Genomic DNA, 60948 nt, shown 5'->3' on the forward strand with positions numbered 1-60948 from the left:
ATATCTAAGATATTCCACTACTATCAATTTCCACTTACATGTTTATGTATCAGAGTGGGTAAAACGTTAATGATGCCACAGTTGAATCTGTGGTGAAAATTTGAATAACACATTATACAGGGATTCTGTTCTGGCCTTTTAACTTAATATCAACATCCGCGCCTCCGGCAAAGAAATACATCAATTTGATGCAATCTTTACGCCGATACACCTCCTAGTCTTCTTACCAGTTATGGAAAAGTACAATCGCGTGAACAAATTGGAATAAACCCTCTCTACTTTGTAAGAATAGAACATATGTCAAACTATGATAAGACAAAATATTCGTGACGAGTCCCTGTTCAGTAAATTCGATTTCCTCTGCTGCTCCCGGTCAAATCGAAATATTCAAGGATTTATCAGCCTAATTTGGGAAATGTCATGTTTCTTGAATTGGAAATACATGTAGTTCATGGACAATTTGATGAGATTTGGAACAAAATAACAAATTTCGAATTCATGTTGATTGTTATTCATATACATTGTACACACACACACACACACACACATATATATATATATATATATATATATATATATATATAAAGGCATTGAGGCATGCAAGGAAGTCTGGAACAGTAGAAAACACCAAAAACCGTCCACGGACTCCTTGGTTGAACTTTTAGAACATGTACTTAAACGCAATAACTTCATGTTCAATGGGGAACATTACCTCCAAGTACGTGGTACGACCATGGGAACGAAAATGGCACCCTCGTATGCTAACATATTTATGGGTAGACTAGAAAAACAACTTTTGCTACAAGTACCCACTAAACCCCTCAGCTGGCTTAGGTTCATCGATGACATAGAAATCAAATGGGTCGAAGGAAGGAAAAGTCTGGACAATTTTGTGTCCTTTGTCAATTCATTTCACCATAGTATTAAGTTCACAGTGGATATTTCAGATACCACCAATACATTTCTTGATACAAAATCCACTCTTAGAAATTGTGAAATTGAATTTGATCTCCATACCAAACCGACCGAAGCCCATTTATATCTAATGCCATCCAGCTGTCACCTACATCACATTTTCAAGGGTTTACCGAAAGGCCTAGCAATTCGTGCCAGACGAATTTGTTCTAGTGAGGAATCCTATGAACGACAGGGTCAACAATTAAAGTCTCATTTATGCAAACGAGGTTACAAGCCGCTATCTGTCACTAATGCCATTGATGAGGTTAAAACAATCGACAGGTCTTCACTGTTGCAGTATAGGGAGAAAACGAAATGCTGTAGAGTACCTCTAGTCACCACTTACCACCCTACATTGAAGGACCTAAACAAAATCCTAAAGGATAACTTCCCGAAACTCTTGGATAATCTTAGATTGGCAAGAGAATTTGGTGAGCCACCAATGGTGTACTTCAGACGACCCAGGAATATCAAGGATTTGGTGGTAAGGACCAGATTAGACAACCTCCTACCCAATGGAGGCTTTTCAACTTGCTCTGACAAGCGGTGTTTGCTTTGCAAATTTAGCCATAATTCAGAAACGTTCCAAAGCTTCACTACAGGCAAAACGTATAAAATATTAGGTCAACTCTCCTGTAAAACCAACAACTGCATATACCTCATCAATTGTAAACAATGTGGACAACAATATGTTGGGGAAACTACAAACATCAGACTTAGGACCAACAACCACCGATCAACCATCAAAACCAAACGCGTGACCGAACCCGTAGGGGAACATTTCAACAAAGAAGGTCACATTTGGCAAGACATGCAAGTGGTTGTTATTGATCATAACCCATTGTGGACCGATGCAGAGAGAAAGAGCACGGAAAAATCCTGGATGCACCGTTTGAAATCATTCCGTCCAGGTGGAATTAATAATTTGAATGATTTCACGCGCATGAATCCAGGATAAATCCTTAGTTAAAATCAGTTTCCATAGCCTGATCGCCAAAATTCACCCGATAAGATATCTTATTTTGTTTGATTAATATAAATACAATTCGTTTCCCCGGTTTCAAGGCTCTGACCTTGAGTTCCTTTATTTAACCTTGAGTTCCTTGTTTAGCCATAGCGAGGATTCCCAGGATTGCGATTGTTGTTTGACCTTCAATACTTCCTAATAATGTTAGAACATCATAAGAAATCATTACAATTATGAAATTATATAGCTCTTTCTCTCTCTCTCTCTCTCTCCCTCTCATTTTTAAAATTTTAAAATAAAAAAAAGGGGGGATGATAATAAGGAAAAAAATGTATTGACCTTGAAGACTAGTATTTTATTAATATATCATCTTAAGACCTCTAAACTATGGTAAAACATTATTCTAAATCAACATAAATTCGGATTCGCATAGCTCTTTATGTTGCGATATCAGAATTTCTAGAATGCGGCTTCAATTTGTCTGACCTTGAAAAATATATTACCTTGGAAAATAATACTGAATCTTTTTCCTTAGACTTCTCTCCCACTCACCTATTCGATTGTTGATTTTAATGCTAGATCAGTGTCCTTTGATTGACTTTGTTTGTTGTTTAATCGTGTTCTTCTGGCAATCATTGTTTTTCGCTGTTCACTATATCCGAATCATCAATGGTACGGACTACCTAATATTGTTTTGAACTTAATCACTCCATATCATTATCTTCCCACCATTTTATTCCATAATCACATTGTTTTGTAAGTTTTCCCTCTAAATTTATCTGATTTCTGTAATTTTTCAAGAATAATTTTATTTTCATCCCGACCCGAGCATGGTACAAACTCTCTAGACCATAGTCAGTAAACACGCTTTATAACGAAACCACCACCATTTTTATCACTCAGTACAATAGTGTATCACTCTTGTCACCAATGTAGTTTATCGATACTTGTCGTTTTTGCGTGTTATTTGTTTATGTAATATATGTCTCTTGATAAAGACGCGGGTTGCGTCGAAAATTTGAGTTTTAAATAACCAACAGTGTCGTCGCCTTTTCAGTGCTTTTATATATATATATATATATATATATATATATATATATATATATATATGGTCAACAGGGGGTACTTACTCCTCCTAGGCACCTGATCACACCTCTGGTGTATCAAGGGGTCCGTGTTTGCCCAACTATCTATTCTGTATTGCTTATATAAGTTATGAGATTGATTACTGTTCGTTATCTTCACCTTTCATACAGTTTTTAGGAGGTTTCACATTCAAACAGGGATACATGAGGTTATTACATGTATATTGGGAATGAGGTCTTTTTCGGTCTCTGAGAAGGTACTGATAAAACCCCTATTAAAGGAGCGGCAAATTGAGAAATAAACAATTCATGAACACATATTATATACATGCACCTATATATCTCGATGAATTGTACATGCACTTGTGTATCCTATTAACTAGACCTGCATATTTAGAAGATGTTTGAATCCTGTAACTATCATGTGCTCCATGATACCATCACCGATTGTACTATGATACAATAGTACGATAGTAGAATAGTGCTGGATCATCGCGGTGATGTTACAATGTTGCACCATTAAAGCAGCAACCTGATTCCATTAAAGATAATTCAAATCCTGTGCTAAAACATAGAAATACATCAGGGTAGTGAATTGTAATTGTAATTAAAAGATTTATATAGCGCCCTATCAGCATTAGTTTTCTAAAGCGCTTTACAAATGTGAAAGAAAAGATAATATAAAATCGATGTGCACATGCATGTGAATAAGATATTCGTAATTTCAGGATTAAAATGCATAAATATTATTATTACTATATAGCGATATGATATGATTACCCTAATAACATATGAAACAATTTGAAACAACCCTTAGGAATAATTAAATACATAAAAAGGACGTATATATAATAACAAACAGCAGTTTTTTTTTTTTTTTTTGTTAACAGCACTGTAAGAGCTGTATGTAAGAGCACTAAGTATATAAAAATAATCACAAATGAAAAGCAAATCTAAAGAGATGCGTTTTGAGGTCCACTTTAAAATTAGACAATGAAGTACATTGTCTGAGTTTAAAAGGCAGATTATTCCAGAGACTCGATGCAGCCTTGTCCAAACGTCGATCCCCATATATGTATTCGTACGTGTCCGAGGAGAAGATGCAGAGATTCGGATCTTAGTGATCGTGTGTGATTTTAAAATGTGAGGATATCATTTGTGTAAACTGGAGATAGTTTGTTGGGAGATTTGAAAGTATGAAGAAGTATCTTATATTGAATTCTGTATTCAACTGGGAGCCAGTGAAGATCTATTAGAACAGGAGTAATATGGTCGGATTTTTTTGAGCGTGTTATTAATCTTGCAGCTGTGTTTTGTGCCTCTGAATTTTGCTGGTGTGTTTAGAATGAACACCATAAAGCAATGCATTTCCGTAATCTAATCTGGATGTAACTAGCGAGTTTACTAGAGTTTTACATGCTTCATCATTGATAAATGAACGGATACAGCCAATTCTGCGAATGTTCACATGTGCTGATCGGGTAATAGAGAGACAGTGTTTTTCCATGGCAAGGGCTTTGTCAAAGAATACGCCTACATTTTTTACGAAAGATGAATCACTTACAACACAATCACCAAATTCAAGATCAAAACTGCTCATATCTTTAAGTCTGTGTTTTGGTGCGAAGACTACAAGTTCAGTTTTATCTTCATTGAGTTTGAGGAGATTAATACTCATCCACATACGTATGTCCGATAAACAACTTGAGAGTCTTTGAGACATATCAGTCTAATTGTCACTAGGTTCAACGATGATATAGATCACATGATATAGATATATATGCACATGTTACAGCTGCAATAGATGAAAAGGTGAAGAAAAACAATTATCAATATCTTACCTCTTACAAGGAATACAAAACTAAGAGTTGGGCAAACACGGAACCCTGGATATACAAGAAGTGGAATTTGACCCCTAGGATTCCAAATATGTGTGATGTAGATACATGTATATGTAAAAATCATTTACTCAATAATCAAGTTGCTATTTTCTGTGACATCAATCAGGTAAGTGATGTGTTTCACTCACGGTACCGTTACTGTACCGTTACTGAGCCGTTACCGTACCGTTAGAGTGGGACGTTAAACAAGATACAGCTAACGAACTGTACCGTTAGTGTACCGTTAACGTACCATCACTGTGCCGTTACTGTACTGTTATTGTACCGTTACTGTACTGTTATTGTGCCGTTACTGTACCGTTACTGTGCCGTTACTGTACCGTTACCGTTACCGTACCATTATTGTACCGTTGACGCCTCCTTATGAGTGAAATATTCTCTAGTGGGATGTTAAACAATATAAAGCCAACGAACTGTACCGTTATATTACTGATAAATTACCGAGGATGTTGTGGCCGAAATAAGGTCCCATTTGCAGTGCTGAAAAACAGGTATTTTTCTCAAGTTTTGCTTTAAACTTCTTAAACAATTAAAACAATAATAGTAACGTACCCTTATTGCTCTTAGAATTCATTCACATGCCTAGATATTTTCTTTACTTCAAAATTGTTAAGTAGCCCTAATTTTTGGTCTCTGCTTATCTAGATGAGATACACTTCGGCCAAAATTTAAGCCACAATGAGTCTAATAATGCCTTATATAATTCACTAGTTTATTTCTTTATCTACATCTTTGTATGAAATATTTTCCCAATTTCTAGCAAATGTCGCTATTTTTTGTAATTGAAAAGGCCCAGGCCCTTAAAAAACCTCATCATACATATTCAACGTACATCATTTATAAATCGTTTTTATGGGAAGAAGAAAAGACGTCGATGAAAGGATACTGAGTGGCGATTTCGATATTTCATTTGCCTCACCAGAAAAGACGATCATCGAAATTTTCGAAATGCAATGTTGGAGTAATTTTGATCGATGAAACTACATGTACTTATGAATGACGAGTATTTTGAATCACGTATCGTCATTATCCTTCATTGTGCAACATTCATTGTTAATTGCACCTTGACCTTTAATTATTTTACTTTTTAGCAATCATGAACCCATCACCCCTCAGGTACCTAGGAAGAGTAAGCATCCCTTGTCGACCGATCACGCCCGTCGTTAGTACTATAACTCGATCAGGTAAAGGAGTAATCGGAAATCAAAATCAGTATGCCAAGAACGACCTAACAATGGGTATGAGACACGTGAAACAGTATGAGAAGACTTCTCTTGTGATTAAAAATGCTTATGGTACTTAACAAACAACATATACATTTTTCCACAGTACCTTGGATAATCGTCAGCTGATGAAGAGCAAATAACTTGACTCATAATCCATGTCTAATCATTGGAGCAAGCTTCATCAGGACATGATTGGATCGCTAATATTTATAACGTTATGACCAATGAACCGAGTGAATGGTCATCGACGTGATAAGCAAATTCAGTAAAGTACGGTAAATTAGAAATAGGAATATTTTTTTTTGTGTGTGTATATATATATATATATAATCAAAATTGATACCGTATAAGTTTTACATATAAGCACAAAAACCCAACAACACCCTATTTTCTTAAAGTGTCGGATCTGAAAAGATACAAGGCCAGTAAAGAAATTTATAAAAGCACTGAAAAGGCCACGACACTGTTGGTTATTTAAAACTCAAATTTTCGACGCAACCCGCGTCATTATCAAGAGACATATATTACATAAACAGTTAACACGCAAAAACGACAAGCATCGATAAACTACATTGGTGACAAGAGTGATACACTGTTGTACTGAGTGATAAAAATGGTGGTGGTTTCGTTGTAAAGCGTGTTTGCTGACTATGGTTTAGAGAGTTTGTACCATGGTCGGGTCGGGATGAAAATGGAATTATTCTTGAAAATTACAGAAATCAGATAAATTTAGAAGGAAAACTTACAAAACAATGTGATTATGGAATAAAATGGTGGGAAGATAATGATATGGAGTGATTAAGTTCAAAACAATATTTGGTAGTCCGTACCATTGATGATTCGGATATGGTGAACAGCGAAAAATAATGATTGCCAGAAGAACACGATTAAACAACAAACAAGGTCAATCAAAAGACATATATATATATATATATTGACATCTATGTGATACGCATGTTCACATACGATGCTGTTATCTAAGGCTGCAAACCATTTGAGTGGTCTTTCATTGCTCTCCAATTACTTCCCTTGGGCATATATAAATTAAATGCCCCGGATTAAATCAACCTTTTCCATTTATAACTGCTACACACAGGTTGGTGTTCTCCTAATTCACAAGAATTTGTATTAAATATCTGAATTTTTAAAACCCAAACCCACCCACCCTGAATTGTTCTGTTGTCTTTGCTTTTTCTTCTGAAACCAGGATACTGCTTGTGCTTGTTTTATCTTTCAGGTTACACTTTCCCAAATAAATGTCGGTGCGGCTGATACAGAAACAATGACTGGTGTGACGAATGAGCACATTGCCCAATCAGCGGCTTATTATTTACATGTGAAAAACATGACATTTGATTTGAAAATTCGGTCTTGATTTCTGCCCCTCCCAGGCTCAAGGTCATGTTTGTTTGATGTGTTTGAATCTCGACCTCGACCTCTCCATCTCCTCGGGTCAAGGTCATATGTTGAATTTGTATTTTAATTTGACCTTGACATCTGCATCTCACAGGGTCAATATCATCTCTAACTGATGTTGACTTCGATATGATGCTTTTGGGGCTTGCCATTTGTGTGAGGCAGCCCACAATTTGAACTTGATTTGTTTGCTTTTGATACTTTAATCAGCTGTGCCCTTTATCGCCAAATAAAATATATAAACACGTATTGCTTGTGTCTGTTTGCACTCTCTGATATATATATATATATATATATATATATGTATATATATATAATTATATTGAAGTAGTGAAACACGCAATAAAATAATAAGATAGTTGAAATAAAAAATGAAATGCTGCATTCATTTTCTTAGTTGTTAAACCAAAACAAAAATGCAGTCAATACTAATTCTTTTATACATTTTATTTTCATAAATTGCATGTTAAAAGGTTTAATATTATCATCTTATAAGCAAAGAACACTGATTGAACCGTAATGTATTTGATAAATGATGAGAGTACTGAATGCAATATGTGATAGCCTTTCATATGCATGTACATCAATTATCGATAAAATTTCGCCAACTAATTGATTTTCTGACCTAAATGTAAAAATTATGTGTTAAAAAAGAGAGAAAATCGGAGTCTGAACATTAATCTTTTACAACGGTTTTTGTATGTACAGTAATCTTCTCGGAATGAACACATCATATCTCCGTTGTAGGAACCTGTTAAAAACCTTTATAATCACAATAATCATCACGATCTTATAAAGTCCATACTTGTATGACAGCAGCATATCACATCATATATGTTTGACTATATGTAAATTTATTGTTATTTCGATTTTCCAAACTTTCGGCTTGGGCATTACTGAAGAGACATTATTTATCGAAATGCGCATTTGGTGCATCAAAATTGATACCGTATAAGTTTTACATTTATCAGACGGTTTATAAACACTGAATTTTGGATATTGGCATTCCTGCATTAGATGGGTTTTTGATCATTTCAGTTTGCCTTCATCCATGGGAAAGTGTTGAGCATACGTTTTATCCTTCTACCTTAACAATCGGTATGAAACACTTCAGACAGCATTTGACCCAATGATAAGTTGTATTGACGAACTAGATCGTTATAACGATCATAGAATTTGCGAAAAGCTGACTTCAATTGAGACTGTTCAAACCCCTGTGCCATTAACTTGTCTGTCAGTAACTTACCTTGATTACACATTTTGACAGCTTAATAATAGAAAATTCATATATTATATATATATATATATATATATATATATATATATATATATATATATATATATATAAATAGATAGATAGATAGATAAATAGATTGTGTGGATATATTTAATAATCGATATTCTTGATTCTTGAGAGGGGGGTCCCTATCTTATTGTTTTAAACATGCAAGATGAAGATAACGAACAGTGATCAATCTCATAACTCCTACAAGCAATACAAAATAGATAGTTGGGCAAACACGGACCCCTGGACACACCAGAGGTGGGGTCAGGTGCCTAGGAGGAGTAAGCATCCCCTGTTGACATATGCAATCCAACCACTTTAATATAAAGAATCATGATGTGTTGTATATTAAATATTTAACATAAACTACGGTTTAAGCATGTAAACTTTATCAAGAATTAGTTTATTGCGAAAAACGTCCAATTGTATTGAATGTCATTTATTTAATCGATATGACAGAAAATTCGGTCGCAACCGAAACTCTCAAGGTGCTCTCCTCTCCTCCCAGAGAGTCTTAGATTGCGTTTTCTAAGTTCGTCTCTATGACCAGTGAGTCCCATGAGCCGTAATCTGCCATCGTTACTAAATATTCAGCAACTTTCTAATCTAAACGTGTCTTTCCTACGCTCTCTTAAAATGGAGGTTAAAAACGTCTTGGACGTAAACGTATCGTGCACCACCTGTAATCAAGGGCAAGAAATTTGATGTTTTATTTGCCATTTGTTGTTGTGTTTTATCAAACGAGACCGGAAGGCAGAACATTAACTATCGACAAAATATGATGTATTTAGAATATATGTCATGGACTGCATATGGACATACATGTACAGAGGATAGGAAGTCACGTTAGATCCGTGCAATTCTGCATTTTCAATGAAACACCTTGCAGTCAATAAAAAATGAAAACACCTTAAATCATTCTACTGATTTGAACAGTATTTCATTCATAAGTATAAATAGTAGAATTAGATAACATGTGCAATGCCTATATAGGCCCTGTCCATTGTTTACGGGTCAGTTATAACAACGCAAAATGATTGGAGCAAAGAAAATTTATCAAAAAATTAAATGAAAAAATTAGACAATAAGAAATAAAAGTTTGATGCAGTATATCCGATTAGTGATATACATGATGTAATGAGTGTCATTTGCTATCTAAATATGTTACTATTTACGAATATGTAAAACTCTTTCTATACATGCAATACGCATACCTTTTAGTACTGTAGAAAATATCGTCAATCTGAATCTTTCTGCGTTGATTTCCTGTTACAAAACAGGATCAAAATACTATAGATTTATCTTTGCTTAAGTTAATCTAATTAATATTTTCTTGTAGCTCAAATACAACATAACATTTCAAAATTAAGGATTATCTCCCTCATGCATAGCTTTATCCTTAGATGAATTTGACTCCACATTTTGGCACTCTGTTTTCCCCTAAAATAGATCTAGCAAGTTTATCGTTATTTCGGATTTCAAACATTTCGGTTGAGCATCACTGAAGAGACATTATTGGTCAAAATGCGCATCTGGTGCATCAGAATTGGTACCGTATAAGTTTTACATTTGAAATAAATATGTACTCATTTAGGCCTTTTATCTACAGTATGATAGCCAAATGATCGGTATACATTGTAGTCTATGATATATCAATATAATATACCTATGATTATTACTAAATGCATTTAGACATTGGTTCATGCTTAACCCTGCATAACTGCTCTAAGATGAATACTAAGCGTACTGATTAAACAGTATTGGATAGTGACAGCATATTTAGTGTATAATTATGAAATCAACACCACATATACACTAATATAATAATGAATCACAAAATGTCTGAAAAAATTAAATCCAATATAACTTCTGTCCTGGTTCTGTTGGTTTTTGGTTTATAACGAATCTGAAATGATTAAAACAACATCATAAAGTATCATTGACAGAAGTCCATGGACCACAAAGTTCAGCTGAACCAACTTACTTTTGCAAGGTCGAAACACTATAAAAATAGCTTAAAGATTACTTAAAACCTGCTTAAATAATAAATAAATCTGAAGATGCATGTATATCAATTAAATTAATTTTTTTCTCTGTTCATGCAAATGAAAGGTTAGTAGGCAGAACTATGTATCAAACATAGAATGTCACGTGCATTTTTTTATTAAGCAGTGTTATTGATGAAAGACGAAGAAAAGAACAGTAATTAATCTTATAACTCCTGTAAGCAATGCAAAATAGAGAGTTGGGCAAAAACAGATGCCTGGATACATCAGAGGTGGGATCAACTGTCAAGGAGGAGTAGGCATCCCTTGTTGACCGGTCACACCGCCGTGAACCCTATATATTGTCGTTTTGATATTTTCATTTCTATTTGAAATAGAAATGTAAGGAATTAATTATATTAATGTATGTGCTTTTTATTTAACGATAAATTGTGGCTTTGTCGTACTTAATTGGATGTATTTCATAATTTTCCTTACCTGTATATATTTCTGTGTACAATGTGGAAATCCCATTTAATCCCCATGTTGACCTTGGTGGCTACCGTATAGATAATTTAATCTACACTACATAAGGAAACTTTTATCCTTGCAAATAATAGTTTCATTATATCTTTGAAAATACTGGTACTCTACACATCCCTATGAAAATCTGGGTGCACCAGTTTTATGAAATGAGAATCAACACCTGCATATGTGGCATATAGTGACAACATTCTACAAACTTGAATAGGTATATATTTTTAACTTTCCACTCTTTTCATACTATCTCCTGCTTACATTTCCCTTGAAGGAGATGGTCCTTCTTTTGACAAATTTCCAATCCTGTTTTGTCAAGAAATTTTTATGACATTTACGTCAGCTAAGATTGGTGCCAACTGAAAAACCCAAATGCATGAAAGTGTCCGTTTAAAAAAACCTAATCTGGACATATACCTTGAACTTTAAACCCATAATATGTCTCCAGCCTGGTTCTAATGGGTATAGTGTAACGGAATGTGAATAATCTACAGAACATTATTAACAATACTTATCTCCATTCACAGGTTAATGCGATATACTCAAGTGAACTCAACATCAAAGACACCTCAAAGTCTTCGATATCTGCTTCATATATAGAAATGTTATTGAACATAAATATCAACGAAAACAAAAACTTAACTTTGTAACAAACGGGATCATTTCAACATTCCGGTCATCAACTTACCATATTTGTGTAATATATCCAATTATCACTTTAATATCTCAATTTATTCGATACACAAAAGTGTAATCTGTTTATGATCAAATTGACGCAGTCCAATGACAAATAAGTTGATGTTATATAAACAGGGGTTTCAACAGTCTTAGGAAAATCAGCATTTCGTGAATTCTTTGGTCTTTATAATTATCTAATTTGCAAACACAAGCTATCATTGGGTTGAATTCTGCCTGGCATGTTTGAAACCAATTATTAGAGCGTTTTTGTCTACTTAACCCTTTAACGCCCAGTGACGCCTTTTGACGCCTTTTATGTGCCGACGGGATTAAATTGGGGGCGTTTTGTTAATAATTGGAATACAATGAAACAAATCATATTTTCTAAAAGTAGAGTAAAAACTAAACAATTTTTCAACTCAAAGTTTTTCTGTGCGATGTTGGGAAGTAGTCGAAAACATGCATTCAAAATCGCACATCGTTACCGGAAAGTAGGAAAATTAAGCTGAAATGACAAAAATTGTGTTATATTCTGTTAGTAAAATCTTTTCTAAAAAACAAAATATTTAAAAACGTATATCATATTCGGAAAGGTTGAAACATTTGCTTCATTTTTTCTTACGGTCATATTTAGGTACGGGCAAGTGTCATAGACCTATTTCTTCATGAAAGTAATGCATTTTATAAGTTAAACGCGATAAAAATGCACTTTGACGTCATTTGACATTAGCGTGCGCGTGTATTGCGCAAATAGATTATATAACGATACATAACTATATTTATGTGGAAAAACTAAATAAATTTATAACGGTAAATCTGTGATTGGGTTTTTGTTTTTGTTTTATGAATTAGAACTAGTTTTACAAACTGAATACAATGTACATTTATTTCCCTATGTAAGAGTGTCCGCCTTCAGTCTAGGTATACGTGTGTGAACAATGGCTAATAGTACCTTAACATTCACGGATTTTTCTTACGAATTCTTACGTATTCCGCAAATCCATAAAAGTACACGGAATGTTACGATTTAGACATGGATACCGACGAGTGATTTACGAATGCTTGTGATTGACTACGAGTCGGAGATCTGTAAGGACTCGTAAGAAAAATCCGTGAGTGTGAAGGTGGTATAATGCGCACGGGATTTGTGGGTTTTTTCTCTCTATCTTTTTCACGTAATCTAGAAGACTAAAGTTTTGTTTACATTTGAGTGTCTCGCATGCATGAATTTAAAAAAAAAAGGTATATATGTATATTTCCATTATATGAATAGGCAATAAATATGATGTAGGCTATGGAAAGGACTAAAATGTACATTTTATAAGTTAATCATTACGAGCAAGTTGTCAGTGTGTGTTAGATGTAAGTATGTATACTCATTTAAAAGTGTTAGCGTTTAAATTATGATTTTTCCGTTTATTTGCAATAATAATCTGTTAGAATTTAAAGAAAAATAACTTCAGTACAAGTAAGTCAAATGAGTTGTTTTGACTAAATATTTCCATTTCTTGTTACGTTGTCATGACTGTAACATAAACAGCGTATAATTTAATCATGGAGTATAGCGCTGAAAGCGATACAGGCTCAGTTTTGTTGTCCGTTGGGTCACCGTCAGACATTAGTGTAGATGACTCCAGTTATGAAGAAGTTTCTATAATAAGGACAATAAATCAGAATATATAGAAACACGGTCGCCAGTGTACACTGGACAGTCATTTGAGTGACATTACGGACGAGGATTTCTACTTCTAGTTGCATCAACTCCATAGCGTAAATATTGTAAAGTTCCATGAAGATGTTGGTTCTTCTCATGAACTTGACTCCTTACATGAGGGGGCGGACAGGGGGTGGCCCTCTCCCCCTCTCTTCCCCTGAATAGTGATGAATTACATATTTCATTTGGGTACTAAAGCGTATTGCATGCCAGTTTACTACCCATATGCACGTCAACGATTATGATACATATAGATATAACAGGCTAACGCGATATTGCAAATGTATTCTTTATATTCTGTATTTGTTAATTGTTTCTTTTATCTGTTAAAACACAACGGGTACGGCATCGAATACGTATAGCCGTTGATGCAGATTAGATGTGAAAAAGGAAAAACGAAGGAGTTATAAGAAAAGAAGTATAAGAACCTCCCCACTAAACATCTTTCTCCTCTTCCATGCACCTCCTTCCTCTCATCCTGTCCGCCTCCTCTTATATCATGTATACTGTTACTTTCTGCTGATATTACCTCTTGTCAGTTTTGGGGAAATAGCAAAGGTTATAGATAGGAACAGAAAGCAGATCGAGTACAGGACAGCCTGACCCCAACTGGACCCCGACAAACAAAATGCGTATCTTTGATGGGAATTAACCAATTACCCGATATCAAAATATACAGAGACATATAATCATTTCTATGATATGTACTGGTCAGATGACAATGCATCGGTAATTTTTTTTAAAAATATTTGATGACAATGGCAACAATTTTGATAAAATTTCCGTTATTTGAAAAAACCCATAAAACACACACACACACACATAGATACATACATACACACACACACACACACACACACACATATATATATATATATATATATATATATATATATATATATATATATATATAAACGTGATTCTACAGCATAAAATATGCAATGGGTGCGGCATCGAATACGTATATGATCCATTGATGCAGTGGTGAAAAAGGAAAAACGAAGGAGTTTTAAGAAAAGAAGTATAAGAACCTCCCCACTAAACCTCTTTTCTCCACCTCCCAGCTCCTTCCTTTCATCCTGCCCCCCCCCCCCCCCCTCCCCCTCTTATATCATGTATACTGTTACTTTCTGCTGATATTACCTCTTATCAGTTTTGGGGAAACAGCAAAGGACACAGATATGTACAGAACAGAAAGCAGATCGAGTACAGGACGACGTGACCTCAACAAACCACATGCGTATCTTTGATGGGAATTAAACAATTACCCAATATCCAAATGTACAGAGACATATATACAAATACATATAGTTATTTCTCTGATATGTACTGGTCAGATGACAATGCATCGGTAAATTTCTTTAAATATTTGATGACAATGACAACAATTTTGATCAAATTTCCGTTATTAAAAAAAACACCACAAAACACACACACACACACACATACAGCATAAAGTATACAGATATGTAAATACAAAATATTGCGAACTTTTTGAATTATGTCAGAGAAAAAATACGATTGTGTACAGTGCCGACGAAGACTCTCTGATCTACATATAATACTAAATAGTGATGCTTTTAAAAGTACGCTTAAAATATTAGTAATAAATTATCACTACATGTAAAATCATGCAAGAAACTGTACTCTATTGATTGAATATTGTTTAATGCCCCTCTCGAGAATTTTTCACTCATATGGAAACTACTTTGTAAAAAGGGATTCTATTATATACGGTACATATTCAGTACACAAAGACCTGCAGGATAACCGCATTACGACATGCAGGTATTTTATACAGGACAGGCACGTACATGTATGTAACATAATTTTTCAACAGGGGGAGGGGAAGCCGGAAAAAATCCCTATACCATTGTCTAAATTTCTTGACGAGCAAATACAAATAAATAAATGGATAAATGAATAGATAAACCAAAAACATAAAAAAATTCTTCTTTAGGACAATCAGCACTTAAATTCTCCAAACTCGGGGTGGGGATGCGGGAGTGACGTGCAACCTTAAAAAAATTCCGAAAATAAATTTTAAATTCAGGGGTGTGACATGTATTAGCGCCGACTCATAAGTAATCCCAAACTTCGACTTCTTAAAAAGGGGTAGGGGGTTGCGCACCTTTCAATACATGTACACAAGTTCAATTCATAACTTCGACTTTACATTTTTATATTTCAATACTATTATAAAATATGGGAGGGGTCACCAAATATATCTTTTAACATTAAAAGGTGTTGAGAAAAATTGAGGGATGGCAACACCCCCTCCCCCTATTCTACGTGCCTGCAGGAAACACGTTTTATGTTCTATGGTTGAACACCCCAGGTACCGTGAAACCTCACAGGCATTACTCTCTAATGTGATTTCTCACTAGACGTTGCCCAGTGTCTGATCGGAAACTTCTTCAGTCCGATGAGAAAACGGCTTGAATGTGAGACACATCAGCGAAAAAAGCGTCGGTGCCGGTGGTGTAGTTTTCTATGCGTGATCGAGGCGAGACAGTGTACGCATTATTTTTATAATATAAATAGAAAAAATTCAGTAACAATTAATTTAGATCATAAAACGCTGTAAATATATGGTACATTGTTTTACCAATATATTCACCGTCGCAAACCACGCCTAATGTACATACGTACGGTACTCCCGGACTTAGTAAGCGTGACTAGCGCGGATGCAATGTACATGTATTTGGCTTATTGTATTATAAACGAACTAAGCTATTGACGCATTTATGATATACTGAACAATATTATATTAGAATTTGGAGAGTAAAGGTATTTAATTTCTATAGGCATATGGTTGTATGTATTGTAGGTTTATAAATATTGCATGTATATTTGAACTTGTACTGCTAGTTTTCATGATATCATTACATACATGACGTAAATATTGTGATAGTTTATTGAACAATGTTTCTATTTCAAGGGAAGAAAAGGATGAAAAACTCATTTCAGCGATTTATGGGTTATTGTATTGCCATGGCAACCATCACATTAGATCATACTACATAATTCAAAACTTAGTGTAGCAGTTTACTAGTCAATTTGTATTTTCATGTGAAGGAAGGAATGAAAAATCAAGAACAAAAATGTACCGGGAAAAAAACCAACAACATATTTTTGTCATTCATGGACTCATTTAGTTGCCATGGTAACTGTAAAAATTCGTTACACTGCATAATTAGAAACTTAATTTTTCATTTTGAAATTTTTATGAGGTATATTCCGAAAATATGCGTAGAGAAAGTTTTAATTTTCATTAAAAAATTTCTTCAAGTTTTAAGGAACATTTTACAATAATTACAGGTAGTCTACTTTAACTTATGCGCATCTTGTACTTCAATGTTTATGTACATGTATAATTATATTTACAATAAATGACACTTAATTTCATGAATGCATGTAATACATGTGTATGAATACAACTATTCCTAAAATTTATTTAAATGATGGCTGATAAACATTCAATTTGTGTGTTTTAGGTGACGAAATTGGTGAAAAAACACATTTTTGGGGATTTGTGGGGTGTTTTTGTTGTCATGGCAACCGTTACACCACATTTTAGTGCATAATTAAAATCTTCAAGATTTTTCCTTTCAGAATATGCATAGGTTATATTACGAAAATGTGACTAGAAAATGCTTTAATTTCAATTTGAAATATTTGTATCTGCTTTGAAGGAAAACTCGAAAATTTCTGGTAGTTAAAGGGTTAAATGATTACGGATTACTCCTTTTTCACTGATCAAAATATAACGTTCATATAGGATGTAACCGGTTAAAGTGTAATGCTTACTCCTCCTCGGCAAGTAATTCCACCAATGCTACATGAAAGGTGAAGATAAGGAACATTGATCAATCCCATAACTCCTATAAACAATATAAAAGGGCAAACACAGACCCTTGGACACACCAGAGGTGGGAACAGGTGCCTAGGAGGAGGAGACATCCCCTGTCGACCGGTCACGACCGCCGTGAGCTCTATATCCTGATCAGGTGGACGGAATTATCCGTAATTAAAATCAGTGTGCCAAGAACGGCCAAACAATCGATATGAAACACGTCAGACAGCATTTGACCTAATGGTAGGTTGTATTAGCAAACTAGACATTATAATGACCATAGAATTGCAAAATGGTGATTTTAAACGAGACTGTTGAAACCCCTGTACCATCAACTTTTTTGTCAGTAGCTTGCCTCGAATTAAAAACTGACCATAAGCAGAACAAGCTCTAGCGTATCGAATCCGTTGAGAAATATAAACACCATATGCAGGTGATAATGGAATATTGCTACATAAATATGGGAGGTTGCCGATAGAGAAGCTGATAGCATCCCCTTTGTCATACAGTTGAGTTTTCAGTTTGCCATTAATATCTACTTTCAATAAAATATCTAAGTATGAAGCGGAAGTGAAAGTCTCTGTGGTATCTTTTATTTCTAGCTCACCGGGATATATTGAATCGACATATGAATGAAAGTTATTATTGTTAGTAGACAAAACTTCGTTGATATATGTAAATGTCGAATTGAAGGCCACAGCAAGATATTTTTTTTTCTCACGTAGAAGTTTTTGAATACATTCTGCTTGATATGAATATAGAAACAGGTCAGCTAACAAAGGAGCACAATTCGTGCCAATGGGAATTCCAACAGACTGTTGGAAAACCTGATCACCAAAGACTACGAAGGTGTTGTCAATGATGAACTCTAACATATTTTTTATTTCAACTTCAGAGTACTTGTGCGTGGGATCAAAGTGGTGTTTAAAAAAGTAATTTTTGGATGACTGGTCACTAGACATGAATATTTCCGTTTTCCATTGTTGACGATGCAACTGTCTATGATGTCAAAAGGTCGTCTTTAATTTATCGTGAGAAAAATTGCCGTGTAAAGTGTTGAAAAGTCATAGGTTTTGATGTTATTGATTTGGGAAAAGTTTTGCGATTTCAAGTTTACTAAAAGTTCTTTAGAAAGTTTTAGAATCCAGATTTGATTAACACCACTTCTGGCATATGTAGTCACACGGTAAGTTTGAAGTTACTCCTTCACAGCTGTTCATATTTTCGTGAGGAGTAAAGATAGGGGCTTGGTAAAGCACTTACTGGATCCAGCAATGTACCTTTGTTTGTAGGGTTTTTTATGTAGTTTAGAAATTCAGTATAGATACATATATGTCCAGAAGTCCGTGTTTGCCCTTGTCATAATTTTTGTATTGTTTAATCTTTAAAGGATTTATAACATTGATCATTGTTCCTTATTTTTGTGAATTTTAAAATGTTATTCATGTTCCACCCTGACCCCTGGTTTATAATTTAGGAATAAAATTATACATCGTTGATTTTATGCAATTTGTATTCCTACGTGTACAATGATTACTGAGATGAATTTTTTAACATTATACCCTGTTTTCATTATTTCGTCACCATTTACCCTTGGGGTGAACGTGATCGTTTATAAACGTCTTAAATTCCCTTAATCTAATACGCAGTTATGTTAAGTAGGGCCATAGAAATATGTCAGGAAAAAAGCATTAATAAACAGATCAATTTGTGACAAATTCTGTAAAAACAACCCTTTTATACAAAAACAATATGTATATATCATTAAGTGTATATTGACCTCCTATACATTTTTCACCAGACCGACAGTCTCTACATCAACTCTGTATCACGTGATCAAATATCAAGATAAAAACGTATCGTGTATGCATAAATCGTTGAATTGGCACGATATCCAGATATCATTGCAAGTTGAAGTTAATATAACTTCAAAGCATATTAATTTCTTAATTTGAAAAGTGCTGAGAGCAAGTTTATTGCGACTTGCAACATGTCTAATTTTTGCATTGAATATGCAAGATGAAGCGATTTTTGCACATACGAAGTTGAATCTAGCCTGAAAAACATATTTTCTGTTGAAGCCTGAAATTGCTCCCCTAACTTTCCTTTTGCACTGAAGTTCACATGTCGCATAAATCAAACATCTTTCACTTAAAAACCTCGGGGTGTCGTGCCAATAATGAAATTTTTATATACGGAAACCCTGTTTATGCAAATGAGTCCATTGTGAAAGTAACTATACGTGCAGATTAGGGGCGATATCAAGATCACAATATAATATGGATATTACTTTAGCATGTATGTTATATAGAAAAGAAATTGAAACTTTTTTCAATATCAAAGAGAATTAATATAACCCATTTGACAGAAACTTTTACGCGATTACGTTTGACAGCGGTGGTAAATAACGAAACAATATTTTGACATTTCCAACCACAAAAGGACTGTAGATATGTACGTCATGACCTTCATCATGACGTATTTTTCATTGTGAGGTCGCGCAATGTGCCATTGCGGTAAAGTACATTTACGTACAGGACTGGTGTTTATGGGGAAAGCCTTAACTCAACCGCGTATTATTTCTGTGTATATTTCATTAATTATTAACTATGGCGCATAACACCAGAAACATAATTTGATCAGGAAAAGGACTAGAGCTACAAAGTACTAAAATTGCCCCTTTTGCAAAAATAAATGAGACTTTCTCAGTTGATGCTCTAAAATGTATAGGTCATAGAACAATTTATTTTATAACAATATCTTTTCTAGTTTTCGTTTTACAGTCGTTTAAACTTTGTATTGTTTTTCAGTATGAAAACTATATACGTCATGATGCTTACGTCATGATGTTGACGTTATGAGAATCACAGTGTAATAAAAAAAAAATGGACACATAAGTTAATATATATTTTTGGGGCTTATTCTGATTGTAAATCGGAACTGTTAAAATAATAGGAACTTGTATATTTTCTATCAGGACGTTCAGATTTGAGATATATTGCCCCCTCCCCCACTTTACAATTTTATTCGCTGTATCGGACATAATTAAATAATCGTGGCTAAAAATCAAAATTACATGCGATGAAAGGACCACAGCAAACAATATTGTTTTGCCGTCTACCTCAAAAACGATTTTTTTTTCAAGTTGTATATCTATTCGTATCAATTTCCAATAAATTGATATTAGATGACAATAAAAAGACAGACCACTCTATAATTTTGATTAAACTTGAGTAATTATAGTAACTAATTACGAAAATGGATTTTTTAAACATCCCAATAGTGAACCAAATTTTTTTTATAAGTCACGGTGGGACCTTTAAAATTGTAGGCACCTCTGAAGTCATTTTTCTTTTAATTTATAAGCACTGACATATATCACTGACCCAATGAATGGTCGGTCTAGTGATAGCCCTGAGTAGCGTACTGACTCGAGGTGCAAAACTTTAAAAGATTATGTCCTTGCCTGAAAAACGAATTTCAATGCTTTAGAGAAGGATCTAGTTGATTTGCAGGTAGGTGGTTAGATAACATTTTTATGTACAACAAAATAGGTCGAGAACCCCTAAATGTCAACAAAACATTATTGTCGTGAAAATTTCCAAATGACGGTGTATATTGCATTACAGGTAGCGTAATTCCTTGGATTTCAAAATAAGGATTATCTCGGACATGCATAGCTTTTTCTCTAAAATAGCTCTTACAAATTTATTATTATTTCGGATTTCAAACATTTCGGTTGAGCATCATTGAAGAGACATTATAGGTCGAAATGCGCATCTGGTGCATCAAAATTGGTACCGTATACGTTTTACATAGATTATGCATATCATGTCTGCTATCGAGGAAGAATATGCATTTGTAAACAGTGTAAGTGGGATTCCAGTTTTGAATGTTCTATTAACATATCACACTGATGTAATAATATTATTACATCACTCTTTCCGCTGAGGAAGCAAAACAAAAAAGAAAACAGGAAGATTTGTCTATCAAATATTCGATTTTAGTCCTTTCGTCATTGGTGTGCGCATTTGAGTTGCTTGTACATGGATATTGAAAGCTTATATCTTTCCAATGGATAACTCCACGGATTATGAGTACTTGTTACAAAAATCACACTTTAACCTTGTATTTGGTTGTACTGTGCTTATAATCATAGTGGGAATCGTTGGTGTGATGGGAAACCTTTCAATTATTATATTTTACTTCTTTCGAATAAAAGACAGAAAAGAACGATATTTCATTCCGTTACTTGCCATCGTGGACTTATTGGCTTGTGTTCTAATTCCCGGATACACTGTCATGGACAGTAATTATTACTATAACTATCCGAGCGACTTTGCCTGCAAAATAAAGTGTATGTTACGGCTGTTTTTATCGGGAATTTCAGCATTTGTATTCCTTCTCATATCCGTTCAAAGATATTTTTTGATCTGCAAACCATTTAGACCTATAATGACGTTATTTTGGAAAAGATTATCTTTTGCTTCAGCCTGTGGAATTGTGATGGCGGGTACTGCACCAACTCTGTGGAAATCTGGTATTCGAACCTCGGAAGAAACATACATGGATACTAACGTTACCGTGCACCTGTGTAAGTTTTCTGTAGAAAACTCGTTAGGAACAATGGTTTATTTTGGACTACTATTATTCGTAATTATTAGTTGTATCATAGCAACAACATCTTTATACATACCTGTTCTAAAACAAGTAAACATTTCTGTCCGGCTCTTTCGCTCTACAATCCCAAAAACTCATAGCGAGAGTGAAAATACAGCGGTCACGGAAGTGACATTCATGATGGTATCCAACTCTGAGGAGATAGAAATGAAGAGTATGACGGTCAATGATGCTTCCAATGCTTCAGAAATTCAACTTCCAGATCCGAAGGCATCACAGGGGCATCCTGTAAACGCCAACGTTGCATACGCTGAGAAGTTATGTGATGATCATCCTTCAAATGATACATTTAGAAGACAACGAGGTGTTGTAAAAGATAAAAGTAAAAGTGACGTGAGGAAAACAAGACAGAAACGAGAAACAATACAGAGGAGACTGACAATGATGTTTTTCTTACTAACCCTGATTTACATAATATCCTACCTTCCTCCCCTTGTGATTTTGATATTATCCTACAGTATTGAAAACTTTAATGTTATTACGCTATCGGAAACACAAACCCTGATATGGATATATGTCCCCCACACGGTGTTATTGAACCACGTGATCAACCCATTTATCTATGGATATTATGACATACAGTTTAGAAGGAAGTTGATGTCGTGTTTTAACGACTGAGTCGTGCCGTCTGATATTTTTATATAAGTAGTAGTAATATCTCATATTTTTCATCAAATAAATCAAATTCCTGTTAGCAGTATTTGATCATTGGATATATATATATATATATATATATATATATATATATACCACCTAGGTTGTTTTGATTTTGATTTCAAATAACAATCAACATGAATTAGAAATTTGTTCATTTGTTCCAAATGACATCAAATTGTCCATGAACTATTCCCAATTCAAGAAATATGGCATTTCCCAAATTAGACTGATAGATCCTTGAATATTTCGATTTGGCCGATAGCAGCAGAAGAAATCGAGTTTACAGCACAGAAACTCGTCACAAATATTTTGTGTTATCATAGTTTGACATCTGTTCTATACTTAGAAAGTAGAAAGGGTTTATCCCAATTTGTTCACGCGATTGTCCTTTTCCGTAACCGGTAAGAAGACTAGGATGTGGATCGGCGTAAAGAGTGCTTCAGATTAATTCATTTATTTCCCGGAAGCGTGCATGCTGATGTTAAGTTAAAAGACCAGAACCGAATCCCTGTATAATGTGTTATTCAAATTTTCACCACAGATTCAACTGTGGCATCACTAACGTTTTACACACTCTAATACATAAACATATAAGTGGAAATTCATAATCGTGGAATATCTTAGATATTGTATGACATCTTAGATGCGTTTAAAAGCTTGTGTTTCACATAGTAATATACGACTGTGACGTCATAGTTATATTTGTGTACACATAGCGACCGGCATGATGTAATTCATGACGAGTCCTTGGGATTACAACAGAGGATTCTGCGATTGATTTATTATAAACTGCAATTCAATCAAATTATACATGTCCTTTTATAAAGTGCCCTCAAGGAATCAATGTTGCCCAGGTGTTTTACTTGGTCCTCAATGAGAGCGACTAGCGGTCAACAAAAACTCATGCTATCAACATCAAAACAAAACTCGTCCCGGTTCCTGCCAACCAACTGGCCTGCTATTGATAACAGGATCCGGCATGGTAATGACTTGTCACAAATTGTTGATATAATGATATGAATAGCCAAAAATGGCCCTTAGTTAGAACTTGATATCATTCTCGGGGACAGAAGCCATTGGACATATATTTTTCCAATATGCTATCCCTTTTCCGTTATCTTTTCAATTTTTTTTAGTTATTAACGTTCAAAGTACCCATTGTTTTGGACAGGTTTTTATTGACGTCATACTTTTACAACGTAACGTCACAATTTTACAACGTTTCATGTACTTTTACGTGAAAGTTCTCTGGGTACCATTTTGTTGACTGGATTGTATAAGATTGTCCAATACGCTCAATGCGATTGGTTAAAAAAGAATGCAACATTATCCTAATTAGTTTGTCATTGGCATGTACCCAAAATCTCTCACTTGGTGATTGACCCTATATCGAGATATATCAAACATTGCTAGCGAAAGTGAAAATATGGCGGTCACAAAAATGAAATCTATGACCCTCTCTAATACTGCACAGATAGAGATGAGTAGTATGACGGCTATTGATGCTTTGAATGCTTCCGAAATTCAACTTCCAGATCCGAAGGCATCACTAGGGCAACCTGTGCGAACCAACGTTGCATACTCTGACAAATTATGTGCCGACCATCCTTTAAATGATACACTTTCAAGACAACAAAATGTCGTAAAAGATAAAAGTAAAAGTGAGAAAAGGAAAAGAAGACATCAACGAGAAATAGTACAAAAGAGACTGACAATGATGTTTTTCTTACTAGTTCTCCTTTACATAATATCATATATTCCTCCCCTTGTGATTTTGATATTGACATACAGCATTGAAAACTTTAATTTCACTAGGCTGTCGAAAACAAATGCGCTAATATGGATATATGTTCCCCATATGGTGTTACTGAACCACGTGATCAACCCATTTATCTATGGGTATTATGACACAGAATTTAGAAAACAGTTGGTTTCGTGTTTCAAAAGATGAATCCATACCTTCTAATATCTTCATCGAGTAGTAATAATGCTTTTTTAATAAAGTAAATGAAAGAACTAGAGCCACAAAGTACTAAAATTGGCCCTTTCGCAAAAATAAATGAGACTTTCACAGTTGATCCTCTAAGATTTATAGGTCATTGAACAATTCATTTTATAACAATATCTTTTCTAGTTTTCGTTTTACGGTCGTTTAAACGTTGTATTGTTTTTCAGCATGAAAACTATACAACGTCATGATGTTACGTCATGATTTTGACGTTATGAGAATCACAGTGTAATACTAAAAAAATGGACGCATAGGTTAATATATATTTTTGGGGCTTATTCTGATCGTATAAGTTGACTAGGAAGATGTATGTCTAAACTCATGTGCAGGAATTTATTAACTGGAAATATGAGAATAGCTGAAAGATTGGAGACACTTTATGTAAATGAGCAAGACTATGTGTGAGGAATATTGTGTGTTGTTGTTACTTATCATTTTCAAATAAAAATGGAATGTACAAGAAGTTTTTACTACTATTCCCGCACTTTTAATTTATATGCACTGACATATATTACTGGCCCAATGAGTGGTCGACCTAGTTATAGCCCCGCGTACCTTACTGACTCGAGGTGGACAAATTTAAAAGATTTGATTGAAAATGTTAACTTTCGGCTATATAATTGATAATACTTGCTGTAGAATGGAAATTATGTGATACTCGCGTATCTATTTTTTAGGAATCAACATAATGAAGCATTTTAATTGGAAAATTAAAATTAAAACGGGATCATTATTCATAAACCTCAGCGTCAACATTAACGGTTATCAATAACAATCGAGAAGAAAAATATTTCCATTCTAATGCAATTTTGCATTTCACTTGATGTTTACGTTTTTCACTTGAAACATGGTACGAGATATTTACGTTTGAAGCTCCTGTAATTTACAGGTTTTATAGGGCTTGAAATATGTCTCCTATTTAAGTCAGTTGTACTATTTTCTATCATTTTGATAAGGTGAAATTAGTAAAATGACGCAAATTTTAAGGTTTTTTTTTTTTGGAATAAATTAAGTTCTCCCAATAAATTAATACAGATATCAAAAGATTTTGTCATCTATTACTCCGGGAGTGGGAGAAATTATTGCTTCTCTTATTGTTTAGTACATTTATCTAAACAAGGTACCAGGATTTACCTTAAGTTTGAAAATTTTAGGGGGGAGGCTTAAATCCGCCACTGCTCTATCTAATAAATGTATGACATTGAGTGTAAAACAAAATAATGTATATAGATGAGGGTAACATTAATTTCACTCCTCGAAAACCATTGAAAAGTTATCAGAAGTTTTTGCAGAGAAACTTTAAATAAAAAAGATACATTGTACAAGTCAATAAATGTGTGGTAGGTTTTTTAACGTTGGAATTCTTCAGTATAATAAAATTAGTATGGACTGTTTAGCATAGGCGCCCCCGGGTGATAACCCTACTAAGACCTGGTAGGTACAGTTTCTACAGTCATCTGGCCCAAAATATTGATGATTTCACTTGGAGCTCAAATCCTGGCATTCAATTAAGGAATAGTTTAGCAAACCCGAAATTCACTGTTTGATCAGCAAAATGATTTGTGTCATATGACGAGAGCTTGAAGTTGGCATAAAATTGCAAAAATGCCATTTTCAATGAAAATATCTACAAATTCAGGTGGTTTTCCTTTTAGAAAACATACAGCGCATGCGTCGAGCAAATTCATATTGAAGCATGTTTTTCATCTCAAAATAATACATAATATTTATGATTTTCATTTTGCTCGACAAATGCGCACATCTTTTCCTGAGCAATAATTTGTATGACATTTGACAGTTTTCAGGCTTATTTTGAGAAAAGGGCGGGAAATGTCTTTTTCATGGTGTCATAATGCTATCCATTTAAAACTATCATTCTGATTTTGTTGACATAGTATACCTGGCATTTATTTTACTTTCTTAAAACGCTGATTAAGGTTAATTCCATACAATTTTTAAAGAGAGAAATTTTTTTGACCTTTTTATTTATACAACCATACCTCGTTCTTTGTGATCTCTCCCCGCTAAACAGTCCATAATTGTATAATATCGGAACCATTATTCCGTCCCGGTTAGAATATTTAGTATGTCCATCGAGATCAATTGAGCAACTTTTCAGTAAATAAGCACATGTTACTTACTTACTTACTATCAGATATAGTGAAATCAAGGCACAGCTTAGCATCGTTTTTGAAAGTTCAAGTGTGTAGAACAAACTGAGAAAAAGTTGCCGTTAAATTTATATGAAAAATCTTAGTAAGAAAAGCAGTTCTGCCCGAACCGCTAAATTGCAAAGGGGGGGGGGGGGTATTCTTCAGTATATATATAAGTTCAATTGTTCAATTCATCGATTCAACCTTGCGTTTCCATTACCATTCACCGCTACTATATCGATTGACCAGCTAATCAATCGATCTTTGCATATACTAATAACATATGTTGTATGTGATAATTTAACGCAATGTCAAGAAAAGGGGCTGGTGGGGGGGGGGGGTAGAAGTAGAATTGCGTGTGAGTAGGGGGCTACATGTTCCTGCAGATACGCGTCTGAAGATCGTTGCATAAATTGTGACTATTCATATTATTTCATAGCAGTCAGTTGTTTTAAAGGCTCGAAAAATTCTCATTAAAAAATTAATATCCACATACGTGTATAGGGTGAGGAAATCAACTTTTTCCTGTGTGTTATCTCTGCTACCAAACATAAGATTCTAGGGCATTCACTTGTAATATTCTGAAAATAATTTTCAAACCAGGCATATATTTTTGTATTAGAAATGAGTCTTTAATTTGTTTACCAAGAGTTGTCAAAGTGACCCATAATGTTTTTAGCTTATGAATTTGAAGAGTTTCAAAAAATTTCTAGTTCTGATATTCCGTATTGCATATATCAAACTGGGAGGAAGATTATTATAATAAATAGATATGCAAAAAAACAACAACATCTGGTCCCACCTGTTGTATACCCAGGGGTCCGCGTTTGACGAACTTTCTATTTTGTCTTGCGTATACATGTAGGATCTATGAGGTTGATCACAGTTCGTTATCTTCACCTTTTCACAAAATATATTTATTGAATAAGTTACTCTTGCAAAAAGTCAGTCCTAACTATTCGTTTATGAATGAATGCAGTTGTCAGTCAACACTTTTAGGTTATTTATAAGTATTTGTAAATAACTTCAATTTAATTGTATATATACAGAACTTGACAAGTAATATTTCGTAAACTGTTATTTCCTTTACCTAGAGAGTTTACTACAAAAACATGTCTTGTTACTTAGCTCTCTTATCCTCATTCACTCGCTGTCAGTCATTGAATAAGGTCGATTATAAATCGTTTACACAAACTTCGATATGATCCGAAAAAGAAATATCAGCTTCTTCAAAACGTAACTTCGAATAGTTTCGGACGAAGTGATCAAAAACGATGATGTGATAACTATTTAGTATTCATACATTAAAACGAACCATCGCTCTGCGCCACAATCAAAAGCAAATGCGAAACCACGCTTCCGTTTTCCGAAATACGGGATTTCAACGATAGACCCATTTTTACATTTTGATGCTTAAAAAGACTAGATATCAATTCCTTCCTGGGCGCTCTTATCAGCTGTAAACAAATTAAAGTTGATTTTATGAAAAGAGAAAGATAAATATAACTCAAACCTTTGAAATGAATCGATGGGGGAGAATAAAGATTACATAAAGGACATTTCGGCGGATGAGGGCGGGTCAGTTGCATTCTACATGTTCGTGAGGCATTCATCAGTTTATACATGTAAAAGGTTAACAATGATTTGAGTTAATGCACATGTTTTCCAACATCTAGAATTACGTGGGCGTCAGAAAGTATGGGAGGCCCAATTCAAATCTCTACTAGCATCTCGATAGTGTCATTAACCTGATGACACAAAATGAAATGAAGTTTGATTCCATGTATTTTTATTTACATCACAGGTAATCACAGATATAGCATACCTTGTTTGGTACCGATCACATTGAAATATTTTGATTAAGCAAACATGCACATAATCTATAACCATTATCCTCGGTTCAAATACTGTAAAACGATGACCTAGTATTCATTGTACTGGGGGTTAAAGGAACACAGTTGTTGATGCCCCTTGTCGACAGAACGCTTAGGAAAGGACCTCCCCACTTTAGCTGTAGCTTGTGGTTCCTTTATACCATGCTTCTTTTCATTTGTCTGATATACTTCTTGGTAAATATTTTTAAAAATACTGATGTATCTCCAGTTAGTGTACAGTGAAAGGTGAAGGTAACGAACAATGATCAATCTCATAACTCCTATAAGCAATATAGAATAGAGGGTTTGGCAAACACGGACCCTGGATATACCAGAGGTGGGATAATGTGCCTAGGAGTAAACATCCCCTGTCGACCATTCACACCCGCCGTGAGCCATATATCTTGATCAGGTAAACAGATCTATCCGTAGCCAAAATCAGCTTGCCAGGAACGGTCTAACAATAGGTATGAAACACGTCAGACAGCATTTGACCCAATGATAGGTTGTATTGGCAAACTAGATCGTTATAACGACCATATAATTTGCGAAATGCTAACTTTAAACGGGACTGTTAAAACCCCTGTATCATCAACTTGTTTGTCAGTAGCTTGCCCCGATTTAAAAACTGACTATATGCAGAACAAGCTCTTCCGTATCGAATCTGTTGATCAAATTTTGACTACGGATAACTTCGTTTACCTGAACAGGATATACAGAATGTATATAGAGCGCCAAATTAACAAAAACTCAGATCATTTAAGATATCTTCAATTATTTGAAGATATCATCAATTCATTTGATGCGCTCAACAATATAATTAAAGATATCTTCAAATAATTAATGATATCTTCAATTCTGAATTATTGCGCGCATTAATTGAATTGATGATAGCATTAATTCTTCAGCTGAAATAATGCGCGCTTTAATTGAATTCATTTGTTGATATCATTGATTCATTTAAAGAGATAATTAATTCTTTAAAAGAGAGCAACTATAGCATTGTAAATAATTAAAGATATCTTCAATTGAATTAAAGAGATCATCAAATTATTTATACCGAGCTCTAAATTAATTATTCCGAGCAATACCTCTACGAAATAGATGCTCTCCTCAATTGAATTGAAGAGAGCTATAATTGAATTAATGCACGCATTAAATCAATTATTGTTCTCATTAATTCAATTGATGCGCGCATTAATTCAATTGATGAGAGCAATAATTGATTTGAAGCGCGCAATAATTCATTTGATGAGAATAATAATTGATTTAATGCGCGCATTAATTCAATTAAAGAGAGCAATAATTGAATTGATGATATATTCAAATAATTGAAGATATCTTCAATTATTTGAGTTAGTGTTAATTTGGCGCTCCGTAGATATAGGGCTCCCTGCGGGTGTGACCGGTCCTCTTAGGCACCTGATCCCACCTCTGGTGAGTTCAGGGGTAGGTGTTTGCCCAATTATCTATTTTGTATTGATTTTAGGAGTTATGAGATTATGAGATTGATCACTGTTCGTTATCATTACCTTTCTTCATACTGGAAATACGATTATGTAAAGCTACTTTTACTAACTCTAGTCATGCTGTTACACCTCACCCATTCCCATAGATATTAAACTGTCAATAGACCTTGATAGTTATCAAACGGTGGACCAGTTTCAATTAACAATGTACGGTCATCTGATTATTTTAAATGATGAAACTGTGGTCAGAATCCGGATAACAATGGAGGCTGGTCTCATTGTGGAATACATTGTACAAACATCTGACTTTGTTGAATTCACAAATGTCTCCAAGGAACAGCTGTGACCCGGGACGAGCGTGTACATTACGAGTGAGATGTATGGTGAAAGTTAGAGAAATCACAAACTAGCCAGCCGACTGCATGATGAATATAAACGCTTGCAATTTCCCGAAGCTAAATATTGTGTCTATAAAATGTCTTTTCTCTGTATAATTCTGTTTTATTAAATGCATGCACAGTGTTATTTCTTAATTAATGAATTATTATTACAAACCGTTTATCATCTTCGGGATTATATTCGATGTACTGAACATTAATCTTTTACAACGGTTTTTGTATGTACAGCAATCTTCTCGGAATGAAAACATCATATCTCCGCTGAAGGAACCTGTTTAAAACCTTTATAGTCACAATGATCATCACGATCTTAAAAAATGATAACTTTGACTATATGCATCGGGCAGTTTATAAACACTTTGAAGTTTGGATATTGGCACTCCTGCATTAGATGGGTTGTTTTGATCATTTCAGTTTACCTTCGTCCATGGGAAAGAGTTGTTAAACCTCTCATTTGGTGTTTTGTGTGCTGGATCGGGTTAGTGAACACGTGGTAGTTTGCATTTGTGTATGTTCTAAACCGATACGTTGACAAACAACTTTAGACTTTCATTCTTCTCAAAAAGTGTTAAAACAATTTCATCAAATCTCAATACAAAACAATAGTCACGTTTCCTTCGTCATTTTGTTTTTATCAAAAACAACAGGTTTACAATTTATCAAAGCATTTTATTTAGTGCTGATACAACTTCGTTAAATACCTATTGATAATCATAGGGTTACCACGTATGTAGTGTTTATATTACAAGTATCATTTAGTATAGACAATTACACTCATAATTTATGTAAATGACGAAAAAGCTAACATAACCAACAACATTTAATTTCATACCCCCAGTAATTCCTATAAAAATACATGATTAAGAGGATGGTGAACCCGACCCCCTGGACACGATCCCAGAGGTGGGACCAGGCTCCTAGAAGAACAAGTACCCCCCATTGACCAGTCACAGGCGTTGTAAGCCCTATACATGTATCTTCAATCAGATAAACGGAGTAATACGTAGACAAAATCAGTGTGTAAAGAAAGGCTTAACAATTAAAATGAAACAAGTCAGGCAGCATTCTACCTAATGACATATTGTGTTTGTAAATTAGATCGTTATGATGACCATAATTAATTTCTATGGAGTTTTAATTCCAGCACGATCCCTCTTACCCTGCATATAATGAGGCTTCCCTTCGTCACACAGGTCCACCAAACGACCGATCGATTATTTCTCAATATTTTGCTCTCTCACCAAAACAAACCTGAAAATACTTTTTTTATTTCTTACACAGTGTGTTAGAATAAGTTTTTGGTAATATTACCGGGTAGTATACAAACTTTTAAATGTTAAACAATGAAATACACTTTAAGACCGGCAACATTACAACTATTATATACGTAGTTATGAAAAACATCAGCTATGGACTTCACTTGACATTTAAACTTTGTCGAGTGCATTGCAGTATTTTCATCCACATCCTGAAATCAATGACACTTTCTACAAACATTTTTCAGAACTCCTGAAAACTTATCTATGTTACAGTTTTTATTAGTACAATGAGTAGAGTTCTCAGTTTAAAACAGTCCCACACCCTTTTAAGGAATTTTATATATGTACTTATTGCCACCAAACTAAGCCAAACATATATATCAACCCATTCATTTTGTCATAAGTGTTTTTGACATTCCTTGGGTATTTAAATTTTCCTCATTCGTCAGAGCTACACCTACAAATCCCGTTTTTGAAATCGTTGTACAAATGACGAGCATCGCTTACGATGATAAGAACCATGACGAGTACAATGATTGTTACTCCTAAGGTAGTTCCAATGATGGCAGCGGATATTCGTGAGTCTGAGGCAGAAATCCTCCGCCGTAACGAGCTAGATAGCAGGGTTTTGTTCACAAAAAGAGCCTTCTTCATGGCTTCTATCTTCATTTTCAGCTGAGTTTCGTTCGCAATGATGATGACATTGTCCATTCTGGTACACAGACATACACACTCTAAAGCTGAAATGTGAATAAAATGCTACATATAGTAATTTATTGAAGGAAGTGAACATGAAAATGTGACAAAGTGTTTAGATTTGTCATTCTGATTTATATAGTGAATTCTGAAAATCACTAAGATGTAGCTTTCTTCTGTAGGGAGATATTTCATAAAGATTAACTAATCTTTACAATCATTGGGAGCTGCTAAATTGAAGAAAAAAATTATCATCTTCCTGCTGGGTTATCTCTTAGCATACACTAGAGGGCAGCACTGATGCTGACGTCAGTAGGACATATTGTGTATTTTTGGCACATTGTAAACATCAACGTTAAAATGTTATCAGCAGAAAATGAATTAGATGCAAGGTGAAGATAACGAACAGTGATCAATCTCATAACTCCTACAAGCAATACAAAATAGATAGTTGGGCAAACACGGACCCCTGGACACACCAGAGGCGGGATCAGTTACCTAGGAGGAGTAAGCATCCCCTGTTGACCGGTCAAGATATCAATTTGAACCTTATGTTACAAAGGAAGAAATTGTTTCTCAGAATAATAATTTTTCACCAGCAGTTGATTTTGATGAGAGAGGAATTTTCCTTGATTGCTGTGCTTGTAAAAATTTTAGCTATGTATATTCAAGGGGTGTCTTTGTTGTCACGAGTTTGAATATTTTGTGTCAGATTACATAGATCTACACGTAAAGTGCGTTTCTCTACATACATATTTTAACATGATGTGTCGAAGTCCTGTTATAATTGATACAGCTTACATTTATCCATGGATTTATGTATCCAGAGAGGAAGGGTCTCAGAGGACTTGGATAACAACTTGTTAAACAAGTAAGAAAAACACGAAAATGAAAAATATCTTCTGAATCTGTATTCACATGTATTAAAATATAAACACAACATGCCATTTGTTGTAAACATTTCCAATTACACACACACGTGATAGCAGTAATAATTCTGCTGCAGACATGCTATCAAGATTTATGGCCTACAGAGAGTTTATCAACTAGGTCAGACGCGGTCAGCCTCTTGGGGGGAAATCAGAATATTTCTACCCTCATTTGTTGTGACATAAATTAAGGGAGCATTTCCTGAAGAGCACTGCAATTATGAAGGATTTCTTAAAACATCATACTTTGATAAAGATTCTAAATATTAGTAAATAAGTTGTTTTTAATGTAAATAAAGAACATCATTGTAAAATACGATTTTAATTGCATCTCCAAAATTTATCTGTGGTCCACGTACGTCAATTATTATATAAACATATAAATTATATGCCTATATTGCAGTACTTTTATGACATAGTCACCTTAATATTTCAAAATCTAATGAACTTAATTGATTTGGAATCTCGAAACATACAGTGTTCTGCGTAAGTTCAGAAGTTGGAGGAGCTGGACATATTTTGTGGGAGTTTTTCTTTTTCTTTTTTCTGAATACATTGTAATTAAACTTGATTTCAATTCTTTTTCCTCCGAAACCTTATCCATCAAATCTAATATGACTTCATAAACTTCTGCTGTATAACAGTGACCCAGTCAACAACAGCAATGTGTCTCATCTACGTCAGAGAACAGATGCATACTGGGAAATAATGGATGACCTCCATAAACCTTTAACTTAGAGTGCTTAATTGATCAATTTCATAATAGAAACAAGCAAATTAGTTTTAGGCCACACTATTAAGTTTCAGGAGGTCTTTTAAGTTTATTTTGCAGCAACGTTTTTTTCATGTTCACTTCCTTTAAGTGAATTCAACATTTCTGTTTAAATAGATTGTTTCAAAATGCAAGCAACACATATCAAATATCGATTCCAGTTCCGATTACTATTGGATGGGAGGGGCACTGTATATTACGTAGTCGTATGTCTGCGTCCATCGTAAACCGCTGTGTGTTAACAATTGAACATTGTAAACGTCCCTTTGAATTCTTTTTAGAAGGAGCAGGTAACCCATTACTAACATTGTGAATTTCAAGATCACAGGGGCACATGTAGGGGTTTGGCATCAAGGGAGGCCATAACGGTCAGAATTATTGAATACGTACGTTAACAATTGAACTTTTTTAACTTCTTGATAAGTTCTATTCCAATTATTTTGAAATTCGTATGAAGCATCTTTCAGACAAGAGGAGCACAAACTGTAAAGTCTAGGTCTCCTGCATCCCCGCGGCCTTAGGGATGGGATACGCACTGTTAGAATTTGACTTTTTTTTTAAGAATGTGTTATATAAAACCGCACATATGTCAGAAAACTAAATGCATAGTATGTACAGCAGGAAGGCCTCAATTATAAATATCATGATCCTCAGGTTAGAGGGTTTAACTCTGGGTTAAGGCAAAACTTGGCATATAGTGTTAATGAACTCTACAACTAATGATAATAAACTGAAACTAAATAGAACCGGTAGCGATAGTTCAGTAAAGTGTTCGCTTCGTAACCGGGAGGTTATGAGTTGGAGTTTGTGCCATGGTCACCTCAAACCTAAGACTTAAACATAGGTTGTGATTGCTCCTTCGCAAAATGTTCGGCATTTATAAGTGAAAAATATGGGTCCTTCGAGTATGACCTTTAAAACGGAGGTACATAATGTAGTGTCAGACGTTGGCACGTTAAAGATCCCCCACTGCTACGGCCCTGTGTCCTAAGAATAGGTCTAAATTTGTGATATTTTACCTAAAGTTGGTAACATCTCAATATTGGTGATTAGTTTGTTGGTTGTATACTGTTAAACGTCCTTCTCGAGAATTTTCACTCAAATGGAACGTCACCACTGCCGGTAAAGGTCTGCAAAATTTAAATCTATGTTAGGTGCATACGACCTTTCGGCAGGGAAGGATCTTCATCGTGCTACACCTGTTGTGGCATGGGACCTCGGGTTTTGTGGTTTCATCTAACGGGTCGCCCCATTTAATCACCTCTAGAATGCTTACTCATCCTAGGCACCTGATCTCACCTCTGGTGTGTCCAGGGATCCATGTTTGCCCAACACTCTACTTTGTATTGCTAGTGGCATTCATGAGAATGATCACTGTTCGTTATCTTCACCTTTCACGTCTATATATGGGGGGGGGGGGGGGGGATCTCAAGCTGGACGTTAATCGATGTACAATCAATCAATCCATCCATTATAGCCCAAATCTTAGTTTTATAGATGTTATATAGGAAAGGTGAAGATAACGAATGTTAGGATGTTAAGATTTAACTTCGAAACGCAGGAAAGGATAATCCTCAGATTTCTTAGCCCTTCTGACTACTTACACGTTTAACTAATACTCAGATGACGAATAAGGCATGTGAACTTCTTGTCACAATACGTTCTAGAAAGAAAGTATGTGCACAAGTCGCATTACACGTTACAAATTATCGTACAATTGCTTTACGACAGAAAAGTACTTAATATGTACTGTTAGACATCGTAGATACTTCCTTGCAACTTAACTGCAATTGCTTTATTCAACGTTCACCAAAGACTTAAAAACAATCATTGACTTATCTTTTAACTTTGCATTTTGATCTAGATCTTGATAGACGCGTGACTGGCATAACGCAAATCTACTTAAAAGTTCCGTAGGTACCTCAACACGTTTCAGATAATTTGATTGTATTACGAACCGTCAAGATTTTTCAGCAGTAGTAGGTGAAATACCACTCATTTAGACCGCAATAGTGCCTGTGATTGCGGGACCTCTGTTTAGAGATCATTTTAAAAAGACCAATGATTCTCACTTCTAAACGCCGAATGTTTTGCGAAAGACCTACATGTATCACTACCTATGTTTTTCGTCTAAGCGGGGCTCAAACTCACGACCTCTCGGTTACAAAGCGGACACTCTACCACTGAGCTACCGCGATCGGTTCAGTGAGTTTGCAAATCTGTGAGAAATTTTATCCTCTCAGGCATGTCTTTGGGAAACTCCATGAGGGTAAATAATTCTCCAAGATCCTGCACAATGGGAAGAAGAGTGTTAAGTTCATATATGTTTACCAAATCCAAAACAATGAATATAACAAATTCCTTGACTGTATATACAAGACACGTTTACACCTCAACTGATGAGATTCACCGTTTTATCAATCAAACTCAGGATCACCATTTAGGATGTAAGACATTACATTTGGGCACTTTTGTGATTTGTCGTTACTCCTAGGCACCTGATCCCACGTCTGGTATATCCAGACGTCCATGTTTGTCTAACTCTCTGTTTTTTATTGCTTATATAAGTTATGAGATTTATCACTGTTCGTTATCTTCACCTAGTACTGTGTCAAATAATTGCATTGGACACCATTGTGATTTGTCATTTTATATAGTACTGTGTGAAGGCTTGTTACCAAATCCTTTATTGATTGCAAGGTAAATCAGGGGACATAGCTTTGGTTTGCTGAAGATGTTCTAGCCATTGCTTGTGCAGAAAAACGTCAAACCATAGTCCCCATAACGTTTGGAGGCTGTTGAGTTAACAGTGTATTGGTCACACGTCGGTCATTACAGCATGTTTAACGTGCCAGTTGTCGTGATCGTGATCGATGTAGTTCTTTGTGTATTGAGATCAATTATAGAAATACCTTATTTATATTTCAACGTTTATATGCATATATATATATATATATATATATATATATATATATATATATCAGACTGTACATTCGCATGGTCTCTAACTGTACAAATCCTATTTGGATAGTAATATTTCATTCACAAAAAAATGTTTTTAAAAAAAAATCACTTTTTGACTTCAGTCTATAGTTTTAATTATTGTTATTTTGGTGAATACTTCCGTTCACTTTCATAAATTTTAAAGAAAGGCAAAAACAGTGTTATTTACCTGGAGAAGAAGCACATGTGATTTTCCTATCTCTTATGGAATATCTACACACTAGAAAATTTCCTTACCCGTACCTGTAGGTGTAATTTCAACACTTGATGTTGTAGCGAGTGATGTTCGAGCTTGTGGGACTGTTGTGGTCATTTGTGCTTCGTTGTTGGACACCAGAGATATTCGTTGTGTTGTTGGCACGGCTGTTGATGTTGTTACTATTGTCGTTGTCTCTGATGTTGTTGTTGGTACATTTGTTGTCTCCATCTTGGCTATAAATATTGTAAATACAATACTTTAATAGAATATTTCAATTTGTAATACAACTATAATTTCTGTAATCAGGAGAATGAAAAGGAGAAAAGTTAAAATTTGATAAATCAATTGTTGTATTTTCTTTAAGTTTTTAATATTGCGAATTGACAGGTAAACGTGATAACACGAATTCGCAAGTAGACTGTTACATGTATTTCAGCAATATGAAAATAAAAGGGATTTAATTTTATTCGCAAATTGTGGTTTTCGCCAAACTACGACACGATCAATTTCTTGCGTATATTTAGGAACCTACCGTATTTCAGCAATGCTTTAAAAAAAATACTAACTCTTATTGCCGTGTATTTTCATCAAACATACTAACAGAACAGCTAATATGGTTAATGGATGTGACTGTTGCGATAAGCCAAGATCATCAGTTTACAACATTTCATTTTAGACATTCCATGCAAGGTGAAGATAACGAACAGTGATCAATCTCATAACTCCTACAAGCAATACAAAATAGATAGTTGGGCAAACACGGACCCCTGGACATCCGTCTATTCATTTAACGTAGTTCTATCCTTCTGTGACGTCATAAGATTTTGCAAAATAAATTATCTATTTAAATTTATGCATGATAGGAACATACATTTTGTTGGAGTTTATTCCAATGGTTATTGAAAAAATCTTGTTAAGGTAGTATTCTACATCGTCATAATGGCTGACTTCCTTTAAAAACATGGATGAAAAAATCGATATCAGCAATATCTGTCTTTTCCTTTTCCATTAAAATGCCTAGCCGAGTACCTCAGTAGGTTAGAATACCGACTGCTGGACTGTAGGTCGCAGGTTCGAGTCCGGCAGGGGTTTTAAAAAAAATCCAGATTATCTTTTACTGAAACTGTATTTTTTGACAAAATAAAGTAAATTTGAAATTTTTCAACTTCAAAATATTGTTGTACATATCCTCCACTTTTCATCTACATCAAATTTCTCTGGTGTAGCATACATCCCTAAAAACATAAAAAAATTCAAAAGTCGAACTTATACATAAGTAGTCAATAATATGTTTAAAATTATTTAATCCATGGGAAATAACTGTTTTCATTGAATCCTTTATCAAGTTCATTGTGCGATAGATTTTGAATAGTTTAGTAACGAAACAGTTTCATGAAATTATCATGAATACTATTATATCGTTTGAAGCAGTTTTTGTGAAATTTTGATAATGCTGTTGAAGACAAATTACAGTTTTTGACGTTGATATATGATTTTAATATGTATGTCTCGGATCGTAAAAAGTGTGATGACCTTATATCTTTTCTTTAGATATACTTAGCTTTGCAGGACCGGACACTCTTCCCAACATCAATCATAACTACTCGGCTATTTCCGTAACGGTTATAGAAAAGGGTGATCGCGTGATCCGATTGTTCGAACATAGACATTTAGAATTATTACGAACACTCAGCTGTACTATCCGCATATTATTTCACGCACTCAGAGTTCCCTTACTAAAATGAAACTTACGCATTATCGCTTTGTAACACACTTGGAACACATCATGTTTACTTACGCATTATCGCTTTGGAACACACTGCTCCATATTCGAGGCCACACATGGTGTCAATCCATCCAGTACTTCTCACCAATACACAATCGGCATTTTTGTAGATATCATTCACATTGTTCGGCTGATCGAAATCCCAATTCGTGTAGGTAATGGATTCATTTAACATGTTTACAAATGCGTTCTCCGCATACATGTCGTGGATCCCTATCCAGTAGTTTCCGATGACAGCTAACCACTTTCTGTAGATTGCATGAATAATATCATTGTATAAAATATATGTTCTACAGGACAATAAGAAACGAAAACTGCTGTTTACTAAGCATATTTTGATCGATGTTCCAATTCAAATCATGAAAAAAAACAACATTTTTTCCTAGTGAGATGCGCTCTGCCGCGTCTAATTGTAAACTGTCGTATAGCACCATTTTTATCAAAAGCTCTAAAAGGAAAGTGTATTCTTTTATACTGTTTTACTGCGTCCTCTGTGCTGCTATCGGGAATTTCTGCCAATATTCCTCCATCAGATTGACATATTTTCTGTGATTCTGTGAAATTAAGGAGACGTCCACTTTTCCAGTAACATCTTTCACTTTGGTAGATAGTCTCTAATAGCAAATGTGAACAGTTATCTACAAAATAATACATCTATGAAAATATCATAATTATATACAGAAATGTAAAAAGGGAATTATCTCTAATGAAAGGTGAAGATAACGAACAGTAATCAATCTCATAATCCTGTAATATATCCTATAATATGAGAAATAGGGATGAGTGCAAGATACCTACTTTCCTTCTATTAGGTTTTACTTATACTTCCTACACAGAGTGACATACACGTAGTAACTTGCCCGTCCATTCCTTCATTTGTTAATTTGTCCATAAGTTTATTAGTGTGTCAGTACTTGATTCATTGGTGTATTTGCTTCAAACTAAGACATATGCGAAAACTTGTGTAGATCAAATGTTGATGATCAAACCTTGTAAAAAACGTTTTAGCAAAACTTTACGGAACTCAACAGCATCAACACGTATGAAGTATAAATACTTTACCCATCATTTCTCATGATAAATCAAGAATTACACTTTTTCATATCATAAAGACCTGATTCTTCAATCAGGCTTATGCCTCCAACAAACACTATTCTGATTATACATAAAAGTACTCTGATATGATCAGTTGCTTTAGCTTATTGTTGACAATATCTATGTAGTATTTTGAAGATTACGGGTTAGAGAATGTCCTCCGTACCCCTTGTTTGTGGTAAGAAGCGACTAAGTGGGGCGGTCTTCGGTTGAGACCGCAAAAACAGAGGTCCCATGTCACAGCAGCTGTGACACGATACAGATCCCTCCACGTTCTAAGGCCATAAGCGCCGAGCATATGCCTAAGGTATCGATAACAGGCCTAAATCATTTCTAATTATGCCGCTAGTTCCTTAAATGCAAATTTTATAACAAAGGAATAAATGTCGTCAGCATAAGCAACATTCTTCGTCATAAAAAGAGCAGTCTTGTATTCCAACATATTTCAAATTCAAGTCTGCATCTTGTATTTCCTACAATTATACTTCTGCTATTACATCCAAACGTTTTAATCACTAACCAACTTTGAAGTGCCTAGATATAGAACATCTTATATTAATCCATCTACGTGTTATTCGTCTTCTCTCAACTATTGGCCAACTGGACATGTCATTACTGGTGATGTTGATACAGTTGAAAATGTAGTCTCGTGCAACCAGACACTCGGCTGTCTCCGTAAATCTTCGACGACGATAGTCTGGTAAAACACGTTCGTAACATCAGACCTAGGCTTACCAAATTATATTTATTTTCATGGGTTGACAAACACACCTCAAAAATAACGACTACCGAAGAAATTTGTATTAGATTGAATTTGCCGTATTTACAACTAGAGTGTTTACAAAACTGTTGTAAAAGGAAATGATTTATTTGCTATCCTAACCACTGAAATATGGTAAAATCATTTTACCACAATTACTTTGGGAGGCAAAATTGAAAGTACTATTTCCAGCTGAAAACGATCGCAGTTGGATTTTTTCTCTTTCAATTATACATGTAATAATGATTTCCCCATTAGTATCGCTAATAAAGAATCAACTAATTAACATCAAGTCTCGGAATTGACTGTTTATGTCGGAGAGAATCAAATCGAAATAAATTAGCGCTCCCTTGCGATAAAATGTATCATCGTGAATCTTTACCAGACTCTCTGTTCGTTGATGTTTTGCGGATACAGCTGAGTCTCTGGTTAAACCAGACGTTTAAAAAAGAAGACATGAAATCGCTCAATTCAAAAGGTCCTAAATTCATAGAGGCTCAGTTATTCAACTGGTGACAGAACTTATATGTTAGGAATTATGTCAAAGATTATGCCAGACGATGGACCAAATATGAAAAAGAACCTGATACTTTTCAGAATGGATTAAAAATATAAGAGGAATATCAAGATCCGGTATTAGACATCTGAAACAAAAATACATACCATCCATCGTTCTGTGTTTAGTGAACCAGAAGTGATGGAAGAATTATATAGGTTGCACGAGGAATATGTTTTGGTTCAAGCTCATTATTACAACTGTAATTAAACGAACTTGGCATTGTTTCCACATTTGGTAATCTTACTTACACTCCTACTGCCCTTGTAAAAGATACAATTCTTCAAAATCATGATACACAAGAGTTTGCTCTGCGAATAATCAGGAATAATCGAGACACAGGTTGATGTTACAGTGTTTTCTACAGTCGTTTGAAGTCAGCATTTCGCAAATTCTAGGTCATTCATGACACACTGAGTTTGACTATGAATTAATCTCTGTACTTGATCAACACATAGTTCTAATGGCGGTTGTGACCGGTCGACAGAGGATGCGTATTTCTCCTAGGCACTTCATCCGACCTCAAGTACGCCCAGGTGTCTGTGTTTGCCCAACTCTTTATTTTGTATTCCTTGTATTATGGAGTTATGAAATTGATCACTGTTTTTATATTCTTATGAAGCAAAATTCATTTAAAAGCTTTCATATGAGAAGAAAAACTCTGTAACCATGGCCTTCAATGATTAGTGAAGTAGTGAATAGTGATTAATATCATAACTTCTAAAAGGAACACAAAACTAAAACTAGACCAAACACAGATCCCTAAACATAGCAGAGGTGTATATGTAATGAATCAGAAAATTTGGATCTGAGTTGATCGGAGTTGAAAAAGGCTAAGATAACGAACAGTGACCAATCTCATAACTCCTATAAGCAATACAAAATAGAGTTGGGCAAACACGGACCCCTGGATATACCAGAGATGGGATCAGGTACCTAGGAGGAGTAAGCATCCCCTGTCGACCGGTCACATCCACCGTGATCCCTATATCTTGATCAGTTAAACAGAGTAATCCGTAGTCAAAATCAGTGTGCCAAGAACGACCTATCAATCGGCATGAAACACGGCAGAGAGCATTTGACCCAATATAGATTGTATCGACAAACTAGATCGTAATAACGATCATATACATTGTAATTTAAGAAATGCTAATTTTAATAAGACTGTTGGAACCCCTGCATCATCAACTTGTTTGTCAGTAGCCTGCTTCAATTTATAAACTGACCATATCCAGAACAAGTTCGTGCGTATCGAATCAGTTGAGATATTTAAACACCATATGTAGGAGATTATGGAATATTGCTGCATATCAGAATTTACTTTTCTGATTCCTAAATTGAAAAGTAATTCAAATATTCTTTCAAATACCCCTTTTGAACGTCCTTAATGAAATAAAAATCCTCCAAAGTCCAAGTTGTGGTGGTATTACCTCCAGTAATTATTTTTTAGATTATAATTAACAAAGATTTATATTTCCTGCTTACGGGACTTTTTTTTTTTTTTTAGAATTAAGAGCTTTCGATCCAAATATGTATATTCTCTACTACTGCTCACAATGTTATCAGGTGTTTGATCTCTGGTAATATTTCCAGAATGATTGATTTATTTTGTATCCCTCTTTAATCTCTGTAATTTCCTATATAACAATGTTCTCTGTTTTGTGGTCTAGACATTGATCTTCATCTTCTCTGTAATATGTATAATTTCTACAAAATCATGGAGTCGTTTGTTCTGTCGCAAAAACACCAACTTGCTTTGAAATAATTTTTTTTTTAATTTTCGAAATTATAAATGGATGTGAAAGATTTATATAGATGAATTGAGAAGGAAAAAAAACTCAGAACACATTCTTCTGAAGAAACACGATTTATTGGACTATTATATAAGCGTTCTTCCATAGTGTAGATTTGAATGGGGAACTCAGAATGAAGTGTCACCTCCTAGAGTAGATTTGCGTTTCTTTAAACCATGAATATTGCGGCCAAAGTAAGGCAACAACTAAAGTTATGAAAATTGGGGTGGATTATTTGGAAAGAACTCCATGAAAAAGGTTGACAATAAACAGTGACCAATCTCATAAATCCTACAACATACAAAATTGAAAGAATAGCTAAAACAGACCCATGAAACATCAGAGGAGGTCATGTGTTTAGGAGGAGTAAGCATTCCCTGTTGACCGGTAACTGTCCCCATTATCCCTATATCTGAATCAGATAAACGTAATAATCCGTAGTAAACAAAATGATATGAAAATAACGGCCTTTCAATTCATGTGTCCGACAGCACTCCACCTCACGACAAGTATTTGCAAATAAAATCATCATGAAAGGTGAATATAAAGCACAGTGATAGTCATACTCCTATAAGCAATAGCAAATAGAGAATTGGGAAAACACGAATCCCTGAATACACCGGAGGTGGGATCAAGTGTCTAGGAGGAGTAATCATCCCCTGTCGACCGGTCTCACCCGCCCTGAGCCCTATATCTTGGTCGCTAAACGGAGTTATCCGTAGTCAAAATCAGTGTGGCAATACGGCCTAACAATCGATATGAAACAAATCAGACAGCATTTGTCCCATTGATAGGTTCCATTGGCAAACTAGATCGTTATAATGACCATATAATTTGCGAAATGCAGACTTTGAACGAGGATGTTCGAATCTTGTAACATCATCGTGTTATTCAGTCGCCATGCTCCGTATTAAGAATTGATAAATACACAAAACATGATATCGCGTATCGAATCAGGGAACCACTGTCAATATGTCTACTCAGCTTCCAGGGGCGTGTTTTATTTCAACATGACTGTAATTTACCTTCGTGTGTAGTTCTCGAGCTGATGTTTGCAAGTAAAAACACTTGCCAAAACATATCTTAATTAGTGACTAAAAATCATCTCTTCAAAGAATACACGCACTTGATGTACCGTGTACTATCGACTTAAACAACCAGTGATCAATATTCAAGTCTGCTCTCTAATATACTTCTTTAATGTCACATCATCAATAACTCCTCTGATTTTCCTTCGTTTGATCATTTTACACTCTACATAGAATATGTTAAGGGCTATTTTGGATATTTCATTCCATGGTCAACCTATCATTCAGTAGTATATGGAATCGTGGTGATTGGAAGCCTTATGATTCCGGTAGAGGCATTCTTATACATATCTGTGTGTGTACGATGCTAATACATTACATAAATTTGTCAATGTTCGATATTGTTAAATTCACAAATACACAAATCTATACTCATGAACACAAAATTTATAATTTAGCGGTAAAACAATGAAAATTGCTTGGAATTCGAACTATTTCATTGTCCTATTCCGAGGGTTCTATGCAAGAGGACACAAATCATGGAGATTGCATACTTGTTCCAGAGAAAACCTAAGAATATTAAAAATGCATAATACATGTATGTTGCAAAGGACGAATGGCAACATTGATGTTCCTCATATTACATAAAAAGGTTATTTCCGAATGTCCATATTGAACATCATTTAAACAAACGTCGGACTTTAGCCATTTTGGACGGATTTTAAGGGTATTAATCAACGCTTTTAGAAAATGAGAAATTTCCTAATCGGTAATGTAAAGGAGCCTAGATAATGGTTCATCTACTGATTAAAGGATTGACACGGAGCACTGTTGCATTTGCTGATGGCATTACAGAATCATGACAAAATGAATTAGACATTTGTAAGGTAGAGTGTATTTCAGCAAATATTGGAAGGCATGCTGAAAAAGCTATAATATCAAATTGCAAAATGTCCGTTCTATGTGAAGGCGGATCCATATTAAAAAGTGAAGCTAATGAATAGTGATCAATCTCGTGACTCCTATAAGTAACAAAAATTAAGAGTTGAGCAAATACCGATCCCTAGGCATCCCAGAGGTGGGATCAGGTGCGTAGGATGTGGTAAGCATCCCATTCCACCAGGTCAACGACAAAGACAATTTACCGAACGTCCAACCTTCGGAAATAAATGCCTCCGATCCGGGGATTCAGTTCTTGGTGTAGTCATTCAGAACACAATCACAATTTCTTATACGTTTAGAAATGAAATGGCTTTGGAAGGATTCGGAAAAAAACATACTTATATATCCAGTTGTATGGTACACAAAGGTGTTTAAGTCAATTTTGCAATGTAAGACAATTACAGTTAATTAAATTTCAAATATTCATGTATGTAACCAATTGTACGTGCATTTTAATTATCCCTACGTGTGCGTATGCTCCCCCATAAAGGTCTGGATCCTTTCTGTAGAAAACAACTTTTCCCTTTAGATGTCGCTAAATCACAAGAAATAATATTTTTCTTATTTGTACTTTAAACCACCTTTAAACTTAAAAAGGTAAGTCGAAACCATTTACTGTAAACCTGGATCATTCTAGATGTCATATTCAACGTACATGGTTGTTGTACTATGAGTTCAAGAACAACTTCTTCGGAAGAAGAATGCCTTAAACACTGAACATATGTTTCGTTCAATAGGCAAGCATGACTCTTTTTAATTACACAATCTGTGCCTTCATCGAAATCTTAGTAAGTCTTGCTTTGAGTTCAGAAAAACATCAAAGATGATTGTTGGAATCGTTCACAAACGTCGGAGTGACCCAGCCTAATGTAAGTTAAAAGTTTGGAATGCGTTTTGCAAGGCAAATGAAAATCAAAATATTTGGTTTTTAAATCAGTATTTCACACTCAACTCTTACAAAGCAAACTTATGATGGAATAACTCCTGCATACTACATCATGTGTTTTCTGGGTTTGATACCCCACCAACCAAATAAAAATAATATGCCTCAGGCCGTTGTCATTCAGCAGCTCTGAGTAATGATGGCACCATTTATAAACTCTGTAACAATTGAAGAGAGCAACTCCTGGATCCGGCTTTAACAGGAAACACCACTGCTTTCCAGCGTTTTCCTTGCACTCTACCATCAGGTTAGCATAGTTTAGACTTTTTCTTTCGTGCGCTTTATCGGAATCTTTCTTCCTTGGTAGTGTCAACTCGATGACTACCAGCACATTACACTGTTTAAACCACATCACCATGTCGGATCTCAGTGGTGTATATATAAAGGTGAAGATAACAAACAAGTGGTCGATCTTATAACTCCCAAAAGGAATACAAATTAGAGAGTTGGGGGAACAAGGACCCCAGAGGTAGGATCAGGTACCTCGGAGGAGTAAGCATCCCCTGTCGACCAGAAACAATATAAAGAATCATTATGCCAAGATCGTTCTAACTATTGGTATGAAACACTTCAGACAGCATTTGACCCAATGAAGGGTTGTATGTGCACGCTAGATCATTGTAACGATCATAGAATTAGCGAAATGCTGACTTTAAAAGAGACTGTTGAAACCCCTGTAACATTAACTTGTTCAGCAGCCTGCCTGAATTTAAAACAATTATCAAATGCAGAACAAGCTCTAGCGTATCGAATCAGTTGAGATATATAAACACCATAAACAGGTGATAAATGGAATATTGCTACATAAATTATGTGAAGTAGACGATGGAGAAGCTAAAGGCATCCAGTTTGACCTTAAAATTGAGTTGTCAGTTTGTCTTTCATATATTTTTTTCAATAAAATATCTATATACTATCCCTGAGAATCCAAGCTTTCTATTCAAATCCCCTCTAAGCTGTGAATATCTCCTGTGCAGCACCGACAATCACCATGTTTTCCTATTCTCTGGTCTTGCACCTTTCCTAACAAAGTTGATGACAACAGACGTATTGGTGCTTCTTTTCCGTGTTCTCGCCTTCAAAACATAATTCTGTCCCCATAATGTTTAATCATGTCTCCTCCCTCAGTGACGGCCTTACATCAAAGCAATCATATAAGATGTTTATCATTGCCCCCCCCCCCTTTCCCATTCAGCTTACAAGCAGGATTTTGTGTTAGTCCCCACTGCCGCAGACTTGTTAGCGATGAAATATTCTTGTAAAACCGATCTTTAAAAAGAATTTAACTTGTCCATCTTTCATAGGTTCGACCCTGTAATTATGCGTTATTGAAGCTCCACTGTCAATCACCCATCTTGCTTTCCAAATTCTGCTACATGTGATCTTCTGAATCTCTCTTCTAATTTCGCCCTGGACCATGTTCCATCTCTCTGTCAGCCTTGGCCCATTATTGGAAATGTGACATACCAAACCATTATCTACCTCTACATGTGTTGCCATTAGAATCCCACTGGTTGGTCTTCTTTTGTTAAGGCAGATCACTTGTATCCCGACATTTTGTTTTAAATCAGTCTCGGCAGGATTCCATGCTGGCAAATCTTAGTTTTGTACTTTCCTGGTACCCTGCTTTCATTTACTTTTTTCGGGCACGATGTTACAGTAGGTTTAATTTCTTTTGACTATCTATCAGTGATGAATCGAACCACTTTCTATCAGATTGTCAACTATCGTTGAAATATCTTAATTTCGACTTTCATCTTGAATTGCTGACTGGCCCCTCCCTTCTTCAGCATCAGACACCGTGTTTTCTTTTGTTAAAATTTCATGCATATCCAAGTTACAATATCCTCCAGCTAAAACCCATCTATTATGTATAGGTGAACATCGTATTGGTGGTTGGTACACTTTTGAATTTATCCTTGTACCTTGTGTTTCTCTTGTCATTAACAGGGTCATTCAAATCACCAACAGAATTGGACATATCTTTTGAAGATTCCCTTCTCTCTCTCTTGTAAACTATCTTATGGAAAAGATAGAAATTATTTCAAGTACTCGTTGGTAATACTATTCATATGTTGTAGTACCTGAAAAGCCTCCATTCCTAACTCTATCAACTTGTGTGGCAATGAACCATACGCATTTGCAAGATCAAAACAAATCACTGCAATATTCGCCTGGCTCTGTTTTCTCTATCCCATAGTTGACTTCAGATGCTGGAGTGCTCCACAAAATGCACTTCCTTTATCCTATTGTTGAAAAGCATTTTGTCGTGCTTTTCATGAACAAGGCGTGTTAAATATCAATTAGAATTTATTTAGCAAAACCAAATTTTAACATTCCGATTCTTATGATGTGGATTAGAGGTTAAAAAAAGCTTTCAAATTGTCAGTACCCTTTATAAGATACATGTATTTGCAAAGTGGGTTAAAATTTACATCACAAATCGCCATTTCTACTTGTTTTTGTGGTCACCCATGCTAAATGTTTATCACCCGCCTAATACTCAATTACTTTTCAATCCAATGTTTTACTGTCTTACCGTCACTTTTCATTGTGACGTCAGCTGTTTTGACTGTAACAGATGCCAATTAAGATTTTTTTTTCCAATCTTGTTAGTTACTGTTCCGTGGCCTTTTACTATGTAGATTCAGTGCATAATCTTTTCCGATCGTTATTGAAAAACTTATAACATTCGAGGTATTTTTTCTATAATTACATAGGAAATCTATGAATCATTATATACACAGTGAATTGACGATATTTGCATGACGATCACCGTATTGAGTTGTAGTTTTGCTTAATTTTCTATTACCGTTAATATTTCAAATCATTTACTATATACTTTTGTTTCAGGGATGTTTTCTTCATATCGTTGGTTTTCCAGTCAGCAATGGATTACGTCATGTCTTGTTAAATTAACCTTACAATCAATCTTTACAGGAAAATTACCAAACTATACACAAGGATATTTTTACTGTATATTATACATCGTTATCCTCTCATTTGCATTAACACACATGCGGAAGATTTGTCCAGTGCACAATCGAAAGTTACCATATTGACCGAATGTTAACAGAATGTTTCCACTTCCGCTCCTATATTTTTTTGTTAATCCATAATACTATATAAGTAGCATTAATCACAAAGATTGAATATATGTGGTTATATCCAAAGTTTATACAAAAAGAAAGAACATCTAGTCATTATGTTTGTGATAATCTAAGAAATACATACGTACTATTGTCTGTTATGGGTTCTGGTGTACGATGAAGGGGTTACTAATGTCTGGATGTCTTATTTTGTTCTAAAGATGTTATCATTCTAATTCTAATTCAACTATTAACGGCAACACAAACATATACATCCTCAGGTTGGGTTTGTTCTGGATTCCGTATTCAACATAATTTGTATATACATGTAATTTCAGTAGAAAAATATTCGCATCAATCTATTCCCGATGCGATTCATTTTATAAAGTGAAAAAGTTGAGATTAGTACTATTTCCATATTCATGATTATATATATATATATATATATATATATATATATATATATATATATATATGCGCATCTGGTGCATCACAATTGGTACCGTAACTTTTACACACACACACACACACACACACACACACATATATATATATATATATATATATATATATATATATATATATGGAAGTACAATTCACGTGTTTCAATGTATATAATCAGCAAATGTATATCAAAGGGAATCTGCGTAATATATGTGAAATAAAAAAGATCAAAATCTAATCAAAGTTTTGTACTAAGGTGTGTATTTCTCAAGATTATTAAAATAAACAGAACTGAAGCTTATAATACTTACCTATAGATTCTACTCCCTGCACAATGACAAACATGATCACCAGGATATGAATGTTCTTCACGTTGATACTCATTTCAAAGTATTTGATTCCAATGATATTCGATCCTTACTTGTAATGTGTGGCTGTTGCAATATGCTCCTCCAACTGTAGACTATTTTCAGGTTTGTTTTGAAATAATTGATAATTCAATACTACATATTAACATAATTGTATTCCAGACTATTCATGCATATCCTTAACATGGTTCTTAATAAATTTTAATCTTACTATTACCAAATATTCAAGAATATAGGGATATTTAGATTTTTTTTTCTTATTTACTCTTTTCACAAATTTGAGACACCCGGTGGTCTTTGCATTAATAATCATTGCCTCATTAAATAATTTTGTCATCCCTCGCCTTTCATCAAATTTTATTCATCACTTTGTTATTGAGTAAGTGAATTTAAATAAAAAAGATACAAGCAAAACAAAACAGGAGGTCCACAGGATTATCAAATGGATTAGAATTTAATTAGGAAAGTGGAATTTTAACACTACGATTTTAACGACGTAAATTATAGAAAAAAGGGGCTATCTTTGAAAGAACAATTGCCTAATGTATTTTGTTTTGATGCGTGTAATTGCCAGGTGGATTGAAATACACTTCAAAAACTATCATTTCTATCCAATGTTCTGGGAGAGGAGATGGGGTAGGGGAGTTGTTGGGGTGTCAAGTCACATTATGCATTAAGAGAAAAATATCCTGACATTATTAATTATGATAGGCGAAGATAACGAACAGTGACCAATCTCATAACTCCCATAAACAATACAAAATCGATAGTTGGGCAAACACGGACCCTTGGACACACTAGAGGTGACATTATTAATTATATTATGATTTATAGGTTTTACAAAGAAAACAGTTCATGTACCATTCTTTAGCTTCCGTTACCAATTGTCTATGCAGACTACAAACATGCACGTATAACCTAGGGACCTTACTCTCATATGGGATCCCGATGTTTCAGTAAACACTCACTATAATTATGTTACGTGAATCAATTTTTGCATATTTAATGAGAACTTTTATCTTGAATCGCGTTTAAAGCTAGTGATCTAATTATGAAGATTGTGATGTCGTCCACATGACCTTGAAAACATTCATCCCGATTATATATGAAGTAGAGAGAGAGAGAGAGAGAGAGAGAGAGAGAGAGAGAGAGAGAGAGAGAGAGAGAGAGAGAGAGAGAGAGAGTTTTATCAGAGTAGAATTTTAAAACACATTCTCGAAATATTTCAACCATGTTACCGGTCTTCAGCTGTGTTCATTTCTTAAATTAACAATACTCACCCGACTCCGTAACATATCTTCGATTTACTTTATATTGTTTAACGTCCATATCAAGAAGTTTTTCCCCATATGGAGACGTCACAATTACTCGTGAAGGGCTGCAACATTTAGGCCTATGCTCGTCGCTTACGGCCTTTGAGCAGGGAGGGATCTTTATCGTGCCACACCTGCTGTGACACGGGACCTCGGTTTTTACGGTCTCATCCGAAGGACCGCCCCATTTAGTCGCCTCTTGCAACAAGCAAGGGGAACTGAGCGTCAACTTCCCATATCTAGGTTGCAATATTCCATTATCACCTGCACATATTATTTATTCAGATCAACTAATTCGATACGTAAGAGCTTGTTCTGCATATGATCACTTTTTAAATCGAGGCAGACTACTGACAAACACGTTGATGTTACAAAGGATTCAACAGTATCGTTTAAAGTCAGCATTTCGCAAAGTCTATGGTCGTTATAAAGATCTAGATTGCCAATACAACCTGTCATTTGGTCATGTGATGTCTTACATGTTACATACCGATTGTTAGATCGTTCTTAGCATATAGGACTCACAGAGGGTGTGACCAGTCAACAGGAGATACTTACTCCTCCTACGCACCTGCTCCCACCTCTGGTGTGTACAGGGGCGTGTGGTTGTCCAACTCTTTATTTTGCATTCCTTATAGCAGTTATGAGACTAATCACTATTCGTTATCTTCACCTTTCATATATGTATAAAATGCATGGGTTTTTTTTACTTTAGGGTTCCGATCATAGTTTTGGCCAGTAGGAAATCCTCCATTTTAAAACATTAATATACAAAGGGTATGTGTCATCAAACATCATGAATAATGTTGTAAAACTCTTCATTTAAAATTTGTTAGAGGTTTTAGTGTTACGCGTTCTATGGCATTTAGATTCTCATATCTCAATATCTCACATCAATATGGCAATGCAACTCTATAAACAAGTCGAGCCGACATTCATCTGATTGCTGAAACTGTCTTCTTGATCTAATTTGGGGACTTGTTCACACCAGGGGATTTTGCAAAAACATCCGGATTTAGCAAATATGTTGTCCAAATATTTCAGTAATTGTCATTGGATCTGTAGCAAAGAAATCTAAAATTCTTTTTTTGAAAATATTGACATCCAGTTTTCACTACATGCAGTGAACATTAAATCGATTCAGGTGTAATGAATTGTAAATAAAATAATTTTGAATTTGATATATTTTGATCGATTATATATTTTAAGGAGCGAGATTATTTATTCCCAATAATCCGATACTGTACAATTTCCTGTTTATTTCCACAAAGCCATGGCTGTGACGGGCACACTAATCTTTTCATTTGCTTTGTCTAAGAATAGGAATTAATTCACTCATCTTGTAAGTTTCTCTATGCCAAAATTTTACAAATAATCAATCTATCATTTTCATTTCAATTTCGTAATCTAGATTTAATGAAATTAAAGTATGACCAGTTTAACAATCATGGCTTATTAAATTATATGTATTCTGCTTTTAATTTAATCTATTTTAGTACTCATTTCAGTGCAAAACATTTGAATGACAGGGAATGTAAGTCTCAATGTTTTAATCAGGGATGGCAATCAATTGCTAATCGGTTAACCGTAACTCGTTCCGATTGATTAACCGGTTAATCGTATCACAATATACATTTTGTTAATGGCTTCAATTTCTCAAGTTTGTTCTGGAAAAAAGACAATTTAACACACCAGTAATATTCTTTCTATGTTTAATTGAAACATTAAATGCAATAAGATTAAGAAAACGAAGAAAACATGAAACGTGCAAGATACTTGAGAAAAATAATCCCCAAATTCTAAATTTTACAAGTTTATTCTACACTTTCAACTAATAATTTGCCAGTCTTGTTAAAAACCAATTATTGGACATTTGCTAGAATACTTTGTCTTTAAATGTGTAAGTATGTTTGATGTACCACCAGTGTACGTCAATTCCGCCGAGCAAAATGGGTATTTTAGAATTTTGTCATTTAATTATGCCTCCCCTTCGCAGAAGGGGGAGGGGGGTATTGTTTTAGTGTGAATTTGTCATCCGCTTCTCATACAAAGTTTGCCCGGGCCATGCCTTCTTTTGTTTTTTGACATAGACCCTTGGTATTTGGTATGTAGGTAAACCATAATAAGACGATGTGTCATATGTTATTTTGATTACCTTTGGTCTTGACCTTTTATGTAATGGTCAAATAATAAAATTATGGGGGCATTTTCGTTGTCCGGACCATAGCTGTTTTGTATTTTGATATAAGCCTTTCAATGTTTGGTTTGTTAGTATGCCATGATAAGAAGGTGTGCCACGTGTTATTGTTATGACCTTGGACATTGACCTTTTATAAAAAGACCAAATAATAGAATATTTGGGCTAGGCTTTTGATATTTGGTATGTTGGTATACCATGATAAAACAGAGTGTCGTGTGCCATTTTTCATGACCTTTTACCTTGACCTTTTATACAAAGTTCAATAGACTTTTTGAGCATTTTTGTTGTCCGAACCATAACGTTTCTGACATAGCTCTTTGATATTTGGTATATGATTATACCATGATGAGGCAGTGTATCATGTGCCATTTTTGCTGTCCTTTATAACCTTGACCTTTCATGTAAAGGTCAAATAGATTTTTGGAGCATCGTTTGTTCGGACCATACTTTTCTTTGTTTTTTGTCATATACTTTTATATTTGGTATGTTGTAAAGTTTAATTAACTATCATATGTTCACGACGCTGTTCCATTTTGAAGCTCATATGTACAGTATATAGGCGAATGCCATTTTACTTTAACGATGATTTAAAAAACAACAACACTATGGCAAATGGAAGGATATATATCAGTTTTAGTGTGCTAAAACAATTCTTCCTAGTCCTCTTTTGAAATAATCCCATACGTGCAATGTCGAAGGTGGCGGAATGTTCAATGACAGATGGAGGTGTGACACAGATACATACATGTACTAAAACAGTTTACAGTTCGACATAATGTTTACATTACTCCACAGTGATACTTTTATTTAAGCACGCTTAAAGAAACACTGGAGGGGTAGATCAGTGAAGCAGAGTTCAAACAGTAATTAGCAAATGTCCTCACTTACTGCCAATACAGTTGATTATCTCCAAATCAACTAATTAGGTACGTGAAAACGCAAACATATCACTAGTCAGAGGTTTTGGAGATGGGTTAGGAAATTTGGATTTAAAGATAAATTTTCGAAATATACTCAATTTTTTTCAACCTGAATTCCTACACTGAAGCGTACTGTCGTCCACGTTTTGGTCCAATAACAATCCCTGCAGTCTGTATGTTGTGTTTTCTATTGAAACTAAAACATTATTGTCAAGAACAGGATCTAGTATTTCTAAGATACTGTCTGTCCGTTTCTACTTCTTTGTCATGACGTTCTTGTAATGCTTTTTAATAATATTGCAAGTTTCTTTTCAATGCATACTACAATGAAATGCTTTTACATCCAAATACAAATGTATTTATGATTACAAAAATCTGCAGTATGCTGTAATTATTTCTCACTAGTTAATGACTAAATTATATTTTAGTCACTTTGCTTAATAATTGATATGAGTATTGTGTGAAAAATTGTTAGATTGTTCCCTAGACAGTAGCGTCATGCTTTTCATATCCTACTCTGTAACATTAAATGTGATTATTGCTTCAACTAAATGAATGACTAAATGACAACGAACGGATGCTTTGGTTCTAAAAGAATCCTAGCTAGCACAAGACCATGAAATGAGAATATACTTTAAAATGTTCAAATTTTAAATCCAGCTAACTTTTGAAATAAGTTTAATAAACAAGATTTTCAGAATATGTTTGCATCTGATTTTTTTTTTATATAAACCTGCAGTTCTTCAAACATCTTTGCTAGATAAATCTTAAGATAATTTATAAATATTCAAAAGATTGACTTAAATCAATTCTCAGTTTATTGTCCTGGGGGCCAGTTTTAGATGTCAATATTGCTCTGTAATGCATATCGACATTTTGTTAAAAACTTGAAGCATTGCTACATATTTCGAAATGCTCTTATTAAAAAGTTGTAGGGCAATTAAGGTTAAGTGCTAACAGTGGTAATTAATTTTCCACTAAATGTTATTTTTAAGCATCTCCCAAGACTAAAATATAGCAATTAAGATATTTTGTTACATATAGCAATAAACAAGATGTATCAAAATTTCATGTTTAAGCTGCTATCATTTTGTGTGTTGGATCAGGTAAAAATTATACTCTTATCTATGTACCTATTATATACTAAGGTAGTGTTAAATTATCCCTTTTCCATCTGTCATTCTGCCAATTCCGCCATAGTGTTCTAGCTGTGCTTGTAGACAATGAGCTAATAATTAATTATATATATATATATATCTTATATCGATGACTTACAGATGAGATCAAACACAAGTAAAACTTATACGGTACCAATTTTGATTTTAAGTATGATTAAGTGAAATGTTGATTGACCTATTTTCACCAAGGTTATAGCCCTGTATCCTGTACATAACAACCAAGTGATATATATGCACTCTGGAATTGCGACGCAACGTACTCGGCTATCGTTTCAATTAGATGTTGTTGGTCATTTACTATAATCCGATACAGATTGTTGTTTTTGTGTATTTTTTGTGGATTACCTTGGCGTTTTCCTGGTGTCATTTCGGTGGGTAGAAGATAATATCTTAATTCAGACGAAATGGATCCCTTTTAATACATCTAATTAGCTATTTTTCTGTTCATTTTGTTGGCAATTTATTGGCTTTTGTTGTTTTTTACCCCACTCTAAGATGCGATGTTAAGCATTTCATATTCTACATGATCAACGTATTTACCACTATCCCAGATCCGTTGTCTGCAGGTCTTATTACTATATGTTGGTCTGTTGGCAGTTCTTTCATAGCCTTTCCTTCGGCGCGTGCAATGTAACTAGAAAACAAGTTTACTTAAACCCTTTGATAACGTCTTTGACTTCTCTGATGTATTCTTCGAACCATGTGTCTTTTTTCTCCTTTTAGAATTGTTTTATTTGCAACTTTTACCATCTTTATTTGAGGATGATACATTCTTTTACTCATTTTCGAAAAACGTATTCCTCGGAGACACATCCTACGTTCCCATAGTTCTTAAATATATGTACGTTAACAACTGAGTAAATAAATCTTTTTTCTTTACAGGTACAAATTTCAAATCTTTTCTCAACAAACTTGATTGATCATTTGTTACTTGCATTGAAAACATGCCGATTTCTTCTTTTTCCCTTGTTATATTCAAATCTATAGCTTTCATTCTGTAATTCCGTTTTTTCGTAAGGTAAAATATCGGTTAAATTCGGTAGTTGTAGGTCCTCCTCCTCAATGGATTGAGTAGGATTATAACTACATGTATTGACGTACCCAAAATGATTTGAAAAACAATTTAACATGAAAGATGCAGATAACGAACAGTGGTCAATCTCATAACTCCTACAAGCAATACAACATATCAAATCTTGTTTGTGGTTGCAATCGCCAGGTGGGTATTTTTTCATTGAGCAAGATCATTCAAAATGGTTTTAACGCACATTTTCACTTTGAAGGAAGGATATAGCGCTCATGGCGGGTGTCACCGGTCAACAGAGGATGCATACTCCTCCTAGGCACCTGACCCCCACCTATGGTGTTTCCAGGGATCAATGTTTGCCCAAACTATCCATTTTGTATTGTTTATGGGAATTATGAGATTCATCACGGTTTATTATCTTCACCTTTCATCGAAACGATTCGCTGTCGCATTCAATTCTGCATCTGTGACACAAAACTATAATCTGATAATCTAACACTGTTCAAATCTTCAAACAATCCTCTAAAACTCGTTATAAAGATTACTATTGTTGCCAAGTTCTTTAACAATTGCCTTTCTAATTTTTTAATGTTCTTGATATTCATGGAGCGTTCAACACTACAATAGAACAATGCCAATCCTTTTGATTCATTGAATTAGATCTGCTTCTTCATTAATTGTATTTGGTTCAACCGGAGGCGAGACACGCACAGTAAGCATAATATGATATCCCTGATTATCTACCAAAGAGTTTCCTATTCTTTAACTGATTGAGTTTCTTAGCATTAACTTCTACATTGGTCTTAATGGAGTTAAGGGCATTTACAAATCCCCCTACGCCGAGTGATAACTTTAGATATGCAGAGTATGTTTCTGTTGAGGTTTCTATATTGGATACCGTTTGATCACAAACATTCATGGACTTAACCATGACATTCTGGATGTTTAACCTAAGATGTCTTTCACATTTGTTTTGTTTTCTTCCGGAACATCCAAACACAATATCCGCTACAATTTGAATCCCTTGGGAAGAAATAGTTGACGACTCTTGACTCTGGTTTTCTTTATAAAAGGATTTACGTAAAATCCTCAGTTCATTCTTCTCAATCACATTCGTGATGTTATGTCGTACGCATCACAAATACAATGTCTCTTTTAATGGAGTTATTTTTTTTTCAAAACAAAACCTTCAAATTCTTTTAACGCGTTGCCGATCTTGTTAAGGTAACTATTGATAGCTAGCCCCCAAAAAACCGCTCTTTGAATTTTTTTCAATTTTATTTATTATAACATTTTGACTTTATCCTAAAACATATCAAAAAATCAACAAAAGTAATCAGGTTAATTTTCGAGGAAAGCGAGATTGAAATCCCCTCTTTTGCAGCCCCAAAAGGCAAAAAATGCCAAAATTGAGCAAACTAACACAGAAGCCAATAAAAAAAATTATTGACACTAAAATATTGTTTGTCATATATAGTTATGTAAATTAAACACAAACAGATAAAAGATCAACATTGATTAGAAATTCAAAATGCATCTAAGGAAAACATTGGGATGATTCGACTTGGCAATTGCCCCAAATTACCCTAAATATGGCGTTTCTCAAATACTATCAGGCATACAATTTCTGACAACAACAAAATTCTGCTCATAAAATTTCTGATTTTATTTCATTTTTACAATAAGTCAAGTAGTATCTAAAATATTGAATAGAAAAATATTATACCAAATGAGGTTTAATCTGAAACTATGTCAGATTTTGTAACCCTACCCCCTCCCTTCAAAAAATGAATTTTAAGAGATACAATAAGCAGAGATAAACTATTGACCTTAAATGATTAAGCATTCCCAAATTACCACATTGAGCATTCAAACTCACAATACTAGAAGTTTCTATGAGCCATTTAAGAATGATATATAATGTGTACTATTGCAGTTGACCTTTTCGCACTCACAATGATTGCCTAAATATTTAGTTATTTTTCATACGATTTCTTGTAATAACTGGACCAAATCTATTACCTATACATATTTTTGATAGAAATTTATATCACTATACAATATAATACACCAAATATGTTTAAATAACCATTTCATATTTCAATAAATAATTAATATCAATGGAAAGAGACCCATGGACTGCCCATGGATCACTACATGTAAGTCCATCTGAGTCATCTTGCCCTCACAGAAAGGTGTGTCTTTCATAAGTTTAAGATTTCTAATTGTAGTTTCACAATGAACCAAAAACTCACTTTTGGATAACTGATAATGCATGTACATGTATATTGCATTAACTAACTGTAGTTTTCCCCAGGTGAAGGTATATGTTCACTGTATGTATAGGGGGGGGGGGTGAATTAGTTCCATTATGAAACTTTTCTAAAAATTTGATATACATCAATGTATCAATGATGTATGTTTCAACTAAATTTTGAATTACAAGGAAACTTCAAACACATTGATTGAAGTCATAAAATTGATATTCTATCATGTGCATATTTTTTACTAATATATCTAAGAAAGAATAATTAACATTGAAATTTCCTTTACATCTATGCAATATTATTGTCTTTCAAAAGGCATGTACATGTAATACACGAGTACATGTACTTGTTTTCCCTCAAATTCACAATCTAGTTTAAAGTATGTTGTACAACATCCACTGCTCTGAGCTCATATAAGTGAATTAATGTTTTTCATCCAAGTCCCAAATTTTGCTGTAGTTCTTTAATCTTTGGAACTTGATCAAACAATTTTAAATTTGTGGAGTTGTGGGGGTCCAGGGGATATGCCATCATCACTGTAAATGGAGTATCTGTTGAAAATATAGATAAATATATCTAAATATAGCAAAAAAGATGAATATCTGATATACTCAGAATTGTCTTTACAAATGCTTATCAAAAGAAAATATAGTACCTCTCTTGTTGTTATACTTGTTGACTCGAAATCCACTTCAACCTGCACTGGTCCTATCTAACCTCCCTTGATCCTCAGGCTGATGCCTAGAAAAAAGATCATCATAATTGATATTTGCACAGTTAGGTCTATATTATACCATTGAGTAATTAGACTGCATCAGAAAATGTGAATTCTAAAATTGTGTCTCAACACATACTCAGTGAAAATTTGAATACTGATGTTTCAAAATTATAAATTGCAATATGAGATGACATGTATATATGTTTTCATAAACTGCCATAGACTTATCATATCTGTTTTATTTACAAAATGTGGGTCAAGAGAAGGGCATATGTGTAGTATACATATCTCACTTATACATACAGTGCATACATTTGCCTATGAGAGGGCATATGCAGACTTGTGATTAATTTACATTATTTTTAAAAAGGGTTTGCCAACTACATGTTTGTGTGAAACACGAAACCTCAGGTTTGATATATTTCTTAGGTCACTGAAATTTCAAAGTAATAGTATATGTATACTATAGTCTAGGGAATTATAATTCAACACATGACACCCCCCCCCCCTCAACTTTCTATCCGGTTCCCTCATACCCCTAGATAGTAGGTCTATACAGATATTTGTTTTTCATTACTTTTATACATGTAGTTCAAGGTATGTTATTTTCGTAACGGTTATTTTCATAACGATATTTTCTTAATAAAAGAGTTGTGAGAGCCCATGTTTACAAATGTGGTATACATTTACATGACATCCGTTCGTTTACAATCACATGCACAGGTGGGAGTTATATTTTAAGCACACATGGAATACATATATACATACAAAATAATACATCTACTGTATGTCGGGTGTTTAAACTTACAGATGTTAT

The 60948-nt window shown here is 34.5% G+C and overlaps 1 protein-coding gene across 1 annotated transcript; it reads right to left on the bottom strand.

Annotated features, from left to right (window-relative positions):
• Positions 1–31508: 31508 nt before the first annotated feature.
• Positions 31509–50539, bottom strand: LOC130047969 (uncharacterized). The gene is made up of 5 exons (XM_056143782.1): positions 50452–50539; positions 39966–40128; positions 39503–39738; positions 37743–37937; positions 31509–32845 (listed from the first exon to the last, which is right to left on the bottom strand). The coding sequence occupies exons 1-5, from the start codon at positions 50522–50524 to the stop codon at positions 32544–32546; spliced, it is 969 nt and encodes a 322-aa protein (XP_055999757.1). The 5' UTR covers positions 50525–50539; the 3' UTR covers positions 31509–32543.
• Positions 50540–60948: the final 10409 nt, after the last annotated feature.

The sequence above is a fragment of the Ostrea edulis genome, chromosome 7 (assembly GCF_947568905.1).
Source record: "Ostrea edulis chromosome 7, xbOstEdul1.1, whole genome shotgun sequence".
In the NCBI taxonomy this organism is placed as follows: Eukaryota; Metazoa; Mollusca; class Bivalvia; order Ostreida; family Ostreidae; genus Ostrea; species Ostrea edulis.

What these genes read in the sequence shown, in the direction of transcription:
- LOC130047969 (XM_056143782.1), bottom strand. Translation starts at nt 50,524, where the DNA reads ATGAGTATCAACGTGAAGAACATTCATATCCTGGTGATCATGTTTGTC. An exon ending in GCAGGGAGTAGAATCTATAG is followed by an intron (nt 40,129 to 50,451) that starts GTAAGTATTATA and finishes ATTATTTTGTAG; the next exon opens with ATAACTGTTCACATTTGCTA. An exon ending in ACAGAGGACGCAGTAAAACA is followed by an intron (nt 39,739 to 39,965) that starts GTATAAAAGAAT and finishes TGCAATCTACAG; the next exon opens with AAAGTGGTTAGCTGTCATCG.